This window comes from Rattus norvegicus, chromosome 9, assembly GCF_021556685.1.
Source record: "Rattus norvegicus strain SHRSP/BbbUtx chromosome 9, alternate assembly SHRSP_T2T, whole genome shotgun sequence".
NCBI lineage: Eukaryota > Metazoa > Chordata > Mammalia > Rodentia > Muridae > Rattus > Rattus norvegicus.
Window position 1 is genome coordinate 81,605,001 of NC_141542.1, and position 67,113 is coordinate 81,672,113.

The 67,113-nt window shown below is 42.7% G+C and overlaps 4 protein-coding genes and 1 long non-coding RNA gene across 7 annotated transcripts; 1 reads left to right on the plus strand and 4 right to left on the minus strand.

Moving 5' to 3' along the window:
* Nucleotides 1-24,023: 24,023 nt before the first annotated feature.
* Cryge (crystallin, gamma E) lies at nucleotides 24,024-26,621 on the minus strand. Its single transcript, NM_173289.1, has 3 exons — nucleotides 26,571-26,621; nucleotides 26,241-26,483; nucleotides 24,024-24,362 (listed from the first exon to the last, which is right to left on the minus strand). The coding sequence occupies exons 1-3, from the start codon at nucleotides 26,577-26,579 to the stop codon at nucleotides 24,090-24,092; spliced, it is 525 nt and encodes a 174-aa protein (NP_775411.1). The 5' UTR covers nucleotides 26,580-26,621; the 3' UTR covers nucleotides 24,024-24,089.
* Nucleotides 26,622-27,373: 752 nt separating this feature from the next.
* Nucleotides 27,374-36,423, plus strand: LOC102552040 (uncharacterized). Of its 2 annotated transcripts, none has more exons than XR_015629155.1 (2): nucleotides 27,374-27,685; nucleotides 34,831-36,423. It is a non-coding gene; the product is annotated as an uncharacterized LOC102552040 (long non-coding RNA). The 2 variants fall into 2 exon arrangements; XR_015629154.1 differs by having other exon boundaries at nucleotides 27,374-27,460; nucleotides 34,831-35,150.
* On the minus strand, nucleotides 36,144-37,755 carry Crygd (crystallin, gamma D). Its single transcript, NM_033095.2, is given in 3 exon segments — nucleotides 36,144-36,483; nucleotides 37,375-37,617; nucleotides 37,705-37,755. Coding segments are annotated over 3 exon segments (525 nt in total). The 5' UTR covers nucleotides 37,714-37,755; the 3' UTR covers nucleotides 36,144-36,210.
* A 7,925-nt stretch (nucleotides 37,756-45,680) lies between these two features.
* Nucleotides 45,681-47,726, minus strand: Crygc (crystallin, gamma C). Of its 2 annotated transcripts, none has more exon segments than NM_001081660.2 (3): nucleotides 45,681-46,027; nucleotides 47,356-47,598; nucleotides 47,691-47,726. In NM_001081660.2, coding segments are annotated over 3 exon segments (525 nt in total). In that variant the 5' UTR covers nucleotides 47,700-47,726; the 3' UTR covers nucleotides 45,681-45,754.
* A 7,828-nt stretch (nucleotides 47,727-55,554) lies between these two features.
* On the minus strand, nucleotides 55,555-57,615 carry Crygb (crystallin, gamma B). Its single transcript, NM_001109875.2, is given in 3 exon segments — nucleotides 55,555-55,895; nucleotides 57,243-57,485; nucleotides 57,574-57,615. Coding segments are annotated over 3 exon segments (528 nt in total). The 5' UTR covers nucleotides 57,583-57,615; the 3' UTR covers nucleotides 55,555-55,619.
* Nucleotides 57,616-67,113: the final 9,498 nt, after the last annotated feature.

Below are 67,113 nucleotides of genomic sequence, written 5' to 3' on the forward strand. Positions count from 1 at the left end.
AGGTAATTGCTGAAATATCAAATCTAGCTGTCTGTCAAGGGAAAAATTGTGTAGAGTCCCCTTTTACCTATAATGTGGTTATCAACAAAAGACGATAGCTATATTCCCAGAGTAGAGTGTTCTGCTTTCTTCTCCACAGTCTCCTACATCTGAGTCATGATGATTCTCTTAGATGTATTCCCGGAGAACTTACTCTCCAGGCTCTTGGAGCTCTGGTCTCTGGGCTGTTGGAGGGAGACCTAGGACTCTTAGTCACCCCTGTCACCCCTACCTCACTTCCAAGCTAAAATGGGTGGAGGAACTGCCAAGTATTTTCTTCCTCAAACTGTTGTGTGTCTCTTTAAATCCAATACAAATCCAATATAACTCAAATACCAGGTCAATGTGAATGACAAAAATATTTTGTAATCAAGCTGCTACTGATCAATCAGGGCTGCAGAACAGAGTTGGGAACTGAACTATGACCCTGAAGGGACATTGCATAGCATATTTATGATGAAATCATAAAGTCAGGGGGATGGGGTAACCATATCCAAACATATTTGACAAGAGGTTGAGCAAAGGAGTTTTCATCAATCAGGTTAGGAGTAGGTTCCTGGGTCTCAGAACATGAATTTACTTTGACCCTGCCAGCAAGATAGAGAAGTTGTCCTTGAGATGTCTGGGCTGAGACAATTGTCTCCTTTCGATAGAAGTTTTTCAGCTATTGGGAAGGCCCCAGCTCCCCTAGGGCCTGGAGCCTTGAATTTAATTTTTCCCTAAGATTAAATGGAATCTGAAAATGAAGTGGAAGTATTTAGAATAAGTTTCTTTTGCTTGTTCCCAACAAAAGGATTTGAAGAATATTGATTTACCAATAACCTCTTATTGTTAATTCCCTAAAGGCTGAAAATGTTTCCAACTCCCACCCAAAAAAAAATGCTTATTAAAAGCTGTTCTTATTCCCCACTTCCTCCCGTAGACTTGTAGACAAATAAGGATGCTGTCAGAAGGAGTCAGAAATCAAAGCACTGACATCACAGAAAAGGGAGCAGGAAGACTCTTTAGGGTAGGGTCTGGTAAAATGGCTTAGTGTTTAAAGGCACTTGTTGCTCTTACAGAAGAACCAGGTTGACTTCCAACACCCACATGGTGGTTTACAACCATCTATAGTTCCAGTTCCAGGTGATCTGTCACTCCTTACTTCTCTTCATGGGCATGGGCATTATTCAATATGCACACATGCACACACGCAAAACACTCTTAGTATGAAATAAAAACAAATGAATTTTTTTTAAAAATTGTAAGCAGAATTTGTTTTACTTAAAAGCATGAGAACATAGATAGTTATTTGAGATAATGGGAATATCATTTTGCAAGATAAAATTATGCTACTAAACTCTCTATTAGAAATATAACTTATATGATAATTGGAATTTTAGCTCCAATTCTTTGTGAAAAGGAAAGGGGGATTCTTTTTTTTATTATTGGATAGTTTATGTATTTACATTTCACATGTTATCCCCACTCCAAGTTCCCCCCTCTCCCATCTTCCCTCCCCCTGCTTCTATGAGGATGCTCCCTTCAATCCACCCACTCCTACCTCACCACCCTGGCATTACCCTACACTGGGAAATCAAGCCTTCACAGAACCAAGGGCTTCTCCTCCTAATGATGCAAGACAATGCCATCCTCTGCTACATATACAGCTGGAGCCTTGGGTCCTACCATGTGTACTCTTTGGGTGGTGGTTTAGTCCCTGGGAGCTCTGGTTGGTGGTATTGTTGTTATTGTTGCAAGCCCCTTCAGCTCCTTCAATCCTTTCTCTAATTCTTCCAACAGGGACCCTGTTCTCAGTTCAATGGTTTGCTGCTAGCATTCGCCTCTATTTGTCAGGCTCTGACAAAGCCTCTCAGGAGACAGCTATATCTGGCTCCTGTCAGCATATACTTTTTGGCTTCATCAATATCGTCTAGCTGTGGTGGCTGTATATATATGGGCTGGATCCCCAGATGGGGCAGGCTCTGAATAGTTATTCCTTCAGTTTCTGCTACAAACTTTATCTCCATACTCCCTCCTATGAATATTTTTGGTCCCCTTTTAAGGAGGACTAAAGCATCTACACTTTGGTCATCCTTCTTCATCTTCATGTGGTCTGTGGATTGCATCTTGGGTAATTTGAGCTTTTGGGCTAATATCCACTTGTCAGTGAATGTATACCATGTGTGGTTTTTTTTATGATTGGGTTACCTCACTCAGGATGATATTTTCTAGTTCCATCCATTTGCCTATGAGTTTCATGATGTCATTGTTTTTGATAGCTGAGTAGTACTCCATTGTGTAGATGTACCACATTTTCTGTATCCATTCCTCTGTTGAAGGGCATCTGGGTTCTTTCCAGCTTCTGGATATTATAAATAAGGCTGCGATGAACATAGTGGAGCATGTGTCTTTGTTGTATGTTTGAACATCATTTGGGTATATGCTCAGGAGTGGTATAGCTGGGTCCTCAGGTAGTGCAATGTTCAATTTTCTGAGGAATCTCCAGACTGACTTCTAGAGTGGTTGTACCAACTTGCAAGCCCACCAAAAATGGAAGAGGGTTCCTCATTCTCCACATCCTCACCAGCATCTGTTGTCACCTGAGTTTTTGATCTTAGCCATTCTGACTGGTGTGAGGTGGAATCTCAGGGTTGTTTTGATTTGCATTTCCCGGGTGACTAAAGATGTTGGACATTTCTTTAGGTACTTCTCAGCCATTTGATATTCCTCAGCTGAGAATTCTTTGTTTAGCTCTGTATGCTGTTTTTTAATAGGATTATTTGGCTCTCTGGAGTCTAACTTCTTGAGTTCTTTGTATATATTGGATATTAGCCCTCTATCAGATGTAGGATTGGTACAGATCTTTTCCCAATCTGTTGGTTGCCATTTTGTCCTAATGACAGTGTCCTTTGCATTACAGAAGCTTTGCAATTTTATGAGTCCCATTTGCCGATTCTTGATCTTAGAGCATAAGCCATTGGTGTTTTGTTCAGGAAATTTTCCCTAGTGTCCATGAGTTCAAGGCTCTTCACCACTTTTTCTTCTATTAGTTTGAGTGTATCTGGTTTTATGTGGAGGTCTTTGATCCACTTGGACTTAAGCTTTGTACAGGGCAATAAGAATGGGTCAATTTTCATTCTTCTACATTGCTAACTTCCAGTTGAACCAGCACCATTTGTTGAAAATGCTATCTTTTTTTCCACTGGATGATTTTAGCTCCTTTGTCAAAGATCAAGTGACCATAGGTATGTGGGTTCATTCCTGGGTCTTCAATTCTATTCTATTGATCTACCTGCCTGTCTCTGTACCAATACTGTACAGTTTTTATCACTATTCCTCTGTAATACAGCTTGAGGTCAGTGATGGTGATTTCCCCAGAAGTTCTTTTATTGTTGAGGATAGTTTTTGCTATCCTGGGTTTTTTGTCATTCCTAACGAATTTGCAAATTGCTCTTTCTAACTCTATGAAGAATTGAGTTGGAATTTTGATGGGGATTGCATTGAATCTGTAGATTGCTTTTTTGGTAAAATAGCCAATTTTTACTATATTAATCCTGTCAATCCATGAGCAAGTCTTTCTATCTTCTGAGATCTTCTTCAATTTCTTTCTTCAGAGACTTAAAGTTCTTGTCATACAAATCTTTCACTTGCTTGGTTAGAGTCACGCCAAGCTATTTTATGTTATTTTGGAGATGTGAAGGGTGTCATTTCCCTGATTTCTATCTCAGCTTATTTAACCTTTGAGTAGAGGAAAGCTACTGATTTGTTTGAGTTAATTTTATACCCAGCCACTTTGCTGAAGTTGTTTATCAGGTTAAATAGTTCTCTGGTCGAACTTTTGGGGTCACTTAAGTATACTATCATATCATCTGCAAATAGTGATATTTTGACTTCCTCCTTTCCCTATTGTATCCCTTTGACCTCCTTTTGTTATCTTATTGCTCTGGCTAGGACTTTGAGTCCTGTATTGAATAAGTAGGGAGGGAGTGGGCAGCCTTGTCCAGTCCCTGATTTTAGTGGGATTGCTTCAAGTTTCTCTCCATTTAGTTTGATGTTGGCTACTGGTTTGCTGTATATTGCTTTTACTATGTTTAGGTATGGGCCTTGAATTCCTGATCTTTCCAAGACTTTTAACATTAAGGAGTCTTGAATTTTGTCAGGTGCTTTCTCAGCATCTAATGAGATGATCATGCGGTTTTTTTCTTTGAGTTTGTTTATATAGTGGATTGTGTTGATGAATTTCCATATATTGAATCATCACTGCATCCCTGGGATGAAGCCTACTTGATCATCACAGATGATTGTTTTGGTGTGTTCTTGGATCTGGTTTGTGAGAATTTTATTGATTATTTTTGCGTCGATATTTATAAGGGAAATTAGTCTGAAATTCTTTCTTTGTTGGGTCTTTGTGTGATTTAGGTATAAGTGTAATTGTGGTTTCATAGAAGGAATTCGGTAGTGCTCCTTCTGTTTCTATTTTGTGGAATACTTTGGACAATACTGGCATGAGGTCTGTTCTGAAGGTCTGATAGAATTCTGCACTGAACCCATCTGGTCCTGGGCTTTTTTTGGTTGGGAGACTTTTAATAACTACTTCTATTTTGTTAGGAGTTATGGGACTGTTTAGACGGTTTATCTGATTCTGATTTAAATTTGATGCCTGGTATCTGTCTAGAAAAGTATCCATTTTATCTAGATTTTGCAGTTTTGTTGAATATAGGCTTTTGTGGTAGGATCTGATGATTTTCTGAATTTCCTCAGATTCTGTTGTTATGTCTCCCTTTTCATTTCTGATTTTGTTAATTTGGACACACTCTCTGTGCCCTCTGGTTATTCTGGCTAAGGGTTTATCTATCTTATTGATTTTCTCAAAGAACCGGCTCCTGGTTTTGTTGATTCTTTGTATAGTTCTTTTTGTTTCTACTTGGTCGATTTCATCCTAAGTTTGATTATATCCTGCCTTCTACTTCTCTTGAGTGCATTTGCTTCTTTTTACTCTAGAACTTTTAGGTGTGCTGCCAAGGTGCTAATGTATGCTCTATTCAGTTTCTTTTTGGAGGCACTCAGAGCTATGAGTTTTCTTCTTAGCACTGCTTTCATTGTGTCCCATAAGTTTGGGTATGTTGTGCCTTCATTTTCTTTAAATTCTAAAAAGTCATGAATTTCTTTCTTCATTTCTACATGGACCAAGGTATCATTGAGTAGAGCATTGTTCAATTTCCATGTATATTTGAGCTTTCTGTCATTGTTGTTATTGAAGACCAGCCTTAGTCCTTGGTGATCTGATAGGATGCATGGGATTATTTTAATCTTCTTGTGTCTGTTGAGGCCTGTTTTGTGACTGATTATGTGGTCAGTTCTGGAGAAGGTACCATGAGGTGCTGAGAAGAAGGCATATTCTTTTGATTTAGGATGAAATGTTCTATAATCATCTGTTAAATCCATTTGGTTCATAACTTCTCTTATTTTCTCCATGTCTCTGTTTAGTTTCTGTTTCCATTTTCTGTTCCCTGATGAGAGTGGGGTGTTAAAATCTCCCACTATTATTGTGTGAGGTGCAATGTATGCTTTGAGCTTTAGTAAGGTTTCTTTTATGAATATAGGTGCTCTTGCATTTGGAGCACAGTTATTCAGGATTGAGAGTTCAACTTGGTGGATTTTTCCTTTGATGAGTAGTGTCTTTCCTTATCTTTTTTGAATAACTTTTGGTAGAAAGTCAATTTTATTTGATATTAGAATGGCTACTCTCGCTTGTTTCTTTGGACCATTTGCCTGGAAAATTGTTTTCTAGCCTTTTACTCTGAGGCAGTGTCTATCTTTGTCGCTCAGGTGTGTTTCCTGTATGCAGCAAAATGCTGAATCCTCTTTTCGTATCCAGTCTGTTAGTCTATTTCTTTTTATTGGGGAATTGAGTCAATTGATGTTTAGAGATATTAAGAAATAGTCATTGCTGTTTTCTGTTATTTTTGTTGTTAGATGCAGAATTCTGTTTGTGTCTCTTCTTTTGGTTTTCTTGCAAGGAGATTATTTTCTTGCTTTTTCTAGGCTGTAGTTCTCCTCCTTGTGTTGGGGTTTTCCATCTATTATTCTTTGTAGGGCTGGATTTGTAGAAAGATATTGTGTGAATTTAGTTTTGTCATGGTAATTGAGAATTTTACTGGGGATAGTAGTCTGGGCTGGCATTTGTGTTCCCTTAGGGTCTGTATAACATCTACCAAGGATCTTCTGGATTTCATAGTCTCTGGTGAGAAGTCTGGTGTAATGTTTATAGGTTTGCCTTTATGTTACTTGACCTTTTTCCCTTACTGCTTTTAATATTCTTTCTTTGTTTTGTGCATTTGATGTTTTGACTATTATGTGACGGGCAGAATTTCTTTTCTGGTCCAATCTATTTGAAGTTCTGTAGGCTTCTTGTATGTTTACGGGCATCTCTTTCTTTAGGTTAGAGAAGTTTTCTTCTATGATTTTGTTGAAGATATTTACTGGTCCTTTGAGTTGGGAGTCTTCACTCTCTTCTATACCTATTATTCTTAGGTTTGATCTTCTCATTGTGTTCTGAATTTCCCATATGTTTTGGACCAGTAGCTTTTTCCATTTTACATTATCTTTGACAGTTGTGTCGATGATTTCTATGGAATCTTCTGCTCCTGAGATGCTCTCTTCTATCTCTTGTATTCTGGTGGAGATGCTTGTATCTACAGTTCCTTGACTCTTCCTTTGGTTTTCTATATATCCAAGGTTGTCTCCTTTTGTGCTTTCTTTATTGTTTCTATTTCCATTTTCAATTCCTTCACCTGTTTGATTGTGTTTTCCTGGAATTCTTTCAGGGATTTTTGTGTTTCCTCTCTAAGGGCTTCTACTTGTTTACTTGTGTTTTCTTGCATTTCTCTAAGGGAGTTCTTTATGTCTTTCTTAAAGTCTTCCATTATCGTGATCAAATGTGATTTTAAATCTAGATCTTGTTTTCTGGTGTGTTTGGATATTCAGTGTTTGCTTTGGTGGGAGAATTGGGCTCTGATGATGCTATATAGTCTTGGTTTCTGTTGCTTGGATTCCTGTGCTTGCTTCTCACCACCAGGTTGTCTCTGGTATTACCTTGTTCTGCTATTTCTGACAGTGGCTTGACTGTCCTATAGGCCTGTGTGTCAGGAGTGCTGTGGACCTGTTTTCCTGTTTTCTTTCAGCCAGTTATGGGAACAGAGTGTTCTGCTTTCAGGCGTGTAGCTGTTCCTGTCCACTGGTTATCAGCTGTTCCTGCAGGCGTGTGTCCTGAGTCCACCAGGCAGGTCACTTGGAGCAGAAAGTTGGTCTTACCTCTGGTCTTGGGTCTGAAGTCACTCCTCGGGGCTAGGTTTCAGCTCTCTGTGAGGGCAGCAACCAGAAGGGCCTGCCCCTACTTCTGGGTCCCTGTACGCAGGGCATCCTGATGGTGCTAGGTGTTTTCCTTTAGATTCAGAAATGTGGGAAGAGAGTAGTCTCCTCTGGTTTCCCAGGCATGTCTGCCCCTCTGAAGGTCTAGCTCTCCCTCCCACGGGATTTGGGTACAGGGAGCTATTTGACTATGGCCATTCAGATCTGGGCGTAGACTGGACCACAGGGCTCCTGCAGCTTGACTGCCCCTATCTTCGTATTCCCAGAGGCCCTATACAGTTTCCTCTTGGGCCAGGGATATGGGCAAAGGTGGGCAGAAGTGGATGTCCCTCCTGTCCTGCAGTCTCAGGATTGCCCACACGTCTGGGCAAGTAGCTCTCTCTCCCACGGGGTTTTCCACTTCCTCTGTACTAATCAGTCCAAACACAGTGTATGGGTGCTCTAGTGACTAGTTTTATGTCACCTTGACACAAGCTAGAGTTATCTTAGAGGAGAGAGACATGATTGAGAAAATGCCTCCTTAAGATCCAGGAGCAGGCAAGCATCTCGGGCATTTTATTAATTAGTTATTTATGTGGGAGGGTTAGCCAATTATGGTTGTGGATACCCCTTGGCTGGTGGTCCTGGGTGCTATAAGGAAGCAGGCTGAGCAAGTCATAAGGAGCAAGCCAGTAAGCAGCACCCCTTCATGGCCTCTGCATCAGCTCCTGCCTCCGGGTTTCTTCTTAGATTTCTGCTGTCATGCTTTTGGTAATGAACTCTTATATTGAACTGTGAGTGAAATAAGATGTAAAACTCTGAGCTCCCTCCCCAGCACCATGTCTGCCTGCATACCACCATGATTCCTACCATGATAATAATGGACTGAAATTCTGAAACTGTAAGCCAGTCCCAATTAAATGTTTTCCTTTATAAGAGTTGCTGTGGTCTTGGTGTCTCTTCACAGCAATAAAACCCTAAGACAAGACCCCACACAATTTGCCAAGAATTGTTTTCTTTAACATATTCAATCTACCTAAAATAGTATGTTCTTCTTCGACAGTCTTCCATTTAAAAAAATTATTTCATCTTATGTGTGTGATTTTTTTTAAATCTGCATTTATATCTATGTATCATTTGTTTGTTATCTGCTGATGCATGATATTCCAACTCAAGATACAAGGCATCCAAACTCTTGGGATCAGAGTTAGAAAACTGGAGTTGTGAGAAACCCTGCTGGTGCTAGGGCTTGAACCCAGGCTAATTAGTCAGTGCTCCTTCTAGAGACATCTTTCCAGCTCTAACACCTTTCTCTTTGGCTTCTCTTGAGCCCAGGGTTGTCCTTCTCTAAGTTGTACTCACTCCTTCAAATCTATTGTTGTGGTATATTTGAGCCTTTCTCCTCTTTCAACCTATGTATGCTATGGTGTAAAAACTCCTTCAGAAGAGGTCCAGATGTCATCTGCATAAGAAAACCATGACTGGAGCTTTAAGTGCTAGTCTTTGTCACCTCAGAACAAAATCAGAATGGAAACATTTTCCCATGAGACCTTCCTGTAGTATTTTGATTCAGATGCCATGAATAGGAACATGGAGCAAAGATTTAGAGCTGCTTTATTAAAATATAGTTCATCCACAAAATAGTGTTGTATTTTATGCACCACTTGTCTGGTGCCTGTAGGGGAATGAAGAGGATATTGGATCTCCTAATTTTTAGTAAATGTTTCTAAAGTGAAAGTAGAAAACTTCTATTTCAGCACAGGTTTGAAATTTGTGCTGTGATACTCAGCTCCTTCTTCTCATCAGATCACAACATATTAATCACATTTCATAAACCACATCTCCATTAAATCCTGCTACAGGCATTTTATCTTGATCATATCTACCTGAGGTGAGTAATTACTTGAATTACAGAAGTAATCCATGTCACTAATCCCTTTGCAATCAAACTCAAAGCCCAGCAGCAACACTGATAGCTGCTTTCCATTTACTGCCAAAACCGACTGAAACTAAAGGATCCACAGAGCCCAGTATAAACAGTACTGTCCACATAAATCCCCAAGGAACAGTAACAAGACTGCCTTCTCTCTTATATGTGGCTAGCTCTAATCTGCAGACCCTGTGGGTCTGAGTCAAACAGGAGCAAATCTGAAAGTCCTATCAGTTTCCACACATCCTGGATCGATTTTCTTATAAACCCTTAACCCCAAGGCATAGTTGTTATCTAATGAGGCATAATGATTCTAAACCCCAGTATGGGGATGAGGTAACTATCATTTATTGACATATACAGAATTTATAGCTTGTTACTTATGGGGCAAAGGAGTTCATTAACCTTCATGAACCAGAGAGAAAAGAAAAGAAGAGAAAGAAAGAATGAAAAAAGGAAAAAGGAGAAAATTTAGGCACACAGGAAAAAAAACTCATTCACTCTGGATTAAGCAGAAAAAGAAGCTCCAATAACCTTTATTTCCTGTCCTCAGTATATAAACTGTCTCTAAAAAGGTACCTCATATAGCTATAAGGCAGAACCATTACAGCAGACTAATTCTTTATATGATTTGCTAAATACTTTTACATGGCAATAAGTTCATAAAGTTTAAGTTAATAATTCATGTCATAAATCAATGGTTTAAGAAATAACAGCAGAATTGTTTACATGTCTTTCCATTAAGACTAGTATCTCATTAACATTCATTATCTGTTACTAGCCCCTCCATAAGTTCATTATAAGTTTAAAGCAATAATTTCTATGTCACAAGTTAGCATTTTTTTTCTTTTTCTTTTTTTCGGGGCTGGGGACCCAACCCAGGACCTTGCGCTTCCTAGGCAAGCGCTCTACCACTGAGCCAAATCCCCAACCCCAAGTTAGCATGTTTTTGAGAGACAACTTGTTTGCCTTGTGTCTTATTAGTTTTGAAGTTTTGTATAGATAAACAAGTCAATGTTTTATTTTTTGTCCTTTTACCTATAGTAAATTCCCAGTTTATGACCTTTAGTTAGCAGATAATGGTCTCATATCTAACCTAGAAAGAAAGTTTTCCTTGATTATAAATTTGTTCCAAGCCTGTTTTCTTTTTCTAGTGTGATTAGGCTGTGATACATGAAGGTTTTCAGAGGTCTTATTTGCAGCTTTTATACTATAGAGGACTTGAAATTATGTGTATTAGGAATTTATAGAATTAGGAATTCTATAAAATCATTACTAGGAATTATGAGATCATCAATTTGTCTATACAGCATTACTACATGAGAGTACATCTTCATGTTGTTCTCAGAAAATCTACACAATAGGGTGGGCTAATACTCAAGAATCATTAGGCAATGTAATAGTGATAAGAAAAGGCATATCAACAGCAAGAAGCAATCCTGAAATGAAGTCTCTTGGGATCTTGCCTCATAGAGCTCACCCATCACAGGTGGTGCAAAATGGTGGACTATTTCCAGAAAATTCACTTGCATGTCTTTAGCCTTTCCTAGATGGCTCTGACAGTACCAATTACCAAAAGGAAACTGATGTACAGCAGCAATATGTAACCTAGAAAATAACTTTGGGAACAGGCTCTTCCTTTTTACTTAAAAAGAGTAGCCCTTCTTACTTACTTTCTAAACAATAAGATTCTCATTTTGGCGTTTCCACATACAAATATAATGTATCTTAGTCCTACCTGCCTTTCATGCTGCCCTTTTTGCTTCATTGTTTTTGTTTTTGTTTTTTTGTTGTTGTTTTGTTTTGTTTTGTTTTGTTTTTAAACTTGACACCATCAAACATATGAGCTATTTTATTTGCCTTTCTGAGCTGGAATTTTCATGGGTGTTTTGTTTTATTTGTTATGTTTTGCTTGTTTTTATCTCCAGAGACAGGGTTTCTCTGTGTAGCCTTGGCTGTCCTGGATCTCACTTTGTAGATCAGGCAGACCTCAAACTCAGAGATCTGCTTGTGTTTGCTTCCCCAATGAAGTGCAAGTGCTGAGATTAAAGAATGAACCACCACCACCTGGCTTGGAATTTTTATGTTTAACCAGATGATTTTCACTTAGTTTCATCCATTTTGGTGTAAATAAGATGATTTTGTGCTTCCGTATGTCTAAATAAAACTCTATCCTCTCTCTCTCTCTCTCTCTCTCTCTCTCACACACACACACACACACACACACACACACACACACACACACACTATTATTATCTACTCATTCACTGACTGGCATCTTGGCTGATTCTATATTTTGGTCATTGTGAAAAGTGACTTTAAAAACACTGGAACTGTGAGTGAAATAAGATGTAAAGCTCTGAGCTCCCTCCCCAGCACCACATCTACCTGCATACCACCATGATTCCTACCATGATGATAATGGACTGAAACTCTGAAACTGTAAGCCAGCCTCAGTGAAATGTTTTCCTTTATACGAGTTGCTGTGGTCATTGTGTCTCTTCACAGCAATAAAACCCTAAGACAAGACCCCGCACAATTTGCCAAGAATTGTTTTCTCTAACATATCCAATCTATCTAAAATAGTAAAATGTTATTCTTCGATAGTCTTCCATTTAAAAAAATTATTTCATCTTATGTATGTGAATTTTTAAACCTGCATTTGTGTCTATGTATCATTTGTCTGATGTATAGATGATTTTGTTGTAATGACTTTGATTCTTTTGTATAAATACCCAAGAGGTGTCATCCTAACACAGGGTTAGTCCTTTTACCTTTATAAACTGCTATTTTCCTAAGGGCCACATCTGTCTCCTCTCTGCCCAGAGGCAGCCCTTTTGTTCCTTCTCCCTCTCCCTTGTTCCCTTTCTCTTCCCCTTCATCCTTTATTTCCTGTCTTCGTCTCTTATTTTCTGCCATTTGTCTCTCAGAGGCAAATACATGTCCTTTGTGCTAAGTTACAGGACATTTAAACCTGTTTGTAGGTAGGGTATGGCTCAGCCTTTAGCATATATCTTTAATCCCTCTGGCTGGAATACAGACACACCTTTAGAACTCACCTTTAGGGGCTGGAGATTTAGCTCAGTGGTAGAGCGCTTGCCTAGCAAGCGCAAGGCCCTGGGTTTGATCCCCAGCTCCGAAAAAAAGAAAAGGAAAAAAAAAAAAAAAAGAACTCATTTTAATACCAAACAACAAAGGTGAAATTAGTTTTAAGAAGGACGCACCCATGTTTGAAAGTGATGTCTAATTGAGTGGCAGAAAAAGTGACAAATCAGAGAAATGCTTGACAGAATAGGATATGCCCAACTCTCAGGAGGAGAGAGAGGAAAAGGAAGCTACTTAAGGGAGAGACAGAGAGTACAGGAGGAAGAGAGTACAGTACAGCAGAGTTGGGAGAACAGGACAGAAGAGTAGAGAAGGAGAGTAGAGCAGCACAGAGCAGGAGGAGGCAAGAGAAAACAACCTAGACACAGGTAAAGGCAGAATGAGATGAAGAATAAGAAGGAGCCAGACGTTTAGAAAAGATTGCTAGTTAGTTTGAGGCCAAGCAGAGCAATTCAGAGGCCAAGAGAAATGCCAGATTGAGTCAGTCAGCTGGGAGAGGAGTTTGAGCCAAAACAGCTGAGTTGAACCTGCCAGTCTAAGTTCAGGAAAAAAAACAAAACAAAGCAAAACAAACAAACAAACAAACAAAAAACCCAAAACAAAACAAAAACAAAACAAAACAAAACAAAACAAAACAAAACAAAACAAGAAAGGGTGAGCCTATTCAGAAATAAGTCTCAGAGGCTGAAAACATTCTTGGCCTAGTTTAGATTGTATGGAGGCCAGAAGCTTCCAGGACTAGGTTAGCAGACAGAGGCACTAAGCCTCCCAGACAATTACAACAGGAGAAATATGTTACTTTTGCAGGGCTGAGAACTTGGTCTTGGGGTTTCCTGAAAGATCCTTTTACAAAGGACATGTAGAGTTAGCCCTTTTCTTCTACTCTCCAAGGACTGAACTAAGGTTACTGTGGGAAAACTCTGCCAATTAAGGTTGAAGTCCGCCATGACCCAAAGGCCTCTGAGTTTGGTGCAAAATGGGATACTCCCTTGTTAGCAGGTTTTCTCCTTCTCTGACCTTGTCAGGGGATCCTAAGCCCCCCACACTTGCCTGTACCTGAGGAAAGTCACAGAGCATTAAAAACTTGGAGTTCTCCATGCTAATGAGGTAGATAGGCCCTATGTGTTTAGCCACTGAGCTTACTTTCCTGGGCACTTCTTCCTGCTAAAGGTATTTAATCCCTGGTTCACCCTGAGTAAGACATATGCATCTTTTAAAGCTGTTTGAACAAGCAAGGATTGTTGGGTGGATGGAGGCGGGGACTTTGCCATAAAGAGCAGTGCCTAAATCTCCAGAAGGCCTTCTCAGCCCCTCTCTACTCTCAGCACTCACTAGGAACCAAACCGGTTCCACTCTCAGCAGGACACCGGCAGTGCACTGATACACAGGAGACAGTGCTTCCCACCCAGGAAAACATGGCCTGAGAACCCCCATCATGGACTGCGTTCTGCCTTCCCTGACTGCTGTGCTACAGGTGCTTCAGGCACCCAGCGGTGAGGCAGGCAGCCCAGTAGGTTATCCAGTTTACATGGCAAGCATCTATATTCACTGAGCCAGCTTGCTAGCCCCATTTCGTGATTTCCTATATTTCAAATTAGTAAGAGTATGCAGCTAAGGAAACGGGCATGCAATAGGGGGAAAAAGCCGATGGACAGATACATTTGGGAACAATAGATGTGTCTCAGAAAAATGAACAGGACGAATGACATTGGACACAGAGAAGAGGAAGCTGAAAGAGAATCAAGATTTCCCTAGGACTTAAAGCAAATCGGCTTTGAGAGTCGATCTTTCAGAAAGATTCCAGAAAGTTACTGCTTCGGTATGAACAAAGTTAGACAAGGCATTACTGTGTGCTCCTTATTACTGAATCCTCTTTTATTTATTTAATTTTAATACACATTAATGAGTATTAAACATTTGTGTCATGAACCATGGGGAGTCTGCTCTTTGTGTCTGATGGGCTCTGCCACAGGTCATGAGAATATTTTTTTTAGTCAGTCCACGGTAATGCTGTTAGGAAATATAATGGGGCAAGGAGGTACCTGTAAGGCCCATGTCAAGGTTTGCACCCAAGTAATTATGCCATGCAACAGATCTGGGTAAAGGAAGTTTATTTAGGGTAAGGGAGAGGAATGAGGACCTGGAGAAGGGGTAGAGGTAGCAAGTGAGCCTGAGGGCAGAGAAAGGGGAAGGGTCACACAGAAGGACAGAAAAGGGGAGAGAGAACACAAGGAACAGAGAGGGGGACGTGGGAACACACAGAGAGAAAGTTGGGGTGGCAGGTGGGTTCTTTTATATGCAGTCGAGCCTGACTGCTGTAAGCTGTAAGCTGTAAACTGTAAGCTCTAAGTTGTAAACTGTAAGTTCTAAGTTGTAAGTTCTGAGCAATAGCTAGGTCCCTGGGAGGAGTGTAGGTAAATTGCCTGTAACAACCAGATGCAACTTTGACTTCTTTTGGACAGGGTCGTATGTATTTGGGGTTTACCATAAACTCGATGAGTAATAGAGGATGACTTTCTGATTCTCCTGTGACTTTCTGATTCTCCTGTTTCCATCTCCTGGGTGCTTGAAATAGTGGGATAGGCATCAGAGCGAGGGCTTTGTGCAAGCTTGGGAAGGAAGCATGGTATCATAGAGCTACCAATTATCCTGGACAGTTTTGAAAAGGGGTTGGTCCTAAATCTCAGTACACATCACGAACTTCAGAAGAAATCCCTCTTCTGAGGTCAACAGGAAAACACCTGTTGCACACCTATTCCGAAAATCAGGTATGTCTTCTGTAATGGCATTGCATTGAAAATTAGCATGTGTTGTTTGAGCTCCCTGAGAAGCTGTCTCTGAAAGCAGTGTTGCCACCTCCCTCATTTAAGATCTAAAGAGTTTTGTCTCAATGTATCCTCCAAGGTTCCTTGTCTACCGTTGGGATGCACCCCATCCCCTAATTCTGACAGGGAAAGAAAGCAATACAAACAAAAACAAAAACAAAGCAAAACAAACCTCAGAAACACACACACACACACACACACACACACACACACACACACACACACACAAAACAAACAAACAAAACAAAACAAAAACCCAAGAGTGAAAAAAAAATCATGCCTTTGAGAACAGCTAAGAGATTGCCTTAATAGAGAGGTGCCTGTAGTGGGAAAGAGAAACAGGAAGTTCAGCTGTGGGAACTGACTTTCCCATACTGTCCTGCTGTGTGAACTCTGGTCTTATAGAACTTTGTTTACTCCATTGGGCAGAATGCTTTCACCTGCTAAAGAATGCCCAGAGCAAGATGTCCACACCCCCAGCTGTGCAGCATGGAGGGCTCTAGGACAGTATGCAAATAGACCCCATTCAGCCGAGATCATCTGTCTCTGAGCAAGTCTAGTGATAGTGAGAAATACTTGGAATATTTGTTGTTGTTTCTCTCCTTCTTTGAACTCTGAGCTATCCAGAATAAAGCTTCACTGAATGCCCACAAAAGCACTGTGGAACGAACAGCAGAGCCTAGAGTCCCCTGGTTCTGTTGAGTCTTGAATTTGACCTCACTTCCTCAGCATCCATTACTGGTAGATTTTCATATTCTCAGTTGGTTTCTGCCAGCTGTTGTAAATGTTGGGACCTAGGTAAAATATTAAGGCCTAAGTAACAGTTACCTGGTTAGCCTGACATTATAAGGGAACTTTCTCATACGTTTCTGCTGTTACTAGGAAACTTTCTAATGCCAAGATTGATTACATATTCTATTATGTTCTATTATGTTGCCCTTGGCAACCAATCATTGATAGAAGTCTGTAGAACTGTTTTGTAGTTACCCACAGTAAGCTTGAACCTGAACCAATCACCCAACAGTACTCACTGCACCTATGCATGAGATTTTATGGCATTTGCCTTTACAAGCTGCCCCTGGGATGGACACCAAAATAAGAGAGACACCAGCACCAGTGTAAGAAACTATTTGGAATAAGACCTCCATTTTGAGTAGTGGTCAAGTAAAGTTTAAGTTTCCAAGACCTACCTGGGAACTGACATCCTATAGAAAGAGACATATACTTGGATAACTGATATCCTGGTTGGCAAGTTAAGACAAGAATGTTAAATAAGTCCCATCCTGGTAGACAAGTTAGGACATGATAAATGTTAAACAAGGCAAGTCCCTCGCCACAATTGAATAACCCACCCAATGGGAGCAGGATAAGTGTACAACAAAGACATGTTCCTAAGGAAATAAAATCTCCCTATCCCTGAATCCTGATTGGTAAAATAACTTGGCACAGATGTTTGTAGATTTTGGGCTTAAAAACCCTTAGGATATTAACTTGGGCTCATGGTTTAGTTCCTGAATCTGGACCATGGCTCTGGTTGACCAGGCCTGAAGTATATGCTCAATAAACCATCCCTGTCTGACTGAGTCAGTGTTCAGTGTTTGTGTGGTCTGTGAGGCGATTTCTGGACCCCAACAGTAAGTACCCATTTCGATAACACTTTCTCTGTCTTCTGCTGTTAGTTCTAGTTGGAACCCTCACCCTAGGGGGGTCAGTCACTCTCCTCTGCTCACGTATATTAGGAACCCTAGCTGACTGCCCCAACTGTCCCAAGTACTTTTTTGCTGGATGACTGTAAGCCCCCAGGTTAAGAATGTTACCTTTCTGTTGCTACTTGCCCTTTTACCTAGAAGCCTCACCTGAGTGGACCCTGTACTCTTCTCAGGACTCTCTATATTGAAAACTCAGGCTGCTTGCTTTAGGAGTGCTCTCTCAGTCAACTTCTAGATATTTGAGTGCACAGTTTAATCATGTTTACTGTCTGTCGGTCTCTCACCATTGTTTCTTCTACTTTGACTTGTTATATATGTAATAAACTCGCTCTTTCAAAACCCAAAAGTGTAGCTATGTTGATCATTCCTGGATCATACAGAACATCTCCATGGCTCACAAGGCATGGAACAAAAAGCAAACAACCCATGATGCAGGCTAGAGAAGTCACTTACAATGGCATCTCAGCATGTTGAAATTGCCCGTTGAGGCTGTCAATCGCTTTCATGTTCTCTGGAGTGAAGTCAAGGTCTAGAAAGAAAGACAGAGTTGATATGACAGACAGACAGACAGACAAACTGCTGAAATTGCTTCTACCTGGGAATATAAGGAGGAGAGCAGCAAGGGTGGCTTTAAGGGCAGCATTTCTGTCACCACTTCTAGGTGGTTGGGTCTAAGAACTTTTGGCTGAGTATTGCTACCCCTCTTTTCCTGCCCTGACTGACCCATGTCACAAAAGAAAGACTCATCCATCCCAAATCTTTCTAAATAAGGTATGAAAAACCTCTCAAATTTAGATTAAATAGTAGATTTAGATTAATCAAAATCTATTGAACTTTTCTTCCTTCTCCTCACTAGAGCTTGATTCAGCTTTGACCAGAAACCAGTCTTAGAGCATAGATTAACTCTTCTCTGAGAACTGATTGATTTGAAGAAAAATCATCCCTGACAAATGGCCTGTTGTTGTTTCACCAAAAAGGTATTACCTGGGGTAGTATATCCAGGATACTTTACCCGGGATAATTTTTATTGGTTTTCTTCTGTTTCACCTTTAACAGTTAAGTTTGAGTATTTTAGGAATAATACCTCCTCTTTCCTACGTTAACTTCTTTCTTCTACTTTAATTTATCTGAGTAACTATGTAATATGTGTCTCTTCTCCAACACTCAGCAACATTAGTGTGAATATGCGTAACTCATTACATCAGTAATGGCAAACATGATCTAATCTTTCTCTTACTGAATTTTCATGATAACCAAGTATCTTAGTCAAACACTTCCTAGTATCCACTGTAAAAGTGAAGATGGTAAAGGTGGAAATTCCATGGTGACTGGCACTGTGGACACTTCTGTCTCATGATGCTGCTGCGCTGGCTCCTTAGCAGCTACTGTCCCTCCCCACACAGCCTCCTTTGGCAACCTGTAACCTGCTGAACATCTGGTATGCAGACTGATTCGTGAAGCACACTGTGTAGATCCCATTGGCAGTACTTGAGGTCATGTCAGCCATAAAACCAGAGTAAGAACTTCATTGTAGGGATCTATCCAGGGTCCCAAAAACATGCAGTCATCAATCCCACCCAGCGATGGGACATTCAGTGACAGGTTACCTTGCACTAGGGCTGACCTCTTAACACTGTCAAGAGGGAACTAAGCTTTTACACACTCACATTATATTCAGACCATAACAGTATATGAATAAACTCTCTTGGATGTGAGCCTTAGTAAACTCCATAACTTAGAAATAAATCCCATGAGACCGCCAAGCTACTTCATGTACACATGAGGGGAGTGTGTGTGTGTGTGTGGGGGGTGTTTTACATAGTCTCTTGAAAATTAATGTTTTATTTAAAATACAAAGAGGCCTGTACCATCAGCCTTTGCTGGGCAAATGAGTGTTAGTGACTGTTATGGATGCTTTAAAACATAAGAATTTCTCAGAGATCATGGAGCCTCAGGAAGTTCCACAAATCTGCTGTCATCAGTAGTGTGAGTCTGCAGTAAATATTAGCTCACACTGCACAGATAGCCCAGGCAGAGCAAACGTGATTGTTTACATTGGACCCAGATTAAATGGCGTGCAATGCAGACAATTGGAGATATCATCAGCAAACCCCGCTGTGACTGGGAGTGGCTTGAACACAGCTCCAGATAGCAGGGCACCTAAAGCCTCCCAACTTTCCTGTTTGAAAATCATGGAAAACTACTTACTTCTCTCAAGACAGGGGGTTCCCTGAAGAGGTCGGTCAACAGATTCCCAAGAATCACACAAAAACATTTATGGGTGAGGTGCTCTCTCAGAGTTGAGCTCAACTTTCACCTGGACAGAAACCTCTCTGTTATCCCTGGAACTGAGAGTTTCTTACTACAATGAGTGGTCACTGCTGTGGAAGCCCCGAGCTCTTGAAAAGTTTTTCTAAATGATTTATTTATTTGTTGTTTGTTTGTTTTAGATGGTGGTGTTTCGATTTGTTTTGTTTTTTGAGACATGGTTTTTCTGTGTAGTCCTGGCTGTCCCAGAACTTGCTCTGTAGAACAGGCTGGCCTCAAACTCACAGAGATCCACCTGCCTCTTCCAGTGCTAGCATTAAAGGCACTAGCCACCACCACCAGCAATAAATGCCATTATAAATAAATAAATAAATAAATAAATAAGCAAACAAATGCTAAATGGAAGAGGATAAACTTCAAAGCTAGAATCTGGTTGTTCCATGAAGGGTTCAGGATCCAGATTTTGAGGCATAATTCCAAGGTTTTCTGGAATACATACCAAAGGGTATGAGAATATGGGCTGGGCATGAATGTCGTATCAGTACTTCCAGATGCCCACGACACTGGGAGCAGGATTCCGGGAAGATGAGCAGCACTGGACAGAAGCACTCAGACCACCCCAAGGAACCAGAGCTTAGGTATAAGACCTTGGCTTTCAAAGGTGAGGACGACGGCTTTCAACCAGAAAGGAAGAGCACTGTGCCCTGTGCATTGTTTCTGAAGGTGCTTGGGTCTATTTGTGGTGTCTCACCATGTGCAGGATAAAGATTTCCATGTAGATACTGAGAGAAGGACAGAGGAACAGAAGTCAGTCTCAGTCAATAAGATGTGTGTGTGTGTGTGTGTGTGTGTGTGTGTGTGTGTGTATGTGTGTATACCAAACTAAACTATCCATCTGTCTCTCTATCTATCTATCTATCTATCTATCTATCTATCTATCTATCTATCTATCTATCATCTATCTATCTATCTATCTATCTATCTATCTATCTATCTATGCATATGAGAAGAAAGGAAGACTAAAGAAGTAGCTGTGAGAAATCTTTTCCTTTTTTTTCTTTTTTTCTTTTTTCTTTTGGAGCTGGGGACCGAACCCAGGGCCTTGCGCTTGCTAGGCAAAATCCCCAACCCCACTGTGAGAAATCTTAAGAAAGGTAAAGGTTGGGCTTGAAAGTGAATGGAGGAACTATTTGGAGAGCATGGGATCTTTTCCTTCAGGAACTCGAAGTTTCATACATCAGATGTGTATCTATAAGATACTGAGAGATTGGGGTGGGGGGTGATACTGAACTGAGCACAAGGCAAATGCTGGCTTCTCCATAAGAGATCTGCCCCCTGCCAATAATCGCTAGGCCTCATAAAACACCATGTTCAATAATTATTTTTAAGTAAAATTTATATTTTTTAATAAAATTAAATTGTTTTCTCTGCACACAGACACCGAATTTACAGTAATTTAATCAGTATTCATGATTCTGAACACTCTTCGACAATTGCCTTTCTTCTAGTGAGCACTAGGTGGCGCTCTTCACTACACTACAGGCTTCCTCAATGGACAAAGACAAGGCAGACGTTTAAAAAAGTTTACATTTAAGGAATTTTCCACCACTTAATTAACCTGTGTGTCACAAAAGAATTTTAGATTTTCATCTTTAGGATGGGAGGAAGGAAGTAAAGAGGGAAGGAAGGAGGGGGAAAAGGAGGGAGGGGGAAAGGGAGGAAGGGATGGTGTCATCAATGCAACTCAGTGTGTAAAAGCCCTTCATAAGCCTGGTAACCTGAGTTCAAATCCCAGAACCCAGGTAAAGGCAGCTTCCACATACCTACTGTGGCATGACCCACCTTCCACACCCGTATTATAAACACTATACACACACACACACACACACACACACACACACACACACACAGAGAGAGAGAGAGAGAGAGAGAGAGAGAGAGAGAGAGAGAGAGGCAGAGACAGAGGCAGAGAGAGACAGAGAGACAGTGAATAAAAAGAAAAAATGAAAGAGCCATAAACCATAGTAAAGCCTGACACAAAATGTGCTCACAGTGACATGTGAGAGGAAAATTAGCTTGTTAAAATAAATTTCACTGATTGCAGACTGGTACAACCATTCTGGAAATCAGTCTGGAGGTTCCTCAGAAAATTGGACATTGCACTACCTGAGGACCCAGCTATACCTCTCTTGGGCATATACCCAAAAGATGCCCCAACTTATAACAAAGACACGTGCTCCACTATGTTCATAGCAGCCTTATTTATAATAGCCAGAAGCTGGAAAGAACCCAGATGCCCTTCAACAGAGGAATGGATACAGAAACTGTGGTACATTTACACAATGGAATATTACTCAGCTATCAAAAACAATGACTTTATGAAATTCATAGGCAAATGGATGGAACTGGAAAATATCATCCTGAGTGAGGTAACCCAATCACAGAAAAACACACATGGTATGCACTCATTGATAAGTGGATATTAGCCCAAATGCTTGAATTACCCTAGATCCCTAGAACAAACGAAACTCAAGACGGTTGATCAAAATGTGAATGCTTCACTCCTTCTTTAAAAGGGGAACAAGAATACCCTTGGCAGGGAAGAGAGAGGCAAAGATTAAAACAGAGACTGAAGGAACACCCATTCAGAGCCTGCCCCACAGGTGGCCCATACATATACAGCCACCCAATTAGACAAGATGGATGAAGCAAAGAAGTGCAGACCGACAGGAACCGGATGTAGATCGCTCCTGAGAGACACAGCCAGAATACAGCAAATACAGAGGCGAATGCCAGCAGCAAACCACTGAACTGAGAATAGGACCCCCGTTGAAGGAATCAGAGAAAGAACTGGAAGAGCTTGAAGGGGCTCGAGACCCCATATGAACAACAATGCCAAGCAACCAGAGCTTCCAGGGACTAAGCCACTACCTAAAGACTATACATGGACTGACCCTGGACTCTGACCTCATAGGTAGCAATGAATATCCTAGTAAGAGCACCAGTGGAAGGGGAAGCCCTGGGTCCTGCTAAGACTGAACCCCCAGTGAATGTGATTGTTGGGGGGAGAGCGGTAACGGGCAGAGGATGGGGAGGGGAACACCCATATAGAAAGGGAGGGGAGGGGTTAAGGGTATGTTGGCCCAGAAACTGGGAAAGGGAATAACAATTGAAATGTAAATAAGAAATACCCAAGTTAATAAAGATGGAAGAAAAAAATAAATTCCACTGACAGTGAATTTCATCAGACTTGGGGCTCTGAAGTCTTTGTGTTCAAAAAGACTTTCTCCTGGTCTGTCATTGTCTTCTTGATTCTCTTATAATTCCACTGGTTAATCAATAGAAAATACATTTTGGATGGTCCCTGGTCTATATGTCACTGGTCTTTTCCTGCTTCCGCTGAAGCTGTCTATTCAGACACCAGCCAGGCCTGGCCTCTAAAAGTGCCTGCAGGTCAATAGCTATTCTGCCAGAGGCTGATGATTAGAACCACAGGAAAAGGGGAACGGTAGTCCTTGCTTCACCTGGGTACCAGATCTTGTTTCTCAGGCAAGCTTTATCCATATTAAGTGATGGGGATTGTCTAACGTGAGGCCTTCCATTGTATCTCAGGCACTTCTAAGAAAAAAAAAGGCACTTAATACTTAACCCTAGTACTTAATACCTATATGTAAAATAGCACACAAGCCTCTGATTTCTTCTTTACCTCATATTCTCTTTAAATTTTAAAGTTTCTTTTATGTTTTTAAAGATTTACTTTTATTTTAAAAATTTTTTCCTGTGCATATATGCATGCAAGCATGTGTGTGCATGTGTGCAATTGTGTGTGTATGTGTGCACGTGTGTGTATGTATGTAAAAGATCCTGTTTATTCATTGTCATCTTCCAGGGGAGCATAGTATCTAAGATGAAGATGTGAACCCTTTTGGATATGACTCCGAGCTACAAAACCAGAAGTGGCTCTTTAATTTTACATGTGAAACAATTAGCTACAAGGGAGTGGAGTCTAGGGTCTAAAAATTTTAGAAAGTATCCTGAGAGATTGTGATGTGGCCCAACTTCATTGTACTTTGATAAGCACCGACTTTGGTGCAAATATTGTCTAAGAAGCATTTAGTGTTCCTTTCTGTTATAGTCCGTAGCTTAGGCAGCAGTTACTTCCTGTGTGGTCCCACTACACAACTATCATCACAATCAGATCACAAAAGCCATATTTGATCTTTATCAGACCAGGATGGATACCTCTCACCTTCACAAACTAGGAAACTGAGGCACCGAAATGCTAAGTGACATAATTCACCACTTGCAGCTAGTAACAGGGCAGGAAGCAGGTGTTAGCCAGGGCCATGGCATCTTGTGAAACCCCTGTCATTCAGGACGAGCCTCAGTTGGTTTCTGTACCTACAGTGATTTTGTTTCTAGAAACATGGTTACTTTTCCCTGTAGATTCTTAATCTCCCTGCCCTGCGTACCCCTAGTAATAGCCAGGCAGGTCTAGATCACCTGATGCTCTTAAACTGAGTCCTTAATGGTTGCTCCTAGTAATGGCCAACTGTGGGCCTCAAAGGGAAACTTTTCGACCCCTTTCTCTCCCCAAAGCTTAAACCACCCCAGCTAGCAAGCAGTCAAGAGGATCGGCTCTTACAAAGACAAGCCCCCACTTTTGGTTTCCCCCAGCATCTGTGCTTTTGTCTTAAGTTGCACGTTTTCTTTTCTGCTTTTCCCTTCCCACCTACCCACAAGTTTGAGACCAGTCACATCCTTTCTTTGCTGTGCCCTTCCATGGAAGGCGAAAGGAACAGAGGACTCTGTTATTGCATGAAACACACAGGAAATATTTTATTAATGTCCAGATGGAGAAAATGGTAGAGTAAAAATATTTCAATAGAAATCCATGATTCTCCTCAGAGAGCCTACCCTGGCATTCATGGCGCCCCAGTCGTGGTAGCGCCTGTATTCTCCAGGCCTCAGCAGGTACTGCCGCCCCCGGTAGTTGGGCATCTCATAGAGGACCCAGTAGCCCTCCATCACGTGGAAAGAGTGGAAGTCACTGAAGTGGAAGCGGTCCTGCAGGTGGGGGCAGTCGTCTGTGATCTCCACCATCTGGCCTCTGTAGTCCTCTCGCTCGTAGATCCTGATTCTGTGAGAGCTGGACTGTGTGTCGGGAGAACAGCAGACAAGAGGATGTCAGAAAACCTGACCTGAACTTGGAAACCCAGCACATGCTGCCCCCTCCAGGGGGTGCACTTCCTATCTTTTCTATAAGGAAGGTGATTAAATTGAAAACACCAGGAACACTGCATGATTTAGGAGGTTGTTCACAGTGAAACTCGAGATCATCACCACCCACCGTTCCTTTGACATAGACCGTGTGCTCTGTGGAGTTTTCTGGAATTACCTACCACCTACATACTGGCCCTCCTCAGCAGCATTTTAAACAACTAGTTTTCTGTTTATTTGTTTAGTCTCCCCTAATCAACCCCCTAGATTCTTGGTGATCTGAGGTTCTCTTTAGAAGGTATAAAATTAATTTGGTATTACAGTGAAAATCCAAATGTATCTTTAGCAAGAAAGTAGAGGGAGAGAAGTCGAATTGTCTCTTCCACAGGAAGAGGATGGGCCAAATCAGGGAAAACGCTCAACCCAGATATCCCTCCACCTTTCTTTGCCGCCTCGGGTCCTTTACAACCTCAAACATTGTAAAGCAAGGATAGCTCAAAGATTGAGGTTCAGCTCTCAGCTCTAATGCATGCTCTGATAAATCAGGTCTGGGCAACGCCAAAATTGAATGTTTGAGATCCTGAGGAGACCTGCGTGGATCAGGCCTGCAAACCTTTAGAGCAGTGGGGTCTCAAACTTCCTAATGCTGCGATCCTTTAATACAGCTCCTCATGGTGTGGTGACCCCCAACCATGAAATTATTTCCTTGCTATTTCATAACTGTAATTTTGCTACTGTTGTGAACTGTAATGTAAATATCTGATATGCAGGATATCTGATATAAGACTCTAAAGGGGTCGCGGCCCACAGGTTGAGAACCCTTGCTGTAACACAATGAAAGGTCAGGCAGCTTGTCCTAGGTAAACCTTCTCTTCTGCTTTTACTGTCCCTGCTCCTTCCCAGCAAGAGCTCTTGGCTCAGGGTCTTTCTTCTATCCTCGAAACCTACTGGAGGAAGGGGTCTCCCAGCAACTGTCTACAGGCACAACCTGCCGCTCAGGAGGCAGCCCCTGAGGGGTCAGTGTCCTGCTCTTTGAAAAGGACTCACATGTGTGCAGACAAATTTGATCCTCAGGATAGCTTGTCACACAGAGCCCTTATGACAAGATGTTCTTTTAAGAGAAAAGGAAAGGCCAATGCTTTGAGTCTGTAGAAAGGAGAAGGACTTGGAAGCGGGTGGGGTGGCTAGGTAGAGGAGGGAGAAGAGGAGGAAGAAGAGGAGGAGAAAGAGGAGGAGGGGGAGGAGGAGGAGGAGGGGAAGGAGGAGGGGGAGGAGGGATGGGACACAGAGGGAAGAGAGGAGGAGGAGGGAGGAGGAGGCAGCAGCTAATTTCTGAAGTGGGTTATTAGACAATTAATGGGATCCAGGCTGCTGGGGCTTCCTTTGGGTTACAGTTGATGTTCTGGAAGCTTTAGAATCCCACTTCTCCACCCCTTGGCACGTATAACCATAATTCAGCTACACCTATCGGCTCAACCGCGGGTGACAAGGTCTGATGTAAATAAAGTCAAGGAACATGGATGAACAACCTCAAACCATCAGGCAGCCTCTTGGTGTTCAAACCGTGGCCCAGAGGCTCTGAACTAAACCATGTTCTTGTTATTTGATTTTAGCCAAGTAAATGAAAAGGACCAGTGGAGAATTTTACTTTCAGACATGTTTTTGAGGAAACCTTGGAGAACTTAGTAAGCATAGAGGACACAGAACCAGCAGAAGGTGGCTGCCACTCCAGGCTTGAGCCGGCCACAGATGTTACTAGCTGGTCAGGATTGCATAACTGAAAGTGGGTAGGGGCCCTAGGAAAAGACTCACGTGGGGGATGAGGCGGCAGGAGCGGACAGAGTCGCTGAAACCCATCCACTGCTGGTAGTCAGGGTAGTCCCCGCGACGAAGGAAATACTGGCAGCCTGTGAAGTTGGGCTGCTCATAGAGCATCCAGCAGCCACTGTCCACGCGCACAGAGTTGCAGCGGCTGAAGTAGGGCTGCAGGTTGGAGTGGTCTGTGCTGCACTCATAGTGGCGGCCCTGGAAGCCGCGGTCCTCATAGAAGGTGATCTGTAAGGCAAGGCAGGGGTCAGAGGCCTGATGTGGCCTGGACCCCAGGGCAGGTCCCTTCCCTGACTGAGGATGCTCTGGGCTCACCTTCCCCATGGCTGTTGTTTGCAGGTCGGATGGGATGGTGCTGTTGGTTGTGTAGGGCTGGGAGCAGGGTCTATATATATAGCAGGAGGTCTGCTGCGTTGGCAGGAACAGCACAAAAGGGGCCCGCGGGGGGACAGGGCACGTTTTTTCTCTCTCTTTCTATATAATGACTGTGGGGGAGGTGTGGGTTATTGTATGTTTTCTCTTACTCTCCAGAGCTTTCGAATGGATGACGAATCACTGACCTGGCTAAAAGGGTCACTTGATGCCGCTTCAGCCTTTAAATGAAGCTGATTTGGGAAAAACTGAAATAGGGCAAAGACGTTTAACTCGTTAACATCTGTAATGAAATGTTTTAGCCGCCCTTTGACAGTTTCAAAACAATGTGTATATGACTAATAACGCAATCCAATTAACAGTCCTGAAAAGGTGGTGGTGGCGGCACCGGAGTGAATGTACTTTCTCCACAGGATGATGGAAGTCCAATAGGGTTCTCCTTTGTCCTGTACTCTGGAGACAGAGGCTGGCGGGGGTGGGGGATTAGAGGGCAGAGAAGGGCAGGGGAAGATCTGTGTGAGTTCAAGGCCAGGACAATCTGGTCTGTAAAAATGAGTTCCAGGAAAGGCAAGGTTGTTACACGGAGAAATCCTGTCTTGAAAAAAAAAAAAAAAATCAACCGAAAAAGAGAGCTTTCTTATAAGCTCCATGCTGATCGGCTAAGAACCAGAGAACTAACGGGACTGAGGGAACGCTAAATTTAGACACCTAAGTTCTGTTTCCCAGAGTGTGATGAGACCACGCCCATCTGCTTGGGCCTCCTTCTCCACGCCTCAATCAGCGCAGGCTTAAGTCTTGGCGTTCACAGGGTGACTCACGGCCATTTTACACGGGTAAGTTTCTATTTGCATTGACTTTGCAGCAAGACATCGGTTTGTTCGAGCTGCTAATAAAAGCAAGGTAACAACCTGTAAGGAGGACATTTGGAATCAAACAACCTTGTAAAGACGCTGCCTTCATCACCGGGAGCAAACCCTGATTGATTGTCCGGTAATCAGTGTACTGGCTAAAGGGGCTGGACCCTCTCCTCCTGTCCTCAAGACTCCCAACTGCAGCAGGTACCTCACTCTCTTCAAAGCAAGGTCTCTCGACCTCAAGCTCCGCACAAGGCTGACATTCTGGCTGAAACATACTGGTGTATGGGACTGTCCAGAGAAAGGCAATGTGCTTCTTAGCGTCCTGTCTCCACCAGCAGGTGTCGGCTGACCCACTCAGCTAATCGGGATAGCTAAGATTACACCCCCAGCTGCCACTGGCCTTGAGAACTGCTTCTGGGGAAGCTGCACTCATTCCTAAGCAGGGACTCTTACCTCCTGAGTGACATACTCAAAATTGTTTTCCCTGAGCAAATTTAACTTGATTGAGTCATAAGCCTCACATCTTGGACTTTTAAAAATTATTAATTTGGGATTTATAAATAAGTAGGAGAAACAGAGCAAGGCACCATTGATGTATATTTTTATTATTTATTTACTTACTTATTTCTTTAGAATTAAAAAATATTTTACGTGTAGGAGCATTTTGCCTGCATGTATGTACATGCACCACATACACCCACGATGCTTGCCATAGTCAGAAAATGGAGGCTGTGTCCCCCTGAAACTGGAGCCCTGAGTCACTGTGCTTGTTCTGGGAATTGAGTCCTCAGGAAGAACAGCAAGGGTTCTTAACTGCTGGATATTTCTCCAGCCCTCGCTGATGTATTTCCTTTGTTGGTTTTTTTGAGACAGGGTTTCTCTGTGTAGCCCTGACTGACCTGGAATTCATGATGTAGACCAGGCTGGCCTCGAACCCAGAGATTCACCTGCCTTGTTCTGCCTCCCAAATGCTGGGATTAAAAGTGTGTGCCACCACCACCTGCTGGCTGTTGATGTTCATTTTTTTAAAGTTCAATCCTTACTCCTTTGATTTAATATGTGCATCTCTAAAATCTCTCTGAGGGAACTAGTTTAAGGTACATACAAAGAAGTGGTAGCTTATCTAAAAATTAGGTGTAAAAGAAATGCCCAAAATAGTCTGTTAATTAAGTAAATTGTGAAACATCTGTTTGATGAGTTCCTCTGTGACCATCAAAATCATCTGTAGAATTTCTGAGAATTTGTTTAAAGATATAGAAAATGTTCACCATATGTTAAGGGGGAGAAAGTAAGTATATTGCACATAAAACCTCAAAACCACTTCTGAAGATAAAAATAAAGACACTGTAGACATGTAGAAGGAAATCTTGTGCTTGTGGATCAGAATATTTATTGTCATTAAGATGTCACAACTATCTAAAGTAATCTACGGAGTCAAGGCAACTCTGACAAAATCCCAGCAATATTTTATTCAGAAACATAAAGATGTTCCCTGAGATTCAGTTGACTTCTCAAAGGACCCAAACAGCCAAAGCAAACTTGGAAAAGAACAAACTAGGCGGGCTCATATTTCCTGATTAAAATTCATTACAAAGTTATGGAAATAAACAACAATGTTACCAATGGAATAAAGTCAGGAATCCTGAAGAAATGGGAGGGGGGTCATATGTGTTTTCAAAATGGCTTTTACAAGAATATTGAAGTCGCTCAGCAGAGAAAATACATTAAACTAAACTGAAGAAGTCAGAAAAGAAAAAACAGGTCTGCTATGATTCCATTTATTTGACAGGAAGTAGAATAAATGATGCTCGTCAGGCGCTGGGGTGTGCGGAATGGGGAGATGCTGTTTAATGAGGGGAGAATTGCAGTCTGGAATGATGGGTATTTCCACCAGCACACAGTGGCAGTGTCAAACACTGTGAATAGGTCAGATATACTTCAAGTCACATGAGCCAAAATGTCACCCGTGCTTACACAATAGCTCCTCCTGTAGGAAACAGAACTGAGAGTAGCTTATTGTTCATGTTTAAAGTTTTCTTTATGTATCAACGTTTTGGGTGATGGAAAGGTTTTACTTCAAAATCAAAACATAGTGGCAGGTGCTTCATTTGAAAACTGCTGTTACTCGGGGGCTGGAAAGATGGGTCCGTGGGCAAGAACACTTTTTGTTCTACTATGAGGATCTTCGTTTAGTGCCTGTGAAATGAGCTGGGCATGGCCTCATGAGTAACTGGAAACCCAATGCTGTGTAAAGGAGGAGACAGGAGGATTGCTGGAGTTGGCTGGCAGCATGGCTGAAAACAAAAGTGGCCCTAGGTTCAGGGAGGGAGCCTGCCTCAAAGGCAGGGAGTGATAGAGGAGGATATCAATGCCCTCCTCTGGCCTGTACATGTACCCTCTCACACACGTGCAATCATCTATATTAAAATTTCGTTATATTTCACACCCATGTTTATGATGAACTATTGTAGCCCAGGTATGGAATCAGCCTAGTGCCCATTACGGGGCCAATGGCTAAAGAAAGTACAGTATGAGGTTTCATTCAGCCATTAAAAAGAATGACGTTATGTCATAGATGAGGAAACGGATAGAATTTGAAATCCTCGTGGTAAGTAAAATCAGTCAGTACGATAACAAAAAAGGCCGCTGCATTTCATCAAAAATATATAAAATGTTGAGGTAACAACTGTATCATAAATATAATCTTGAGCTTTTAAATGTTAGTTACAACTATATCAAACATCTTCCAGATTATGACTTATTTCCTAAGTATTCTCTGAAAGATGCTCACATTTTGTTATAAAAGTGCCATAGTTGACTATTCCTACAGTTTACTCTGTCTACAGAAGACCAGCCAGCTCTAATTCTTTATTGCTGTGGCTCTTCAAATAAACAGTTTGCATATAACATTTTCTATTTTTAGAACCTGTTTCATAAGAATCCTTGGCAGAAGACTCACTGGGTCTAAAGTTAGTTCACATCTTTTTTTTTTCCTGCTGTATTTTTGTTGTTGTTTTGTTTTGTTTTCTTTTCTTTTCGTTTTGTTTCATTTTGTTTTGTTTTGTTTGAGACACTACCTTGTTATATCACCTGGCTGTCCTAGAAGACGCTTTCCTCTTTTTTTCTAGTTTCAGCCTCCTTCCAGCTGGTGCTGCAGGCTGGTAGTGTACCTGTGCCTGACTTCTCTGTGGCTCTTAGACATTCTTCTTTTCTAAATTATTCATTTTATGTGTATATGTGTCTGAATATATGTATATGCAACATGTGTGTTCAGTGACAGGGGAGATCAGAAGAGAGCATGGGATCTCCTGGAACTGGAGTTACAAAGAGTTGTGAACATGTGGGTGCTGGGATCTGAACCTAGGTTCTCTGTAAGAGCAGTAAGTGTCTTGAATGCTGAGCTGTCCCCAGTGGCTTGCTCATAACATTCTTTATGAGCACAACTATAAAACTGTGTAATTGTCAACTGTCAACTGTAGATTCCATCTCAGTTGTCCTTCTCTAGTAGTTTGTGAATTTGAAGGATTTTAAGAGAACTTAAAAGCATTAAGACTTAAATTTCTTCTATGTGTTTAATAGTAGATAAAATAGTAACATTAATCTTTGTGGCCCTTTCTTCCCCTCAAAGGTTGTTGGCTACCAGCCAGAGAGAACAATGGGAGCAGAGGTGGGGAGCAGGGTTCTACACAGCCACAGCTCTGTGTGTGTGTGTGTGTGTGTGTGTGTGTGTGTGTGTAAAGGACTTCTGGAGACTGCTGTGTTGAAACAAGTCTACTTTATTGCTTCAGGGATAGGGTATATAAGGGCTTTTTTTTAGGGCGTATGGTTGGAAAGGGCTAACTGGTCATAGCATCAATCAAGCAGGAAGGAGAGGGTGATTGGTCAAAATATAGCACCTATTTATCATGTGGGTGGGAAACCAGAGCGGGGAATGTGTGCTGAGGTATGCAGCCTTGCAGAGAGCCCTGCACAAGGGCACTTTTCAGACAAGACCAGCCATCTGTGTTCAGGGACACTCTCCAGACAGAGGCAGACAGAGACAGAGATGCCCAGCTGAAGAGGGGAGTCCTCCATTTTGCTGAGCTCAGGAAGCCGTCTGGTCATGGTGGCCCGCAACCTCAATGGCAGGGTTCTCCAACAATACTGTAATTTTTCTTCCTGGGCAGCATCTTTCTCCGTGCACTTCATCGTCCATCTTCATTTAGGTGCTTCCTTCTGATTTCTTTATATCACTCTCAACACTCTGAAAATATTTTAATGTCCTCTTTAAGCCTGGGCATGTGTGCCCTAGGTACAGTTAAAGATTTCTGTTAGTGTTTTCCCTCAGTCATGCTTTCTTGTCTCTTAACTCAGATGCATCTTATAACTACCGTCTGGTTATCAAGGATACCAACTTCAGGACAATGCCGATGCCGGTTAGTGCATAACATCTGAGGCCTTGTTATTGTCAGCCTGGTGGGTCAGTGACCTTGGGACTTCTAGTCACTGAAGTGATAGGTTTCCACCTTACTTGTCTATTTAACGTGGAGTTGCTATTCTTGAGTCTTCCACAGCCCTACCAACTCTGACCTCATTCTGGCTGTGGGATTAGGGTGTTTTGAACTGGTTTGAAGGACTAGGTGGAGAAACAGCAGCTCAGCAGGCCAGAGAGGAAGAGTGATCCAGGGGAAGGGAAGGACAAAGAGCTATGGAATCATTTTTTGTATGTGGAGGACTCGTAAAAGTGAGAGCAAAGGGTGACTGACTGCAGCTAGATTGGGGCTAGTTTCTCAGAGAAATTAGGGTTTTCTTTATGGGTAGTGGAGAAATTTTAAAAGTCATTTGTGGGTTTTTTTTTTTAAGTCTTTGAAGGTCTTTTTAAAAAAACTAAAAATATTTATTTCCCTTTTTGTCTTTTTAATTGTCATATATTAATTATACATAGAAATTGTTTTATTATTTTTTGTAGATGTATATAATGCATCTTTTCCCCAGCTAATAGTCCCTCTTCTTACCCCCTACCAAATCCATGAACCAGTGAGTCATCAAGGCTTTGTTCAGGTTGGATGAAAGTCTCTTTAAAGGAACATACGTTCCTTACCAGGGGCTATACCACTGAAGAAATTCCTCTCTCCCTCACAACCATTAGGTGCTTTCCTGGACCCCTCTCAATCCCCAGACAGGATGTTGACTTTATGCAGGTCTTGTGTAGGTAATGCTGTGAGTTCAAAAGTGTCTAGAGTGGTGATTTGAGTGAGAATGGGCCCGCAGGCTTACATATTTGAATGATTGGTCCCCGGTTGGTTGGACTGTTTGGGAAAGATTAGGAGATTTGGCCTTCTTGGAGGAAGTGTGCCACCAGGTGTGGACTTTAAAGTTTCAAAAGAGTCCTGTGATGCCCAGGTGCTCTCTTCTCTCTCTCTCTCTCTCTCTCTCTCTCTCTCTCTCTCTCTCTCTCTCTCTCTCTCTCACCCCCCCTCCCCGCTCATGTTTGAGGATCAAGAGGACTAGAGGAGAGCACTTAGCTGTTCCCTTAGTGTACCATCACAGACTCTGACCCTCTGATACCAAAATCCAAATTAAACACTTGCTTTTACACGTTGCCTGTTCATGGTGTTCTTTCATAGTGGTAGAAATTTAACTAAGACTAAGGCTGTGATGGAAAGATAGCGTTTCCCACATTTCACCCCTTCCTCTGGCTTTTTCAATTTTTCTGCTCTCTTTTCCACAATGTTCCCTGAGCCTTGGGCTGTGCAATATAGAGTTCCCGTTGATGGCTGAGCATTCAATAGTCACTTACTGTCAGAGCTTTGACCAGTCATGAGTCTCTCTGCAGCTATCGCTGCCCACTGCAGAAGGAAACTCCTCTGACCACCACTGGTACTAGCATTAACGTATGGGATTAAAGATAATCACTGAGAGAGCAATATGACAGGTACATCATATCCATTTCACAAAAACAACAGGAGCTTTCCAACTAGGGCCTATGAACTTCTCAGGCCCTGGCTTTCGACCACGTTCATGATACTGGACTGGAGTTCCGTCCTGTGGAGGAGAGAGATGATATAATCAGATCCATACTTAAGCACTTACAAGGACGTTCTTTTCTTAAGAAAAAAAAAATCGAGCAATGGCAACAGCAGTACAACAGAGGAGAAGTCAGGAAATACAAGAGGCAAAGAGAGAACCAACCTAAATGAATCCAGGTCCTGTGCACAGCGTGCTAGCACATGTGTGTATGCTGTGTATATTGTGTATGTACAAGATAGTATAAACATATATAACTTTGCAAATATTACAATGTAATGTTGTAATACTTGTGCATGTATATACAAGGGGATGAAGTTATAAATTTAATTCTTTTCTTCTTCTTTTTTTGGGGGTGGGGTTTGTTTGTTCTTTGACAAATTGCTGTTTGTCTCTTTGCACTAATGCCATGGTAAGAATCCGAAGTGTGTGCTGTCATTACTTTAGCATAAATCTCCCTGAGTACATATTGAAAACCAGTAGTTTCTCAAAAATCTTGTTCTTATTCTATCTTGGCTACACATGTACTTGAACTAAAGACAATGGGACACCCACTTGAGGGGTTTATTATGCACACACAGGTTTATTGATCCCAGTACTAGAAGTCTCAAGGTTGTTGGTGTTGACTTGGAGTTTTGAGGATTTCAAGGTCAGCATCTCTGAAAATTTCATGTCCTTTCCTTCGTAATTGTCACCTTCTTGACATAAGATGATAAAGTAATGGGGACATGCTGCTAGGAGAATCTGCACTTTCGGTTGGGAAAGTGGAAGTTTTCCCATCTACTAAGTATGTCCCTCTTTCATTTCAGTGGCCACACTGGTGTCAGGTGACCACCTCAGCGGGAAGGGAGTCTGGCAGAGATTTGCAAACTCGTCCTTTTCATACAATGTTTGGAGAACTGGGAGTTCTCTGAAAGGCCTGGAGAGATGGCTCAGTGGTTAAGAGCACTGACTGCTCTTCCCAAGAGAGGATCTAGTTCAGTTCCTATGTGGCTGCTCACAACTGTAACTCAAGTTCCAGGGACCCAACAGCCTCTGTGGGCACCAGCCATGCAAGAGGCACACAGACATTCATTCAGGCAAAACACTCAGCCACATAAAAAAGAAAACAAGGGGAAAACTGCTCTGAAGCTCTTTATGGTCTCCAGTCACAGAAACCTGATTTTAAAGTCGGGAAGATCATGCTTGAACTTGACTTCCAGGTCATCCACCCATCAGAGAAACTGAAAATAGGACAGATTCCTAATCATTTGGAAGCAGCATGTTTTTTAAAGTCTGGAAACTCAAATGAAAGAGTGGTATGAAGGTTATTTTACTTTTTTAAACGCTTTATTTTGCAGAGTGTTCTGCCTGCATGTGTGTACACGCAACGTATGTCTGCCTGCGCCAGAAGAGGGTGTTGTGTCCTCTGGAACTGGAGTTACAAACAGCTGTGAGTCGCCATATCGGTGCTGGATCTTCACCTGGATCCTCTGCAAAAGTGCAGAGGCAGCTCTGAGGCAGCTCCCCAGCCCACCAAGATGTTTATATATGTAAAGTTCTTTTTGTATGACGGTGTGTTTCTATTGTGAGAATTTTCTTTTTTACTCATGAATCATAACACAGTTTGAGGTTTGCATTGTGTTTGTGTAAAATAAATATATTTTACATTTAAGTAAAATAACGAGGGGCAGGGTGGTGCACATCTGTAACTGAGGCAGTGGAAGGTTGGAAGCATCTTAAGTTTGAGCTAGAGGGATAGCTCAGTCCATAGATTGCTGTGCAATCATGAGGATTGAGTCTGATGCTCAGAGCCCATGTGAAAATCCTGGCACGATGGCTGCTGTCTGTAATTCAGGCATCAGGGTCTCAGAGAGAGGAGTCTTTCTAGGCCTCTCTGTTCAGTCATTCTGACCTATGCATTGATGACAAGTCCAGCAAGAGGCCTGTTTCAAAGGGAACCAAGATCAATGGCTCCAAAGTAACAACCAGCTTAGCCTCCAGCTTCTGTATGTATGGGCTGTATACATGTTAACACATTACACACATGTGCACACACATGCACACTCATCACACATTTTCATGTGCACATATGCACTCATGCCACACACATGTACACACATGCCCACATATCACACACATGCACATGCATACATATGCACACATTGCACATACATGCACATGCACACACATTGCACACAAATGCACATACATTTTATCTGTGCACATACATTACAGCATATGTACACACATTATACATATGGACACACATCACATACGTTACACACATATGCACACACATTGCACACATGCACACACATCATATACATGCATATACATCACATATTCACATGCACACATATGCATATATATCACAAACATGCACACACATGCACATGCATACACATGCACATTCACACATGGACATGCATGAACATATATCACATACACATGGACACACATCATATACACATAGACACACATCACATACATGGACACACATGCACACACACATGTACACACTTCACACACACATTTACGTGCACACATGCACATACACACACAAGAAGCACAAGTTTGAGGCTAGCATGGGCTAAATAGAGACCCTGCTTTGAACCAATAAACATGAGCAAACAGGAGCTAAGACAAAAGAAAAAACACAGAAGCAAATCAGTGCCGGGAACACACAGAAAATACTTTATTAGCTTCCAGATGGAGAAAGGGTAGAGTAAAAAACCAATTTAATAGAAATCCATGACTCTCCTCAGAGAGCCAACCCTGGCATTCATGGCGCCCCAGTCGTGGTAGCGCCTATACTCCCCGGGCCTCAGCAGGTACTGTCGCCCCCTGTAGTTGGTCATCTCATAGAGGACCCAGCAGCCCTCCAGCACATTGAGGGAGTAGATCTCATTGAAGTGGAATCGGTCCTGGAGAGAGGGGCAGTCCTCAGTGAACTCTACCATCTGGCCTCTGTAATCTTCCCTCTCGTACAGTCTGATCCTGTGGGAGCCGGCCTGGCAAGTCCAGAAAAGGAGAAAAGCAACGATGAAGCAGTTCTAATGCCTTAGGATGGCCTCAGCTGCATCAAGCCATTTGACATAGATATAGAACACATTAATTAACTCAGACTACTTATAAACTCATCACTATGTGGACAGACTCCAGAATTTTCTAAGATCAGGGAGTAGGAGGAATGAATTGGAGAAGGAACTGTGAATGTGTTCAGAAACTACCGGGCTCAAACTACTCCCTATGCAGCACACTGTATAGCAAGCACCAGAGAAAAATCATGACCCTCGGCAGCTTCTCACTACTCGGTTTGCTGTTTGGGGAAAATGTCTTTATATTAAGATATATCAAAATATTCAGTATCTTAAGCATCAGACAACAAAGACTGCTCAGTTAATAATTTATAACTATAATGAGGGGAAGATGGAGAGATAAAATCAGTAAGCCCGAGGGCCAGTGTTTTCAGCTGTAAAACATCTGTGTTGCTCTGTGTTGAGGGAAAAGACTGGATTAGATGGAAGAGCCCCTAGATATGCTTGTCGGGGACAAAAAGAGCAAGGAGACTTTCAACACATTACACCCCGTGTTCAGTAGCCACCATATAGCATATTTAGTCATTCTATTTTTCCATCCTAAATGATTGCAAGACAGGACTCAGACTTCATACATTCCCCCCTGCAGCTAATGCGTTCTTACTCCACAAATACTTAGGAACGAATTTGTAACTGGGTAACAACTCTGCTTTTTGGATGTTATGGGAACTATTGACCTAATCAATTCTAGTTATGGATTTCTTTTTACACACGCTCAGCTCTACTTCCAACATTTAACCTTATACTGGCAACTGCAGTCAGGGTCCCCAGTGCCTCCCCGTCTTAACGAGAATCTAGACTCACGTGGGGGATGAGGCGGCAGGAGCGGACAGAGTCGCTGAAACCCATCCACTGCTGGTAGTCAGGGTAGTCCCCGCGACGAAGGAAGTACTGGCAGCCTGTGAAGTTGGGCTGCTCATAGAGCATCCAGCAGCCACTGTCCACGCGCACAGAGTTGCAGCGGCTGAAGTAGGGCTGCAGGTTGGAGTGGTCTGTGCTGCACTCATAGTGGCGGCCCTGGAAGCCGCGGTCCTCATAGAAGGTGATCTGTAAGGCAAGGCAGGGGTCAGAGGCCTGATGTGGCCTGGACCCAGGAGTAAGTCCCTCCCCACGTTCTGGGTGCCCTGGGCTCACCTTCCCCATGGCTGTTGTTTGCGGGTCGGATGGGAGGGTTCAGTTGAGTGTGTAGGGCTGGGCGCGGCGGGATCTATATATATAGCAGGAGGTCTGCTGCGTTGGCAGGAACAGCACAAAAGGGGCCCGCGGGGGGCAGGGCACGTTCATGTTCTCCTCTTTTCTCTTTGCTGTCATAGACCACGGGATTCATTGTGGGTTTTGGTTCTATTCACTGTGGAGTATTCGGGTTGCAATCACCAGCTGATGCTATTGAGATTGTTTGAAACAAAGTAATTTGGCACATTGTTTATTTAATAATAGGAGCAGGATTTCAGCCATTTCACAGACAGATCACATTCTTCTTTGTATAGGTGGACAAAACATAAATGTTTAAGTGGGGAGAGATAACGTCTTAATGTAAGTGTAAGTTGTCTGTAAGATCTGTTATGCTACTCGTGGGTGCCCCAACTCTGAATATGAATTAATAAGAAAGAAATAGACTCAACTGAATGGTGAAAATTTCAAGCCCTTTGGAGATCAAGTCCTCTTTAGAATTAAAGTCGTAAGAAATTGGGATTATTTTACGAAGGGAGTTCATAGAATTTCATACTTTCTCTGTGACAAACCAAACCAAACCAAACTGAAATTCCCAATGAGTCAAAACAGTCTTCAGTATTTCTTGAGACTTTGTTGGAAGCAGGAGGCAAATAGACCATCTCTTTTTGGCAATGTGTGGTTCTGCATCTGAAAGGGAAAATAGCTTTAAGGTGCTTAATCGCAGAACCAAAAGAGAAAGTCTGAGGAAGTGAGAAAACCTGATCCACCAAAGACACACAAAAAAACCTCATCACATCTTAGATTATAAAAGAAAACCAATTCCCAAGGTGCAGGGTCCAGGGGGGATCTGGGAGACACTTTCATCCTGCGGAAGACAGGCATAAACAGAGCCTTTCACTCCGAGGAAACGGACTAGAGGAGTCATGGCTGCAGTGAGGAAGGGATAACTGCCCAGAAGCCGGCCATCTAGGAAGACTTTACGGAGGATTTATTGGCTTGGAAAAGTTTGATGAGCTGGAAAGAGCACCAGAGTGGAAGATGTCTGTCAAGTCTAGCTTCTTTCATGTTCAAAGAATTATTCACAGTCCTGTTACCCCATGGAAGGACCTTGCTGTGCCTTTCGCTCCTCCATCTCTTTAGGTGAGGACTTAACGAACTTGAAACCACAACTATGTGCAGTGTGATGATTGAATTATTATCTTCTGGTTGCTGGCTTTCTGACAGGATGGCTCAGGAAGAAGATACCACAAGGGGACATGTGTATATAGGGGGAATCCACTGCCTCTGTTGATATGAATAGTATTTGAACATATCTGACCAAAGAAGAGGATTTTCTTGATCATTGTGATGGCTTTATATCAGCCTGAACAAACCAGGGCAATGCACCGGACTTCCTATAGAGCAGAAAAACTAATGGTTGGGTCAAAATGTGGCTCTGTTTAAATGTTGGCAGAAAGTGCCACTGGTGACAAGGTCATGTTAGGCTCGATGCCTACATGTTGAACATAGTGTGTGGGGTGAACGTGTGCCTGGTGTGAGATCCTTAAACCACAGAACGACTTCCAAGTTGTTGCTGACAGAGGAACTGGGGCTTGCCTTGATTGGTGTCTCATCCAGGAGGTGACCTGTGAGCAGCCCCTAGTTATTTAAGTAATTTTTAAAAAGTGATACCAGAAGAGGCTATCTCAAACTAGGGTTTTGCTATGTGCACTGTCAATATGTAGTCAGTGTAAATATGAAGTACATGCAGAATGAAGTATGTGAAAACCGTTTTCCTGATTTCTGGGAGCTCAACATGTTTAATGAATCGGAGTCCTGTTCCAGTGGAATGGAGAGAAAATGTGCTGTCCGTCCTTTATTGGGGTTTTCTTCTCTCATTTTCCCAAGCTCCACGATGCTAAGGTGTTCTCTTGAGGAGAGAGGGGACACATAAGGGATTGCTGTGGAGTCTGCGGATTGGGGGTCTCCCCAGTTTCCGTATTAGCCCGGAAGTGAGGACCGGTACTGTGAGGATGGTGGAAGCAGATGTGCTTGGGTGTGGCCTTAGATGGGTACTGCGATGTCCTGGATTAGTCCATACTTTTAATAATTTTATATATTTGTAATTTTTTTTACTCATTCAATATTTTTATAGTTTTTCTATATATCCACAATCATTCCCTACTTCTTAAAATACAACACTTTTTTTCTTATATATTTATGTCATGTGCGTGGTCCCTGAAGTCACCGACTTTAAATTCCATACAAGAGCTTTCAAACTCTGCTGGGTGTAGGGGTGCGTGTCTTTGGTTCCAGTATCTAGGAGACAGAGGCAGGCAGATTTCTGTGAGTTTGAGTTCTAGGCCAGCGAGGGCTTCATAGATCTCTCTCAGCCTGTCTCAAACATGGCTGCTTTGACCAGTTGAGAAAGTATAGAGGGGCTGGAGAGATGGCTCAGTGGTCAAGAGCACTGACTGCTCTTCCAGAGGTCTTGAGTTCAATTCCCAGTAACCACACAGTGGCTCACAACCATCTGTAATGGGATCCGATGCCCTTTTCTGGTGTGTCTGAAGACAGCTACAGTGTACTCACATATATAAAATAAGTAAGTCTTGAGAGAGAGAGAGAGAGAGAGAGAGAGAGAGAGAGAGAGAGAGAGAGAGAGAGAATAAGAGTAGAAAGTCGAGAAAGTATCAAGTTCAGTTGCTAAGTGTGGGACCTTGGCCAGCAGCATACTTTATTAGGGACTTTTTATAGTTGGGACACTTAAAATGTTCTTTTGTAAATGTGTCTCAAAACACTGTAAGAATAGAGAGTGATTGGTTTTACTTTTGTTTTTGTTTTAAATGCTTTTGCTTATCCAAAATCAAGTAAAACAAAATGGCATTATTGTGCTTGTTCCAATTGAAGAAATTTAGTTCCGTAAACCCAAAATGATGAGAACTGCTTAGTTTCAAGAATGTAAAACAATAGATGAGCGTTTGGGTTCATCTGTCTGTCGTTAACGTTAGCAAATCCAACCCCGTTAGCAAATTCCAATCACTTCAGAAATGCATTCCTCCATGTTAGGAAGAGTTAAGAGCCTCTGATCCATATCCTGACTAGCTGTAAGAGCCTGGTGTGTTATTTAATTTAGCAAGAATAGTGTTTTATTTTCACCTAGAGACTTAATTTGTCTCGGATAGAGGCTTCTTATAGGATCCAATTTCTTTTTGAAAAATCTTCAAAATAATGGTCTTCCACAAGCCTAAAATCCCAGTACTCGGAAAGCTGAGGCAATGGGGTTTGCTATAAGTTTAAGGTCATCGTTAAAGTCACTTGTGTGCATGAGTGCATGCTTACAAGCCACTCCCATCCCTGCCCCCTTGTATGAACAGTGGATTTGGTTGCTTTGCACACCATTTCACTTTAAATGAGGCAGTCTTGCTCCAACACTTCCTCGCCGTGTTCCACAGTCACCTGCAAGTCTATTTAACCATTGTTAGCCCCAGACCTTCTGCTGAGCTGTATAATTCACCAGGAAAGGCATCAGACTGGCAATGAAAGTGATGGGAATCGGGCTCCTCACTGTTACTCTCTTGGAATTTGAAAGACGTGGCTCATTTTTAAGTTGGTATGAGAGAAAGACAGAAAACATGGCATTTTAACAAAATAGTTGGATCATTAAATAGAGGATGGGGACTTCAGATCCTGGCTGACCACATCCTGGCCATTGTGTTGCAGGGCAGGTCTGTACCCTCTCTAGGAATGATGTAAAAGGCTTGTTAAGGTTGTGACAAATCAGACAGAACAAATGTAGCAGGTAAACAGTTTGGTTTTACTTACAAAGAAATAATCACTTCATTTATTATATAAGTGTAAATTTGAAAACCATTTTATACAGAGTGTTTTAAATTAGAATAATTAAAAAATTATAGACATATTAAAACAAAACCCCCTCACAATACTGTAAAGAAAGATACACACACGCATACAAAATGACTCCCTTGGGCTGGAGAGATGGCTCAGAGGTTAAGAGGCTGCTCTTCCAGAGGTCCTGAGTTCAATTCCCAGCTACAACATGGTGGCTCATAACCATCTGTAACTAGATCTGGCGCCCTCTTGTGGCCTGCAGTCATATATGCAGGCAGAATGCTGTAGACAGAAGTAAATAAATCTTAAAAAACAAAAACTAAACACATGACTCCCATCCCCTGCAATACCTCCCCGAGGCAATTCTTTGTATCCATCCAACATCTCTTAAAATACATTTACAAATAAATATAAACCATATTTTTTAAAAAACGAGTCTGGCAGTGGTGGCACACATGTTTAATCCCAGTACCTGAGAGGCAGAGGCAAGAGGATCTCCAAATTCAAGGCTAGCCTGGTCTACAGAGTGAGTTTCAGGAGATTCAAAGACTAAGAAATCCTGTCTTTAAAAAAAACCAAAACAACAACAAAAAACAAAAAATAAACCAACCAGACAAACTTGGATCGATTCTGAAGTTTACTTCTTGAAAGAATGATTCGTGAATCTTAAATACCATTAACACAGAAGCCAGACTGGACTGCGCCATTGATAAAATTCATTTCTAAACACTCAGAGAGTACTGCACAATTCTTTATGTCTGCACCTCAGTGGTTTGGAGATGGGAGCAGAGGGAGGGACAGTGAAAGGAATGGGTGGCGGTGGGGAGCAGGAGGGAAGAAGGACACAGAGAGGGAGACTGGGTCTGTCTTCTTGTCCCCTGTCCTCCAGCCCAAGGTTGAAGGCAGGATGTGTGGTCTATTGTACACTCTCCTAGTTTCTGTCTGATCCCTGCAGCAAAGACAGGGTGTTTCACACTCTTTGGAAACTATCCTCATTTGGGATGTTGCTGCAGACTGGAAAACAAGGAAGTGCTAAAGAAACAAAGAAGTGTTAAATGAGGATTTTTGTTATGTAAACACTTTTCATCCCCCAAATGTTCAAGAACATAAACACATAGCAGAAGAACTATGAAGAGACAGAGAGACAGACAAAAACCCCTCATGACTCTTTCCTCTAGAAGTCTGTCATGGGATGATTCTGATGTAGGATGTTGTCATTATGTAGCAAGGCGGGTCCAGGATAAGGTAAAGCCTATCATTGGATGAGAAAGAAGGGTAGGCTAGGAAAAGTCTAGGAGGGAGAAAGGGAGACAGAGACAGGTGGAGGACGATTCCAATCCAGGTGGTCTAGGTCAATATTACACTGTCTAGGTGGGTGGTTTCTATCTTTATTAATAGGCAGTGAATTTATTCTGTGGATGTATTGTAGATTGAGAATTAACAGGTAAATCTGATTGTTGTGTTACAATTTGTTGAGTGGCTGGAACCAGAGAGTTCCCGGCTGGTCAGGGCTGGTCAGGGCTGGTCAGGGCTGGCCAGGGCTGGCCAGGTTGATTAGCAATGGGAGCAGAGAGACCGCTGGGGCTAGAAGATAGCTAGGCTAACATGGCATGGTGCCACACTGGAACCAGCCACCGCTGAGATAAATTAAAGTTAGTTCTATATCACCCTATGGTGACAGAATTAACACCAGGTAGCAACCGCCCAAGTCTGAGAGTACCAGGAGCCCAGCGTGGAGTGGGAACTCGTGGGAACCAGTTCCACCACTTTATTTAATTTTTACCACAACATTCTGAAAATACATTGAAATTAAAACTACTGAAGTGAAAATGATCGGTTTCTGTTACCTAGTAGTTGATATTTATTTATCTGTTCATTTGTTTATTGTGAGGGTGTCTCTATAAAGCCCAGACTTGCCAGGAACTTACAATGCAGCCCAGGCTGACTTCACACTTGCTGTGACCCTGCAGTCACAGATTGCAGAGTTGTGGGAGTCTACCCAGAGTTGTGCTACCGTACTCAGATCTCCCCGAGTTGGTATGTAACTGTATTTCTAGATTCGGCTCAGTGGTAATAGGGAGACTTTTGGGTGCTGTTTCATACTCAAGGATAGCAATCCCATGACAGATGCTCAGTAAACTGTAAAGACTCTATCTTAGTAGTCAACCACTGGGCAACCCATAGAAATAAAATTTAAAAACAAGTAAACAGGGGTTGGGGATTTAGCTCAGTGGTAGATCACTTGCCTAGCAAGCGCAAGGCCCTGGGTTCGGTCCTCAGCTCCTGGAAAAAAAAAAAAAACCAACAAGCAAACAACTTTCACTATAAACAGTCAGCCTTCTGTCTGGATCTCTACTCTCCTGAAACTATGGCATGTCCACATGAGAGAGCCTGTGTATAGTGATTTGCTTGTACCTTTGTGTCTAAGAGCCCAGTAAACAATGAGGAAAAGATGTGGTGATTTAGGGAACCTCTGAACAATGCACACCACTAAGCTGTGAACCAGAATAAGACATTGACTTAAATATAACTCCATATGGATTACATTTTTTTAACACAGCATACAGCCCTACATAGTGACACCCACTTATAATGCCATCACTCATGAAGCTAAGATAGAAAGATTGAAGCTGGCATGAGCAGCGTAGATCCTGTCTTGTAACAAACAAACATTGCAAATTAATATGTATTTCTGTTTCAGCTCTGTGAATAGGGAAGCCTCCCAGGAGGTGCCCACCAAATATAAATGAGCATTGTCTGGTACTAGGAGGACTTTTTACTTTTCTATTCATAGAATTTGTGAAGTGGTAAGGTTATGAATGGCTGTGGTGGGTAGCCTTAATTGTTGTGGTTTGTATAAGAAGTTTCCTTAGTCTCACAAATGTGAACACTTGGTCCCTAGGAGGTGGAAAAGCTTGGAGAAGGTCTTTTGGGAGGTACGGCCTCAGGGAAGGAAGTTTGTCACTGGGGCGAGCTGAGAGCTTACAGCCTTTGCCCACTTCCAGTTTGCCCCTAGTGCATGCATTAGCTGTCATGCCTCCCCAGCCATTATGGACTCCCTTCTGGAACTATAAGCTTAAACACATGCTTTCTTTTATAAGTTCCTTTTGATGACAATGGAAATAGAAATGTAATAATACAATCAGCAACTTGACACAACCCAAAATGACTTGGAAAGAAAGTCCCACCTGCCCACCCCAACCCCCCAAACAGGGTTTCTCTCTGTACAAACTCTGGCTGTCCTGGAACTCACTCTGTAGACCAGGTTGGCCTCTTCGAACTCAGACGTCCCCCTGCCTCTGCTTCCTGAGTGCTGGAATTAAAGGCCTGTACCATTACTGCCCAACAGGAAGAGTCTTAATGGAGGACTGTTTAGATTGGATGGCTAAGACTCTTTCTCATTGGGAATGGTTTCAGAAGGAAGTGGGTTTTAACTTTGTGAGGTTGGTGTCACCTCTAGTCTTGTTGAGGTGATATTGTGTTCTATAGTAAATGAAATTAGTTCTCTTATGAGTCTTGATAGGCTGTTTGTCAACATTGGACTCCAATCACTTCCAGGATTAGAAGACAACTTTGACTGTGTTGTTCTTCAAGGTTGTCAGATAACTACTTCCTCCCTGGTAGTTTGTCTTGTTGCCGTGTCTTCAGCTTGACCTGGCCTTTCATTGTCCGGCAGCTATACCCTCCCTACCATGGTATACCTTCCCCAACACAGTATACCCTCACCCACATGGTGCACCCTCCCCCACATGGTATAACCTCCCCCACATGGTACACCCTCCCCCACATGGTGTACCCTCCCCAACACAGTACACCCTCCCCCACGTGGTGTACCCTCCCTACCACACCAGGTACAGTCTCCCTCCACCTGAACTTTTTTCTTTTCTTTCTGGTAGTGTTAGGGATCGAGCCCAGGACCTTGTGCACACTGAATAAAAGCTCTATCACTGAGACACATACATAGATCCCCAGCCATCTAAGACTTGTTCAAAGTTAACACCATTAAAAAGTTCTTGAACACCCTAACCTCTCCATTCTCAGCTCCACCTTCTGTAGGGAGAGTTTACAGGTGGATGTATTTGCACACAATGAAAGAATAACAGAAGTCAAGGTTTGCCAACAATACAGACTAAATACTTTATTAGGTTCCAAAATGAGAAAATGGTAGCGTTCACCTATTTTAGTATAAATCTACCACCCTCCGCAAAGAGCCTGCCTTAGCATCTACAGCGCCCCAGTCGTGGTAGCGCCGGTACTCTTGAGGCCTCAGCAGATACTGCCGGCCTCGGTAGTTAGGCATCTCATAGAGGACCCAGCAGCCCTCTAGCACGTGCAGCGAGCGCACCTCACTGAGGTGGAAGCGGTCCTGGATGCAGGAGCAGTCTTCACTCAGCTCCATCATGACGCCTTTGTGATCTTCTTTCTCATACAGACGCATCCTGTGGGAACCTGTCTGCTTGGGTCACACAAAGAAAGATGAGAAAAGAGCAGTTGAGTCTCTTCCAGAACTCACCCAAGCTAAACAACGGGTGAGGCAGGGGGCTGTTGGAGTAAGATCTGAGCCTGCGAGATTTTGGAGAGCTATTCATGGATGGGTCTCCTGCTCGCATTAGAGACGCCCAGGTTTCTTTTCATTTAGAACAGTGGTTCTCAATCTATAGGTCCAATGACCTGTTTACAGTGATGGCTTAAGACCATCGGAAAACACGGGTATCTATATTATGATACACGACAGTAGCAAAATTACAGTTAGGAAGTAGCAACAAAAGGAATTTTATGGCTAGGGGTCACCACAACATAAGGAACTTTTTTAAACGGTTGTGGCATTAGGAGAGTTGAGAACCCACTGATCTAGGAGGTGGGACTTATAAGATATTACAAGTGAATTTGAGCATATCAAAAATTAAAATATCTTAATTCACAATTTCTTATATTCATTCTAAGCTGTATGTTGGAGGGTATACAAATACATATTTTAACTAGTATTTTTTTAGTTATATATATTTTTATACATAAAAATATATAATTTTTATATATAAAATAGGATTTTTTACTTATATATATTTTTGTTTTTTGAGAATTTCATATCATTTCCATCTGTCCCATTCTGTTTATTTTATAACCTAGATTACCATCAAACTTAAAATACTTTTGTCTCAGCTTCCTGGACCCTAGGAATCCAGGCTATCACTATGCCTGGCTAAAGTGGAGTTCTGAAAAATCACACACTTCTGTGGAAAGTTAATTTAAATAACCGCTTATAATGAGAACTGAGCCGATCTTCAAAACTAAGGAAAATTATCATTTGAGTTCTGCCCGTACAGTTTCTGATCTCCGTACTTTTCAATGTTTTCTACTCCACAATAAAGTTTAATTAACTCCCTTACCAGGAATCCCTTTATTAAATACATAAAAATCAATCTGATGAGTGTAATTACCCTCTCATTCCCAACTAGTTTTGTTTTATATCCCTGCATAAGATTACATTCGTTGGGACAACTTTTGATTAATCTAATGGTAGCAAAGAAAATTAAAAAAAAACAAAACAAAAAACAACTGGACCTTCTGAAAGTGGATTCTTCCTTATAATTCTGTTTTCCTGCCTGTATTCTCTTAGACTTAGGCAGGCATTTGAGGACCACTTAACACTTAGATACTCAGAAAAAACAAACAAACAAACAAACAGACAGACAGACAGACAGACAAACAAACCCTATTCTCTGGATCAGTAAAACAGTGAGGACCCCTCGGCAGCAAGAAATGAAATCAAACAGGACTCACATGGGGGATGAGGCGGCAGGAGCGAATGGAGTCGCTGAAACCCATCCACTGCTGGTAGTCAGGGTAGTCCCCGCGTCGCAGGAAGTACTGGTGGCCCTGGTAGTTGGGGCGCTCATAGAGCATCCAGCAGCCACTGTCCACGCGGACGGAGTTGCAGCGGCTGAAGTAGGTCTGCAGGTTGGGGCAGTCGCTGCTGCACTCATAGCAGCGGCCCTGGAAGCCTCGGTCCTCGTAGAAGGTGATCTGTAAAGGAAGAGCAATTCTGAATGAGATCTTTTGCTCCTTGGGTCAAGGCGGTTCAGTCTGACTTTTCGTTTAGTTTGCGTTCTGCTCACCTTCCCCATGGCTGGCTGACCCGTGGTGAGTTCAGTGTCCAGGCAGAGCGGGGCCGGTCTATATAGCAGGAGGGTTGTTGCTGTGTTAGCGGAACTGCACAAAAGGGGCCCTCCGGGCTGAGGGAATTTCATGGATGGCTTTTACGGGCTGCATTCAGTGGCGGTGACTGTAGATTCGCCTGGTTCTCTAGTGTGTTCCAACGCTGCCCTGGATGAGCTAGCTGGTCAGAGTTGCTTTATTCCGATTCTTACCGTTTTTTAAATTTATCAGCACATCAGCCTGAACTTTTGACCTGAAGTCCACGTCCCTACATTTTGATTCCATTATACTTGGTAAATCTGGGAGGAATCTGCGCATTCGTAGAAGTATCCCCAGAATTGAGAATGCTGGAATTCTTCGAATACTGCAGCGACTAGTGCAACAGAGACCAGGCGATCTTATTCCTCTTCCCCCTGCTTTTCTTTACAGGGTTTGCTTGTTCAGTACAGGACACAAACCTAGATTTGGATCTTGGCTTTTCCAGGCTATGTTGAGCTGATACTCTAGGACCTAAGCTAGCTTCCACCTTGGTGGTTTCACAGTACGTGAGTCAAAATCCGTCCCTGGTAACCAGCTTGAGTTAAGAACAAAGGAAAAAATTTCTATGGTTGTGAGGCCCAAGACCGTCAAAGATGTACGAAAGTACGAATTACTTGCTTCCAAGGCCAGGGAAGACGTATACCTCCTGTGTCAGAGTCACCTGATCCAGCGCCTCTGCCTAGGACCTGCTATTCAGCTGTTAGATATAAACAGTCTTAATAAGTCCCCTCAGACAAGGTTATTCAAAGTGATTTTGTTTGAACAAAGACAAACCTACAGCCACCCAGAGGCTGCTGAGCACTGTACTGTCCTTGTGGGCCCAAATGACTAACCGTCACTTTAAAATACTTTTTAGCTATTTGTTTATCAAATACAATGTCTCATAGATGCCAGCAGAGCCTTGCTAATAAACACACATACACACACACTCACACACACACACTTACACACACACACTCACACACATCACGTACACACCACACACACTCACACATATCACATACACACAACACACACACTCACACACATCACATACTCATACATACACACTCACATATATCACATACACACCACACACACACTCACACACACACACACACTCACACACACAGACAACACTAATCAGACTTAGTGGATTAGGACAAACACACACACACACTCACACACACACACACTCACACACTCACACACATCACGTACACACCACACACACTCACACACATCACATACTCATACATACACACTCACATATATCACATACACACCACACACACACTCACACACTCACACACATCACACACACTCACACACATCACATACACACCACACACACCACACACTCACACATACACACACACATCACACACTCACACATACACACTCACACATATCACATACACACCACACACACTCACACACATCACATACTCATACATACACACTCACATATATCACATACACACCACACACACTCACACACATCACATACTCATACATACACACATATATCACATACACACCACACACACTCACACACACACACATCACACACACACTCACACACACTCACACATACACACACATTACACACTCACATACACACTCACACATATCACATACACACCACACACACTCACACACCACACACACTCACACATACACACTCACACATATATCACATTCATACATACACACACACCACACACAAATGTAGACACCATGAACACACATACACACACACACCACACACACATACATCACACCCACACATCCATACACATCACACACATACACACATATACACACACCACACACACACACAAGCACACACATACATCACACACACATCCATACACACCACACACACACACACACACACACACATATCACACCACCCTCCAAGCCCAGCACCAAACTGTTACACTGTTACTTCTTTATTTACAGTTTTGTCCCCCACCCCCAGCCCCCGCGCCCTAGGGTCTCATTAAGCAAGCCCTGAACATACTGCAGTCCTCCTGCCTCAGCCACTTCGGTTCTGTGATTACAGGTGTGCATAGCCAACTCTGGCAAATTTCTGAGCTTTTTTTTTCTCTTGTTTTCTTTCTTCCCTCTCTCCCTCCTTTCCTCTCCCTTTCACCTCTACTCCTGTCTCTCTCTTCCTGTGTATGGCAGTGGTAGGGATTGAACCCAAGACCTTATTCATACATGGGCTTCTCCACCCAGACCTCCACTGTTTTAGACCTCTCTCAAACCACACTAGCAAGGTATACATTCGAGACACAGCTCTTCTAAAGTCAGCTATTGGAAAACATCCCCATTTCCTCAGGATATGTGTTTTCCCTGGAAGCAGCAAGTCTTAAACTTAATTTGCTTACAGGTAGGCAGTTCCTAGAGATGTTTAGCTAATAGACATTAACGTTCCTTAACCAGACTACATGTATACCATTTTTGGCACACTACTTGGTGCAGATGAACACTGGTAATATTAATGACATTGACAGTAGCATTAGAGTGACATTATTAAGGATGATGTCAGCCTGCTTCCTGACCAAAGGTTAAGTGTTCTCAAAAGGTTCCTGAAACCTTCACTTCTATAGAGCTATTTTGTGGTTAAAAAAAAAAAAGATAAGATTTAGAATAAACATTAGGAATCTTGTCAGGGGGGCTGGGAGTGGCAGTGCATGCCTTTAATCCCCTGAACTTGGCATAGGAAGATGGATCTCTGTGCATTAAAGGCCAGCTTGGACTACATGGTGAATTCCAGGACAGCCAGAGCTATGTAGAGAGACCTGTCTCAAAGAAGAAAAAAAAGACAAAAAGAAGAAGAAAAAGGAGAAAGAGGAGGAGGAGGAGAAGGAAGAAAAGAAGGAGGAGGAGGAAAAGAAGAAGGAGGAGAAGGAGAAGGAGAAGGAGAAGGAGAAGGAGAAGGAGAAGGAGAAGGAGAAGGAGAAGGAGAAGAAGAAGAAGAAGAAGAAGAAGAAGAAGAAGAAGAAGAAGAAGAAGAAGAAGAAGAAGAAGAAGAAATAATCTTGTTAGTTTATAAACTACTGTGTGTAATAATTACAGTGCTTGTAAAAATACATATTTCTGGGCCCTAAGAAGATTCTACCTCATTAAATGAAGACAAGAATCTTAGCATCTGCATGTTTTAACCAGGACTAGATAATTCTTGGACTAAACTTTGAAGATCCTGTCAGTGAGAAACACCTGCTCACCTGTGTGTCTCTCAGCACTGTTCACAGTAGCCAAAGTATGGAAGCAGTTTGAACACCCCTTAGGAGATGAATGAATGAAGAAATGTGGCATGCCTACTTAAGGAAGGAAGAATGAAATGATGTTGCTTGCAAAGAAATGGATGGAACCAGAGATCTTTGTATTAAATAAAATTTACAGACTCACAAAGATAAATATCATACACTACTCTCGTATAGGGAAACTTTATTTCTAAAATAATCTGACGTGGTAACAAAAGGGGATCAGTAGGGGTGGGTAGGACAGATATAGGTAAAGTCAGGGATAAATATGATATAAGTACAATGGTGCAATGATAAACTGGTGTGAAAATGTCACAATGAAATCCATTCTGTGATATGCTAACTAAAATTATTAACAAATAAATCCTTCAGTTTCTTGTAAGTCTTCAGTTTCGATTTAAAAATTGTTTTAAGATAGTGATGGTGCACACCTTTAATCCCAGACTTGGGAGGCATAGGCAGGCAAATCTCTGTGAGTTTGAGACTAGCCTGGTCTACAGAACGAAATCCAGGACAGCTAGGGATACACGGAGATACCCTGTCTCAACCCCCTCCCCCCAAAAAAAACTTTCTAAAATTTGCTTTAATACAAAGTCTTTCTTTTTTTTATTGGTTATTTCTTTATTTACATTTCAAATGTTATTCCCTTTCCCAGTTTCCTGGACATAAGCCCCCTATTCCATCCCTCCCTTCTTCTATAAGGGTGTTCCCCTCCCCATCCAACCCTCCCTCCCCATTCCCCACCCCCTGACATTCCCCTACACTGGGGGTCCAACCTTGATAGCACCAAGAACTTCTTCCATTGGTGCCCATCAAGGCTATTCTCTGCTACATATGCAGCTGGAGCCCTGGGTCTGTCCATGTATAGTCTTTGGATAATGGTTTAGTCCCTGGGAGCTCTGGTTGGTTGACACTGTTATGCTTATGGGGTTGCAAACCCCATCAGCTCCTTCAATCCTTTCTCTAACTTCTCCAATGGAGGTCCCATTCTCAGTTTAATGGTTTGCGGCTAGCATTCACCTCTGTATATGACACGCTATGCAAAGTCTTTCTGTATAGCCAAGGTCAGATTTAAATTTGATATGTGGTATGGACTGGCCTCGAACTCGTGATCTTCCTGTCTCATCTTCCCAAGTGCTGGAATTATGGGCTGTACCAACTTACCTGGCCCATTCCTTTATTTTTCTTTAAAAACTTCACAGATAAGGTCTTGCTCACAACTTATTAAGATTCTCGGTCCCCAGCTCCGAAAAAAAGAACCAAAAAAAAAAAAAAGATTCTCTTTATTATTTTAACTAGTATTGCTAATTCTTTCAGATAGATTTCACTATAACTCTTTCACATGTGTACATATTCTATTTTTTTTTTTTTTTGGTTCTTTTTTTTGGAGCTGGGGACCGAACCCAGGGCCTTGCGCTTCCTAGGTAAGCGCTCTACCACTGAGCTAAATCCCCAGCCCCGTATTCTATTTTGATCATACTCACCGCCTTACACTCTTATCTCCCTCACACTCTTACTACTCCCTTTCTTAATTAGTCTCCCCAACTGTGGTGGTTTGAATAGGAAAACCCTCACAGATGCATGTGGCTATACGGAATGGCACTATTAGGAGCCATGACCTTATTGAAGGAGGTGTGTCACTGTTGGGGGGCTTTGAGGTCTTATATACTCAAGTTATGCCCAGTGTGGCCCGCAGTTTCTTTCTGCTGCCTTCAGATCAAGATGTAGAACTCTCAGCTCTGTCTCCAGCACCGTGTCTGCCTGCATGCTGCCATGCTTCCCATCAGGACAATAATGGACCGAACCTCTGAAAGTGTAAGCCAGCTCCAATGAAATGTTTTCCTTTATAAGAGGTGCCATGGTCATAGTGTTTCTTTGTGGCAATAAAACTCTGAGACACCAATGCTTTCTTCTGTCTGTGTGTGTTGTTCACTATGACTCCATGAGTTGCATTTGGGTGTTTACAGAAGCATGGGTGAGGGGTCGTTTGCAGGAGCATGTATACTTATCAGTACCTATCCCACTGATGAAAATGCCTCTCCTTCCAACAGTGTCCATCACCAAGGTATAAGTTCTTGGGGGTAGAACCTGTGACTTCCTCCCAGCTCCACCTTAGGAAGCCAGCTCCATACAGGTGGCCATAGCTGCTATGAGTTCAGGGGTGCAGTGGCCATGCCGTTCCCAGCAGTTGATATTCCACACAGTTCTCTACCTTCTTCTGTGCTGTTTCCTGAGCCTTGTGTGAATGGGGTGATATACATGTTCAGTTTTTGGCTAAACATTAGACTATCATTTAATCTGTCACATTGACCACGTGTGAATCTCAGCCATCTTCACAGCCTACTGAAAAGCAGAAAGCAAAAACAAACTGTCAAGGAATTTTAATCCAATAACATGGCTGCTCTGGCAAGGGATCACGTCCAAAGACCTTCTAGGTCTGTGTGATCTGGCTGGAATGACACACCTTTAATCCCTCTGGCTGGAATATAGACATGACTTTATGAGTCAAGCCAGTCTGATCTACAGAGTGAGTTCTGGGACAGCCAAGACTATATAGAGAAACCCTATCTCAAAAAAAAAAAAAAAATCAAAGAAGGAGGAAGAGGAGGGGGAGGACGGGAGGAAGTGGAGAAGTAGTAGTAGTAGTTGTTAGTTTGGGTATAGTACCTTCCCTAAGCCATTCTCCATTGGTGACCTTTTCTTTTTGTTGTGTGAGAACACCTATCTCTTTTTCTGTATTCCACAGAAGAGAGCAGAGAATTTTCACGAACAATGACTCCAAGAGAAAGATGCAGGGATGATGATCATAACGGTCCACACCTTTGACCCCAGCACTTGGAAGCAAAGGCAGGCAGATCTCTGAGTTTGAGGCCAGCCTGGTCTACATAGTGAGTTCCAGGACAGCCAGGACTGTGTAAAGAGACACAATCTCAAAAATACCACCACTTTCCAAAAAGAAAAAGGCTAAGGGAGGTTTCGTTTTGTTTGTTGTTTTTGTTGTTTCGTTGCATTTCACTCGAGGTATTTACTAATAATTTCGTTGGCTCAGGTGCAATCTTTCTGCCTCCCAAGCAAATAGTGGGAAAATAACAGGCAAGCCTCTTCTGCCATCCTCGCTCATGCTTGGTGTGTTAGTGGTGGTGAACAGAGACTTGAATATATCCCAGAGTGGATTCTAACAGATAAACTGATGTTGGGAGTTAAAGGTTAAAGAACTAGGGTTAATATTTATATGCAACATTTTATAAGGTATTTACTGACTAAATATGTATTCACATAAAATTTATAATTGTATGCCCCAGTTTTCTCAGAACAGTTCTTTGACCAGAATTATAGAAGATTATTAATAGGAAGGTCCTTAACTCTCTAAAGTAAACAAATTTTATGTGCCGATTATATGCTTACTGTATCTATACAGTGCTTAGGTATTGAACATGAAGTTTCCAAAGATATGAAATGACAGGAGTCCCAAAAGAAATAAGCATCCTTGTGTACACAGATAAGTACCACGATGAGGGGAACAAGGACGGAAAGGAGGCAGGCCTGCTAATACCTACAGACCACAGGCCATCGAACAAAGTACTTTTTGCTTTTTCTAATATTCGGGGTTGAGTTTATGGCCTTACTCATGTTAAATAAATGCTCTCTGTTGAGCCACACCCTCAAAAGCAGGGGTCATCTAGCGTTAAATTTCTATAATTGCCCTGCTTTATTATAAGCTTACACTCATACCCCGGAACCTCTATAACAAAAACAGTTGTGTGCATTGAAGCCACATGTGAGAGCTGGGTCAGGGGTCATTGGAGAACGAGTTCTCCATCTGGGTCAGGGTGGCCCATGGGAAAATCAGCACTCGTGGGAGAGTGTGAGCGCCCATCCAGTGTTGAGGCAGGAGACTCTGGGCTAGGGCGAAGCATGGGCCACACAATCCTTTTCCCGGTCATGTCTGTGTAGGAAAGGGTGGTTGTATAAAGTTCCCACTCCAGGCAAGACATTTGAGCCAACTTATTAACCTCTCAAAGGATGGGGCAATCTGATGCATTTTGACCTAAACTCATCAGACTTATTTTATGAGCCTTACAAGAAACAGCCCTGTAACTTCATTTACTAAATGCAGGTCATTTTTGTCACATTTTACTCAGTTACCTCTTTTCTAGGACCCGTAAGAAAAACCAGGTTTTAGTACTGGTCATGGTTTGGCTTATCCTTAATTTTTTTTCCATTGCATTTTTATTTATTTGTGGGAGGGTTGGGGGGAGGCGGTCAATCAAAAAACCAATCTTGGGAGAATTGACACTCTCCTTCTGTGAGGGTCTTGGGGATCAAACATGGGACACTCAGACTTGGGACAGGCATCTTTACCTGCTAAATCCTGTCACCAGGCCAGCTGTGACTTTTCTTGATAACTTAAACTTAAGGTCCTTAACCTTACATATGTAGTCATTAGAATACCCAGAATGCTATTTCCCCGTATAGGAAGTTCCTTCCCATCTCTGCTTAAGAGATTAAAAGAAAGGCAGGACTCTTGTGGTGCCAGAATCATAAGCTACATATTTTATTAGTTTCTAGAGGAGAAAAGTAGAGTCTCAAAATGCCTCAGTAAAAATCCATGACTCTTCTAAAAGAGCCAACTTTGGCGTTTGCAGCCCCCCAGTCAAGATATCTCCTGTACTCTCCCGGCCTCAGCAGGTACTGGCGCCCTCTGTAGCTAGGCATCTCATAGAGGACCCAGCAGCCCTCCATTACATTGAGGGAGTGAATCTCGCTGAGGTGGAAGCGATCCTGAAGAGAGAGACAGTCGTCTGTGATCTCTGACATTTGTCCTCTGAAGTCATCTCTTTCGTAGATCCTCATTCTGTAAGTGCCCGAGTGCTGGGGTGGGGGAGTGAGGGTGGGGGCAGACAGAAGAAGAAAAGCAAATGAGCACAAAGATGTTTCCTGTCCCGACACCTCCAGCCTCAAAATCCCAAGTCCAAGTTTGCGTTCAGGACAAGCATGTTACAGAGTACGGAAGTCTCTATTCCTAAAGCTTAGGGTGTCTCTTGAAGACTCTAGGGTGTCAATGGCCAATTGAGAAACAGCCCTCAGGCCTCTCCATGCCTACCTACCCATCCATAAGTCCCTGGCAATTAAAAGTTGCTTAAAATAAAGATCATCACACTTAATCTAAAAATAATTAAAAAATAAAACCCATACCATCTCAGTGCTGAGACAGCCCTTTGCAGGGGAGGAAATCTAAAAGTTACCAGGAAGGTAGCATTTTGATTTATCTCCCTTGTTGACAAGGTATCAACCTTCAGCGATTTTTTTCTGCAAAACAAGTGTATTGGTTCACATATCTACAATTCAGAAGGCTGAGCCCCTGTGATAAATTAGGTGCTGTGTTTCCTTCTTTCTCTTTCCAAGCCTCAGTTTCGGTTCAAATCGGCTTTTCCCTGGCTTCCTGCCTGTAGGCTGACCCTTCCTGTCAGGGGCAACTCTCCATGGTGAAGTTACATTCCTGTGATTTCCGTGGCACTGTGTCTCATGTCTCCCACACTCTACCTGCCTAGGATGCTACCTATGGCCATCTCCAGAAAGCATGAGTCTGGGACTTTAGCTTTAGATCTGGCCTTTGCGCTGGGGTATTCCTCCAAGCGAGCCCATGGGCACTGTCCACTACAAATGAATGAAAAGCAGAAGGTGGGAAAAGCAAGCAGAAAGAAACGCAAGGCCAAGCAAGGCAACACGTTTTTAGATGAGATCAGGGTGGTCTGAACTATACAAAGTGGGTAGCTCAGGCTGGCCTTGAACTCTTGCTGCTATCTCTTCAGCATATCCTACCCAACCAACGCATTTTAAAACACCGACATAGTAGTACATTATATTTTTAGATTAAGAAACATTGAATTTCTGACTAGAAGTGGTTTGGAATGAACTAAGGACTATATATATGCAGGGAATTTATATGTTAAGCAAATGATAAATGCACTGTCTTCGATATCCTGTTTTTAAAATTACTCTCTGGTGTTTGAATTCTTGATGGCCTATAAATATAAAAAGGTGGATGTGAGTTTTCTAAGAAACTCAACACCACGTTCCTGAGAAATGATATACCACTGAACACACATACTGTCAGACCCACTCTCTGCTCTAATTGAAACGACTTGGTTTAAGATGATTTTTTTAAAGGTAATTTGTGTTTCCAGAGACCAATAATGAGGACAGAGCCAAACTCACTTGGGGGATGAGGCGGCAGGAGCGAATGGAGTCGCTGAAACCCATCCACTGCTGGTAGTCAGGGTAGTCCCCGCGTCGCAGGAAGTACTGGTGGCCCTGGTAGTTGGGGCGCTCATAGAGCATCCAGCAGCCACTGTCCACGCGGACGGAGTTGCAGCGGCTGAAGTAGGTCTGCAGGTTGGGGCAGTCGCTGCTGCACTCATAGCAGCGGCCCTGGAAGCCTCGGTCCTCGAAGAAGGTGATCTGTAAGGGCAGAGGGGACCAGACAAATAATTGATTTCTGCCAGCAAGGATGCTGCTTGAGGGCAAAGGTCAGGGTTCCGGGACTTACCTTTCCCATCTCGCTGATAGTAAGAGATGCCCTGGGAGCTGTGAGGCTCTAGGGGAGCGCCTCTGGTATATATAGCTGTCATGACTGCTGCCTCCACAGGAAATCACACAAAAGGGCCCATTCCAGTGAGTAAGGGGATTTGCAAGCTCGGAGAGCTCTCTCCCTCCCTCTGCTCATTGGAGTTGGCTGAATGGTTTACTCTCATTCTTTCTGGTAGGTTCGGGTTGCTCTAATTCACTAAAGCTGTTGTGTTGTTGCTACCAATGAGAAAAGTCTTTGCTCTTGTTTTGCAAAAGAACGAGCGAAGCTCTAATTCTATGCGTTTACTTTATAGCTTACTCGGCTTAACGGACTTCTCAAAGCAAATCTGATTTAGCAACTGCACGTGCTTCGGATTTTGGTTGTATGCTTTAAACTTTTTTTTAAAGCGAAAACTTAAACAGTAAGGAATCTCGAGTAAGAGAGATCAGGGAGATTTAATCTGAGGAAATATTCTGAAAAGCATAAAGTTTAGTTCAAATTCAAGATTCTATGATTATTAATGTTTGCTGGGGGACGGTCTGAAACAATTGTTAGCTGCAGTTTGTGATGTCTCTTCTCCACCCTTGCACCTAGAACAGAGTTTCAATGCACATGAAGACCTTGTTATGGCCCTGACTGGGGGAAAAGAACAGCTATTCTTATGCTTCCTCCACTTTTAAATCTTCCTTCTGCTGATGCCTGTCCAGGATCCGTCCCTCTTTCAAATGTCCAAAGGTGTGGGTTTTTTTTCTTTTTCTTTTTTGTTTGTTTGTTTCTTTGTTTTGTTTTTGTCAGGAGCTATCATCAAAATAGTAATAAGGATCCAGACAGAAACTTTCCTAGCACCCACCACTAACTTTCTCAGACTTCGGATAATGGGTACTATCCGGCAAGATTTGGGCATGGGAGGTGGAGCGTGGAGGGTGGGTGGAGTGGGGGGTGGGAGGAGTGTGGAGGGTTCCTTGACAGTGTGCCTTATACATGTATTGTGGGAACCATGGGGGCCCCTGGTCGACGTCAAAGTGACAGTTTTCAGGGCAGTGCTGAGTTTATTTGCTATTTTAAGAAAATATGATTCTTTCACAAATGAGTACTGACATTTTCACAAATTAAGGATTTGCAGAAGTGCAAAACAATGCATCTTTTCGTTGTCTTTGGGGAAATATGGTGATTACTCACAAGCATATACTATTTATTTAGCATATAAGTTTACTGTCTACCCTTCAGGGCAACAAATACCTGTGAGATGTATGTGGATGCCAGCAAGGGTGAATGGAAAGGACCTAGGTAGTCAAGTTACCACCAAGAGGCTGGTGGACTTCCTCAAAAGCAGAGAGCACACTAAGGTGCGTGACTCTTCTGCCTTTCAGGTGGACAGGACGATGCATAATGGTAATGGCTGAATTAATGTTGTCGGGAGCAGTTAGGCACAGCCTTCCCCTGAGCTGCCACGGATGTGACATTTTTGAGTACTTTGTTCCAATAGTTCTGTCACTTGCTTGGGTGGTTTAGCATTTTCTCGTTGTGGAAGCACTGTGAGAGGCAGCAGTGTGTGGCAGGGTCATACTGTGTAGCTATGTCTGTAGCTCCATGCATGTACCTCTACCCCAGACCTTCTTACTCCAGATCTCTCCCTTTCTTGGCCCCGAATCAACTAGCCAAGTGACTCACCACGCTCAGTGACTCCTTTTAAGCCCTGGGCTCACACACAAAGTGGGTGAATGACCAGCTAGCTTTGTTTTGTTTTGTTTTAAGAAAAAAATAAATAAATAAAATATTTTAAAGTTATTTACTTTGTCAGTTTTTGGGTTTAGGGTTTTTTGTTGTTTTCAAGAAAAAAAAACAAGTATTTTAAATAGTTGTTCATTTTATTATTTTATGAGTGTTTGCCTGCAGATACGTATGCATACCATATGCATACCTTTTGCCTACAGGGATCAAAAGAGGGCTTTGGATCCTTTGGGACTGCAGTTACAGATGGCCATGAGCTGCCATGTGGGTGCCGAAAATCAAACCCAAGTCATCTGCAAGAACAGCAAGTGCTTCTAACCACTGAGCCATCTCTCCAGCACAACACTCACTTCTTTAAGGTTACCCCCTGGGAGGACTACCTTCACTGCAGTTTTGGGGGCCACCTGAGTGAGGTGGTATCTTAGTTAAGGTTTCCACTGCTGTGAAGAGACAGCAGTTGATTGGTGCTGGCTTACAGCTTCAGAGGTTCAGTCCATTATCATCATGTCAGGAAGATGGCAATGTCCAGGAAGACCTGGGGCTGGAGGAGCAAAAGTTTTATATCTTGATCCAAAGGCAGACAGGAGAAGACTGGCTGTGGTGGTTGAAATATGCTTGGCCCAGGGAGTGGCACTATTTGGAAGTGTGGTCTTATTGGAGGAAGTGTGTCACTGTGAGTGTGGGCGTTGAGAGCTTCTTCTTAGCTGCCTGAGGAAGCCAGGTTTCTCCTGGCAGCCTTCAGATGAAAATGTAGAACCCTCAGTTCCTCCTGCACCATGCCTGCCTGGATACTGCCATACACCCACCTTGATAATAGTGGACTGAACCTCTGAACCTGTAAGCCAGCACCAATTAAATGTTGTCTTTACAAGAATTGTTTTGGCCATGGCGTCTGTTCACAGCAGTAAAACCCTAACTAAGACACTGGCATGCATGACATCCATGCAACTAGGAGGAGGGTCTCAAACCTCCACAGTGACACACTTCCTCCCATAAGGCCATACTTACTCCAACAAGGCCAAACCTCCTAATAGTGCCACTCCCTGGGCCAAGCATATTCAAACTACCACAGGTCTCATCATGCAATAACACTGCTTTTGGCTTGAACCCATATATCAAGCCAAGTCATTAGTAAACTGAGCTTGTCCATCTCTTTTCCACAGGGTCTCCTGCATGCCATTAGAATTGTGAGAAAATAAAATGGTGGTGACTTCCTACAGGGAACTCTAGAGCAATCATGGACTGAACAAGGGGCTGGGACTTCGTGCCCCTTTAATGCTCAGTAAATCGATGTAGGTTGCCACCATGGAGAGAGACAATGTAGGATAAGGTACGCTCAGCAGCTTCCTTTGGCTGAAGGAAGTTCTGGAGGCTCATTGCACTGAACTTTGAGCTGTCAGTGTCTGTGGGAAGGAGCACCTTGGTCCTGAGTGATGGTGTGAACAGTGGACCACAGGGCTCACGCTAAGAAGCACTTGTCCTGATCCCACCAGCTAAGGTAATGCAGTGGTATCTGGTTTCCAGGCGTCAAGGCATATAAAGCCCACTCCCTATTGTTATAGTGTGCTGCACACATGCCATCCATCCTGAGCCCTCTTAAATAAAGTGAACAGTAACACCAGCTAAGGTGATCCTATTAGCCTTTTAATAAACAGTTACTATTTCAGTGGAGAAAAAGTAATGATCAAGCCGGACTCTTAACCATATCTTTTTATTTTTATTGGATTCTTTTTTAAATTTCATTTCAAATGTTATTCCCTTTCCCAGTTTCCTGGACATAAACCCCCTATCCCATCCCCCTCCCCTTCCATAAGGCTGTTCCCCTCCCCATCCACCCCCTCTCCCCCACATTCCCTTACACTGGGGGCTCCAACCTTGGCAGGACCAATATCTTGATTGAAGCTTATCCAGTACTCAAGTTCACCCGGCAGGACTCACTGAAAAACACTGTCATTTTTATGTGCTAAGATTTCTAACCCTTGAAAGGAGGAAAGTCACAACTTTATTTTATTTTAATATTTATTTATTATTTTTTAATGTATGTGAGTACACTGTCACTGTTTTCAGACACACCAGAAGGGGGCATCAGATCCCATTACAGATGGTTGTGAGCCACCATGTGGTTGCTGGGAATTGAGCACCTCAGGAAGTGTTCTCAACTGCTGAGTCGTCTCTCCAGGCCCCACAACTTTATTTTATATATAACTCAATATATTCAATGTCACTCGGTGTAGGATGGGAACGAAACCTCAGTGAGTGAGCATTAATGTGACTTAAATCACCCCTGTTTTCGTTGACAGTCTGATGTTTAAGTGAAGCATATACTAGTCAGGCGGTGTACTGTACCACAACAATGTGACACAAAGGAGGGGAGAAAGACTCATTTTCAGTCCTTGGTTTTGGGATTCCACAGCCCTTGGCTCTATTGTTTTTGGCCTGTGGTAAGTCGGAACATCCGTGGGTGTGTGGAGAGGAGGAGGTTCTTCACATCAGGGCAGACAGGAAGCAGGAGAAAGGGGTCAAGCCAAGCATAACCTTCAAAGACACTCCTAACTCCCTGACTTGACCCCTCTCCTCCCCCGACCCCCAGTCTAGACTTTATCTCTCATGGTTTCCAATCCCTCTTCAAGCAGGGCCATCAGCTGAGGGCCAAGATTCAATTCATGAGGCTGGAGAAAGGGAGAACATTTTATATTCCATATACGACAATTTAAGATCCTGCTGACTCCTTTCTTCCAAGCCGGGTCCCCCTCCTACATTCAGGATTTGTGTGTGTGTGCATGCATGCGTGCGTGCGTGCGTGCGTGCGTGTGTGTGTGTGTGTGTGTGTGTGTGTGTGTGTGTGTGTGTGTTATGTACAGGTGTATGCTTCTTGTGAAGGTAGCTATGTGCCCATGATTCCAATGGCTATGCCAAATACAGAAAACAGCATTGCATAGCACTCCTCTCAGATCTTAAACATTGCAATCTTTCTACCTCTTCTTATGCAAGGTTTTGCAGGGAATATTACCAATGTCCCACTTAAGGCAGAGTATTTTAATATTCATTTATTTTCAATTCTCTCACCAGTAATTAGTCTCTGTATTAACCATCACCCTCTTTGGAGAGAGAGAGAGAGAGAGAGAGAGAGAGAGAGAGAGAGAGAGAGAGAGAGAGAGATTCTCTAACCGCACCTGAAAGCCACACTAACGTATGGCTAGAATCATAAACATTTAGAAGGTAGTTTGACTACACATCCGTTTAATAAAACAACAGTAGTACTACTTTCCCCACCAGGGCCTGTGACGACGTCTCCAGCCATAGACTTTTGGCCAGAGTTAAAATAGCAAGAATATATATTTCCTCCCATGAAGATGGTTTGAAATACAACCAGGAAGCAGTTGGGTATGCCCACAGTAGCCATATCTTGTCTGGCATATTGGTATTGTAGCATTCAGAGCCCGTGGCTGGAAAAGAACATTGATAACTTTTCCCCTGCATAACCTTTGACACACTGAACACTAGCTAGCAGAGAAAAGGCCTCTAGCTCAGTTCCAACTTGGTTTCTCTAGGTCCTGTGTCCAAAGTGTTTAGTGTCTGCAGCAATGAAGTTTCATCATCTAGTTTTGGCAGACGACCAAAAGCAGTGGGAAGAGTCTCTAACATTTTGGATCTCCCTGGTAATGCTCATAGGAAAGTATCCCACATCCAGCACCGGGATTTTCATTTAAAACCTAATGCTTCTGGGAGGAGCATTATTCAGCCACTTAGAGCTCTCCTTTATATTGGGCGGGGGGCAGGGGGATTGGAGAAATGGCTTGGTAATTAAAAGCACATACTGTTCTTATAGAAGACCCAGTGTCTGTGTCCAGAGGCTTTCAGCTACTGTTGGCGCCAGCTTTGAGGGGTCCTATACCCTCCTCTGACTCTTACGCATGCCACACTCCCCCCATATAATTAAAATAAAACATCTTTAAAATTGTTTTTTAAAGTTAGTTTATAAAGCAGTAGGTTTCTGTATATTTTTTATAAACCTTTGTTTTTTATTAAGCCTCACCCAAACCTCTGTGTTTCTCCCATACACACCTCACACACTTTGAGACAGGACTTACTATGTAACCAAGGCTGGCCTCAAATTTGTGTTTCTCAAGCTTCAGCCTCCTGGTACTGGGACTACAGATCTGCATCACCATGCCTGACAAAGTGATCTGGTTCTGATGCACAGAGAGGTCAATGATCTTAGGAGAGAACAATAAATCAGGGCTCAGCAAGACAGATCAGTGGGCAAAGGCTCTTCTTGTTATCCAGCCTGAAAATCTGATAGATTCCTGGGTCCCATGTGGTGGGAGGAGAGGACTAATTCCCTAAAGTTCTTCTCTGACCTACCCATGAGTATAAATGCTTACACAGAAATAATGAGTAAATGTGGTATGAAATTCCAAAAAGAAAAATAAATCAAGACAAAGGAACAGGAGTTTAGAAAGGGACCAGGTCCAATAGGACCCGAGCCTTGCACATGTCTCAGTGTCAGCTGTAACTCCTTGTGGATTTGCCGTTTCCCCTCTTCTAATAATGGATGCTTGTTTCCTTTAGAGCATCAGGATATGCTCTCTCCTTTGCAGAAGGGCATCTCAGAGCAGGTCCAGGGCTTCTGTGGTCTGGGGGAGGAAGACAGTGTCCCTGAGAGGACAGGATCCTGAATGAAGAAGCAGTCTTCAGGGAGCTCCAAAGTGGATGAAGTTAGACAGTACAGTTTCGTCCACTGGAGCTGTCCAGCTGTGATGAAGATTAGAAGGGGAAGAGAGCAGCATGCTCCCTCGGTTCCGTTTCTGTGGCATTAGAGGATCTCTTACAGTCTGTTTGGTGCTTAGAGCACACAAATCAAAGAGTCCATCTTGTAATAGCCACATGGATGCCGGTTATAATGAAAGGATTTCCTGTGGTAACCATGATCTCTAAGAAGTGGCTGTTGGCTCTCCATTTCACATGTGATCAAAGGTTTATTTTCCTGGCAGGAGCAAGGGAATCTAATATCCTGTGGGCATGAAGGATTCAGGCTGCTCCAAAGTGCCCAGGGGACAGAGTGTCTCGAGATAACCCCTGTCACAGTTAGCATTCTTGGTCCAACCAGCTTTCGTGGTAACCTATGCCACCCTAATAAAAAGGGGTGGTGATAGTAGATCTTAATAAGCAAGAGTTTATATCCTGGTCTTGTTATCACTCTTTGTGGGGTCATGGACATATTGATTGTGTTATATTCTCCACAGCCCCATGTTTTGAGGACTTTGTCCTCATATGGTGTTTTGTATATCAGGCTGTGGAACCTTTAGCAAATGGGACCTAATTAAAAAAAAATATGTCAGTCAGAGGGGCATGTGTTGTATTATCTCTTCTCTTTCCAGCCCAATTTTTCTGTCTCCCGGTGGGCTACCATATGCAATCGGCAGCCATGGCTTGCTCTCTCCGGCCATTATCCTTCCTCACCATGTCAGGTGATAATCCTCCGAAATTGTGAGCCAAATGAATCTTTGCTTCCCTGAGGTATTTCTATCAGGTAGTTTGTTACAGATGAAAAAGTATCGAGGTAGTTATATTTGTGCATCCTGCCTACTCCTTAGCTTGCACCATGTGATGCTGTAGAATTTGCTCCAACATCTTGACCAAACAATGGCAGTCCCAAAGCATTCATGAAGCAAACAACTGTATTATGACATGTTGACGATTAAATAAGATACCTAGAAATAAAATGCTGATTCAGTGGTGAGAGTTAGCCTCTTCAGATAAGTGAAGAATTATGACAATGTCTGGGCCTGTAATCAGTGGCTTCTGCTCACAATTTCTAAACTGGGAGCATCAGAGACCTGGGCACAAATGATGCTCTCAGGGCTTGATGACCACTGACTTAGAAGATCCAGTGTTTGCAAACAACACTGTGGAATGACTTTCCTCCTGTGTAATTCTTTATTTTCACATTGCTTCCTTTAAAACTTTGTTTTTTAACACAGAGGAACTTCTGAATAGTCACAATTCATGGAGAATATGTGTAGGGGAACCATGCATACATACATCCACACATATTTAGCAATTTTTGGTAATGCTTCTTTAATCCCTGGAGAATCATTTAACCTCTCAATCCTCAGTTTCCTCATTTATAAGGTAAGAGTAATTTATGAAAATCAAACGACATAATGAGTTTTAAAGTACACGCCAAAAGCAATACCAGTGGAAAAGAACTATATCAGTTTAAAAGAAAAAATTATTATGGAAGAAAAATTAGTCATCATGCTTGCTAATGGTGGCAAGACTATTTAGAAGAGGATATGAAAGCGGGTAGAGGAATAACTATGTGTGGGTTTTGTATTGAGCAAGGTAGTTAGACTTGAACTCCAATACAAAAATGTACAAGTGAGGTTGGTGATCAATAAGCAGGACACTGGACAGAGAATTACTAAGAGGAAACGGCAAGGATAAGGAGGCTCCAGCTAAACTGATTAGCAAGATAAATGAGGAAGGCGGGCCAGGGTGGTCACGGCTGGAAGGGAGTCAGTAACTGAGAGAGCAGGTTTGTGGCTCAATCTCACTGTGCACCAGCATAGAGGGAAGTCCAAGGTCAGAGCCAAGCTGAGCAACCAGAAAAACCCAGCTCAAGTTTTGATCAGAGGGACAGTCTGCCAACATTTTGATACTTGTCAGAGGTAATATCATTAACATCTTTGATATGTCAACTGATAGTATAATTCGAGGTTAGGGCATCACAGTCTCTCCATGTTTGCTTACGTTATAGAGAGGCATGCACTGTAGTGAAGAGAGAAAATGGAGATTAAACTCATCTATTTGCCCCAAGACTTAATGCTTTAAAACTAATGGCCTTTCCACATGCTAGTGGCTTGTCCTCTTTAGATGTCATCTTCTCAGGAGTGCAGATCTTAGTAGTTTATACATTAAACTATACACTTCCCACAGTATGTCCAAGGTCTTTCTTCAGAAATGAATCTACAAGCCCTATCACCCACATAGTCTACTCAGGCTCTGCTAGCCTTGGTGTCTTTGGCCATAACTGGAGTGCTAGTGTGTTCAGACGGCATCAGACCAATTGATATCGTCTTTGTTTGGTAATAAGACCAACCAGAAGGGTGGTTCATTAGTTTGGGTACAGACATGTGATACAGCAGTAAGAGGTGAAGCTCAACAGCAGAGCACTGTAGGTAAGGTAGGACATGCCCAGAATTCCAGCTACCTGAGAAGCTGAGGCAGGAAGATTGTGGTTTTTGAGGCGAAGTGGCAAAATAAAATAGACTATTCACATTCACTTGACTTAGAGAAACTCTCTGGGAAATAGCTCATCCCTCTGCTCCTGTTCTCCCGTGACTTCCCTGGAGACAGCGCACACATGACCATAAGGTCTGAGTGTAATGGGGGCAAACCAAAGGCGTGAGGGTGCTTATCTATTGAGCCTCTACGATCTGCTGGCGTGGACAGGCGGAGTGCCATTTAATCTTCCTGAGAGCATGAAAGTGCAGAATCGAAACTAGGGAGAACACAGACCTCGCTCAAGCTCACACAGCCACAAGGTGGACAGTCCGAAACCAAGTTTATGGGATCCAGACCGAGCACTGAACCACAGATGCATCTCACCTAGAAACCCTACAGGGCCTTATCACGTCTGCGCTTGAAGGACGCAACCTTATCCACACCCCTTATTTTGGAAAATGAAAACAGGGAATGCATTAAGCCTTATGAACTGAAAAGCAGTTTTCTGTACTGTTCAGTTCTTCTAGACTAAAAGGAGATGAGATTTCAAGTTAGCAC

Excerpts from the sequence above, each read along its gene's own strand:
- Cryge (NM_173289.1), bottom strand. Across the intron at positions 24,363-26,240 it reads CCTGCCGCCTCATCCCCCAC|TCCAGCTCTCACAGAATCAG; the intron begins GTGAGTCTTTTC and ends CCCGACACACAG.